Below are 72,089 nucleotides of genomic sequence, written 5' to 3'. Positions count from 1 at the left end.
CAGCAGCGACCTGGGCGACTGGCTACGACATAGGGGGCGGGAGGTAAGCGAGACGCCACGGGGTTACTCGCCACTCAGCTGGAACAGAAGCGCACAGATCACATCAGTATGCCCCCGCCCACTCCCCTGCCGGTCACCGCCAAAATGTATCCAAATGGAGCGCCATGTGATCCGGCCCCCTCCCATCAGCCCCCCGCCTGACAGACTCCCGCTGAACGACGGTGAAGCACACGTGATGCGAAGAGAGATGTGGATGACAGTATTCAGTCACTTGGCTCACAGAGATCTTTGTGTCTGTATGCGTGTCTGCAGGACCTGGAACAGATGGTGAGTACAAGATGTACTGTGCAGTTGAAAACATGTCTTCCACGTTTCATTATACAGTGGCCGTCTGTAAAATATCTGTGTGTCTCACCAGGTGCTGCGACAAGAGGCTTTGGAAGCAGATCAATCTGAACCGCTGTAAGTCCATCACACCTCTCATGCTAAGTGGTATCATCCGGAGACAGCCGGTTGCTCTGGACCTCAGCTGGACCAACATATCCAAGAAACAACTCAGCTGGCTCATCAACAGACTGCCAGGTAAATACAATGAACCAGTAAAAACGCTGCACTGTGTTTGTGTTTTTATGAAAAGGCAATAAATGAGATAAGCTCTTGATCTGCCCGTCAATTTTCGTTCCTACCCTCAGCTATGGTCATGACCAAAAGAACTAGATCCCGGGTACAAGCGGCCGAAATTCTCAGGAGGGTGGCTGACTTTTATTTTAGAGATAGGGTGAGAAGCTCAGTTATCCGTGAGGAACCCGGAGTACAGCCGCTACTCCTTTTGCGTTGAGAGGACCCAGCTGAGGGGGTTCGGGTATCTGGTGAGGATGCCCCCTGGGCACCTCCCAAGGGAGGTGTTCCAGGCACCTCCAGCTGGGAGGAGGCCTCGGGGAAGACCCAGGACTAGGTGGAGGGATTATATCTCCACCCTGGCCTAGGAACGCCTCTGGATCCCCCAGTCAGAGCTGGTTAATGTGACTCGGGAAAGGGAAGTATGGGGTCCCCTGCTGGAGCTGCTGCTGCCCCTTAGACCCAACCCCGGATAAGCGGTTGAAGATGAGGGAGTGAATAAATGAGATGAGGGACATTTTTGGAGGGAGATGAGAGTGCTCATGTTGTGTGTTTGGTGTGTGTTGAATATCACACAAAGCAGATGGGTTACAACAACCAGTGATACATTATAGATGTGTAGGGTCTGATGGCATTTTACCATGTAGTTAATCTCACTACATAATTATATGAGTTTGGTTGAAAAGGATGAACTGTTATGACAAATTAAGTGGAATCAACTCAGGGTTTTGTTAAAGTAAAATTCCATAAAAGAAAAAATGGTGTTTTACTTGACCTGTTAGTTGTTGAGATATGGGAATACAGTCACCCACCTTGACACAAACAAATATTAGTAAACTGAGATCTGTAATTTCAATTTCTGAACTTGAGATGCTTATACATGCATTTATCTCTTTTCGCGTTGACTATTGCAACACATTGTTGTCCTCACTTAGTATGTCTGCTTTTGATCGTCTTCAGTCAATCTAGAATGCTGCCGCTATACGTCTCACATTACCCCTGTTCTAATGTCCCTTCACTGGCTCCGTGTTGCATACAGGATTCAGTTCACAATTCTCACTCTTACATACAGAGTTTTGCACAGTCAGGCAACCGCGTTTCTTTTCAGTATTTTTATGACAGCATATATTACACATATTCGCCTCGATGAAGACTGCAACACCTTTACACCATGGGAAGTAATTAGTATTTCAGGTATTGATTACAAAAATAACGTGTTTATGTAGCATGTGCAGTTTTAATAAGTTAGAATTCCCATATGGAGGAGCCATATGGATAATTGTATCCCCAGAGGCTCCTGAATTTAGATGGTTCACTAAGGATGCTTTTTCTTTGTTACTTCTAAATGTCTTTACTGCATCGCTCAGCTAATTATATAAGAATACTCCTCACTGAGTCTGTGTTGGTATATTTTGTGACCTCAGATTAACTAAAACTCTGGAGACAGAAAAATTGAAAATAGGGCACATTTCCTCAACAGATTAAATGTGAGACTGCAGTATATTTAGCTTGCCAGCTGCTTTTGGCCACATGAAACAAATTTGATAACATTCACAGAAGATCAGTGTGTTGTAGCTTAAAGTATAAAGCGTCTGACATGAGGTTCTGTATGTCCTTGCTGTCCCTGCAGGTCTGCGTGTCCTGCTGTTGTCAGGATGCTCCTGGGTGGCAGTCTCTGCTCTTTGCACCTCCAGCTGTCCTCTTCTGCGAACTCTGGATGTTCAGTGGGTTGAGGGACTGAAAGATGCCCAGATGAGGGACCTCCTGTCGCCTCCTACAGATAACAGGCCAGGTACCAAACTGCCATTTACACACTGTCTAAACAGTCTGAGGCTTTAGTGGCTGAATGAGTGAGCAAATCCATGGAGTAATAGGAAATTAATGAGAGGAGTGAATATTGAACGCATAACTTTACATATTTGAAATGGGTCACAAATATTGTTTCATTTACAAAAAAAAAAGGGACAAATAATTTTATAAAACAGCTGTGCACTGTACTTATTAGCAAAAAACAAATACTCAAACAGGAGTGAATAGTGCATTTATTTGGGACTATTTTCAGCCGTGGATTAATATAGGGCTGCACGATAGGAGGAAAATATGCGATATAAAAGTGTACAGTTGCATTTCTGCTACTTTCAGTATTTTGTTAAAATAAAACAAATTACTTTTTGAATTTAAAACAAATGAAAGGAAATCATTTCCAACATTCTTTTATTGAACAAATGAAACATTGAATTGAATATAAAAGGCACCTCTAAAAAAAGAAGTTACATTTTGAAGTGCAGTTTTCTACTGACATTTTCTTTCAAGTAACACAAGTGTCTTTCACGATTTTTTGCAGCCTTTTGCATTGTGTTTACCGCGCCAGTTGAAATCACGATGACGATTAAAAAACAAACATAAAAAACGATATATTGTGCAGCCCTAGATTTATTGGTCCTCTAGTGATACGGTGTATATGCGATTAACTCAAAATAAACTGCAGTGCCCATGTTTATAATAATTAAGGAACATGTTACCAGTTAATTGTGTTTGGCACAAAGGAAGAAGCTGTATCAGGCTTTGGATACACAGATAATACTTGTTAGGCTAATTCATATGGTCAGAAATATTTACTATTTATTTTCTTCCTTCTTTAAAAAAAATAAACGAAACTTTGTAGGTCAGTTGGACAACAGAAGTAAACTGCGGAATGTGGAGGACCTGCGCCTGGCAGGCTTGGACATCACGGACACGTCTCTGCGCCTCATCATACGTTACATGCCCTCGCTGTCCAAGCTGGACCTCAGCTACTGCAACCACGTCACAGACCAGTCTGTCAACATCCTGACTGCTGCAGGGACGACCACCAGAGACTCGCTCACTGACATCAACCTGTCAGGTAGGAGCCTGTCTTTGTTGGCTGTAAGTCTGCCTGCATTAGACTTGCTCCCCCTTATGGCTAAATTCTGAACCTTATTAGATGTTTTGAATTGTCATGTCTGTCCACAGTGGATTTATACTTCCAATGAATTTATACATCAATTCCATAGATGTAAATAAAGCATTTGTCTTTAGTTAAAGGAAATAACATAATACGCTACCGTAGAGCATTCTCCAAAGTACATGCTTAGTTTTCAAAGTGATTTCCTACCTTCCAGACAGTGACTGGTTTTTCAGCCATCACAGGTCAAAAATCAACCTGAAGAGACCTGAACTTGTGACAGATGTGCAACGCAGCACAGTGAACATTGAGTCACCTTTTTTGTCATGTCATTGTCAAATGGTAAAAAAGTGGCCAACTAATTTTTTTTTTTGAAGCTCCTGCTGAAACTAAAGTTTGTCTGAAAGGTACTGTAAGAAATACATCTAAACACCTACATTTTTATTTGGGTTTAAGTGGTCCAGTTATTTTTTGGCACACCTCAGTATTGCACTCCAATACAACAATCCCAACAAATCTGAACTTTGTGACGGTTTTAATGTTCAATTTTTGTTGAAACTGTTTTTAGAGAGGTTGTAGTTTGTGGTGCTACTTTTTGTTCAGAGGCATGAAATTATATACAAATTGTGAAATCAATGTTTATAGAATTTCATGCCATTTATTGCAAAGTGCACTGATGCTAAAAAGAATCAGTTCTCATACTTGCTGTCTCTCTGGAATACCATTAAATGTGAATCAAAGGGCTATTATAGAAACAGCTGAAAGGCAAATGCATTTTGGATTTCTGTCTCCACATTTATCCTAAAACACTGCTCACAATAATGAGGCCTTTGGCTTTCATGTGCCAGAGTATCCTAAAGGGTTGATTAATCCATGTGTGTCATAGCTCATGTCAGTACAGGTGACCCGTTACGCATAATTTGTTCTTTATTCTCCTGACCCCATTTCTCCCTGCAGTCTGTAACAGGGTCACAGACCAGTCGCTGACCTATTTCAAGCGCTGTGGAAGCATATGTCATATCGACCTGCGATACTGCAAACAGGTGACCAAGGAAGGATGTGACCAGTTCATTGCAGAAATGTCCGTCAGCGTGCAGTTTGGACTGATAGAAGAGAAACTGCTGCAAAAGATCAGTTAGGAACACGGAAGACTGTGTGACATTTACAAGTGGTAAAACTACTTTCCACATGGAGGCAGCAGATGACCGCGTCGCTGTGTTTCGTTAAAATCTGCAGACTACTAAACAGACACCAGGACAGATGTGTCTGTCTCTGTAAAACTGATGTAAAGGGTAGCTGTGCTGCTAAGCCAGAATGTAAAAATGGAAATCCTGTCCTGTGAAGGCAATATTGCAAAAATGTTCTGTTGTTGTTTGCACCCGTTTTAAAGGTTATTTATTTCTTTATATTGATTATGTATTGTATCATGACTATCTTTTAGTGTTTATAGATACATTTTTGTTCCAATGCAAAGTTTATTGCATTAGAGTAATATTTTTGTATCAGAAAGTGTTTCATACATTTATGTGCAGTATTGATTGCACCACAGTACAGTATCATTACCATTGGAATTGATAATCAATCGGTATTACTGTTAAGCTCTTTATTGTTGAGAGGCAAAGGTCTAATGATTTGTTGCCAAACTGTAGGATGGTAGCTTGTGTTTGTGTGGGTGTTTTTATATTTTATCAGATGTGTCAGTGCCCCATTTTTTTCTTTCCCGTACAATGATACCATTTGCACCGATACAGTAAAGTAGAATACATGAATGTATTCGCACATACACTATACAGTGTACAGTGTATAAAGCATATTTTTTCAACACTAAAATGTTCTGCTAATTCTAGAGAACAGCTTCTAGATAACTGGGTTATATTAAGACATAGCTGCATACAGACGTCTCTGCCAGTCAACACCACTCTTTAGTATTATTGGTTCTTTGTGAAAGGAAGCGTTTTAGCTCTGCATGCAGCAAAGACATGTTTACGCCACAGTCAATAGATTTAGTAACTGTGAAACAATATAACCATCCGTTCACTCCTGTCATGATCCATATGATTTAAAAAAAAAAAAAGTCGAGGAATAATATATTATATAATTACATTTGCAGTGAGCAGCATAGTATTCTCTTTCCAAAGGAAGATATAAATATATCTTTATTTAAAAGATATATAAAGCCAGTATCAGTAAATCCATGTCAATCCCCAGACATCAGCTTCTGACCACAGAAACCAGTAGTATAAGACCAAATACACACTGTTTGGATGTAAACAGTATGGATCATACGCCAAGGCCATATGTATATGTTGTTTATTTGAAGATGCTGCAAGCTGCTGCTTTCCTGGATGATGTGTGCAAATGTAAAAGTTTTTCTTAGAGATTCTACTGAAATAGACATTCATTAACACTGGTTGTTTTCTTAAAAATCATGTTAAAGTTAAATTTTTTTGAGTTAATTGTCTGAAGATAAAATACTTTGCAACCTATTGCATCAGTCAGTAGCATTTTAATAACTATTGCTCTATTCACATTTATTCATCATATTTCAAGTTATAAAAAAATTGTAATTTTGCTATTGGAAAAATGTCAGACTCGACAGTTTAACGATTTGATAGGTTTGCAATTTTCTTGAAAACTAAACTTTTTTAAAGATAAAGTCTGTGCAACTTTTGAATAGCACTTAATACGGTTTAGTGGATGGGTTTACATTTTATTTGTATTTTTTTTATTAAACCACCATGTCTCCATTAAATATTTTAGTACATAATTGTAAATGTTCAATCTGTACATAATGTACATGTAAAGCCGCTAGGAAAAGTTAAATCAGCCTTTTGAGATATTAAATTCATTTTAAATACTGAGTTGTGTGTGCATTTGGTTTATTGGATTTGTTTCAGCATTTTGAATAAATATAACACATTATATGTTAATATTAGAATATTGCTGTTATCAGATTTGTATTATTATTTACAAGTGAAAATGAACTGTATCCCAACCACTAAGTTAGCTGCAAACAAAATCAAGCCCATTACGAAATGAAGAGCAGGGTTTTACTTTCTGGTTTGTAGTACTGCATTTTATTGAATCTAATAAATCATTTTCTCTTGTTTACCAAAATAAAAAGGTTCAACATTCCAATATATAAAGATCCAGGATTATGAGTGCTCATGATAACCTCCTACTCTGATAATACTGTAGCTGCCCATGAATGACATCTTTGAGAAACAGCAGCATCAACAAACAGACTTACAGAGTTACAGTGCATGATGTCAGTGTCGGTATTTGATCTGAATGGGACAACAACAAAAAGTGCTAGAAAGCGAGACCATGACTGACGCAACTTTAATAATGGTGAAAGAGTGACACGATCAGAGGACTGAGGAACTCGTCTGACCAAAACCAGCAGAGATACATTCTGAAAAACGGTAAACGGCTTATCATAATTTTAAATCATGTCGTCTCCCAAGTAAATGGAAAAATATACATTTAATGACTTATCAGTAAGCAACAATATAAGCTACTGTATATATGCGATTCACTTAACAGCAATAATTCAGCTTCTTTTTTATTTTTTTATTTTTTTAAACGTACCACAGGCATACTGTACACACAGATATTTTAGTGACATCTGAGTTAACTGGATCTCGTGACAAGAAAACAAAGTTTAATTGCATAACAGGTTAAAGTAAACCAGGCTTCCTCTACCTCTCACTTTGTGATGGATATTTGGAAGGACACCTTGACAATATGACAACAGGTATGCTGATGTTACACTCAGAAAAGAGGAAGTAGCACCTGTCACCTACCTAAGATTCGACACATTAACAGACAACACAATCAAAGCAAAAGACACTTGGTAGACTTGGAAACTAAATGGTATTGCTTGGTGGCAGTTATTTCAAATGAAAGAGGGATGAGTCTTTGATAAAAATAGTACAAAAAAAGCTTCACTTAAGGTCCACTAATTAGCTTTTTCCTATCTCCTTCTCCTCTCTTCCTCAGGAGAAGGATGAGGCCATTCACATGATCTCCCCGTCATATACGACCACCTTAAGTCACGGAAGCTGACCCATCTCCATGACAACTGAGCAAACTCCTGCTGATGAAGCCGTAAAATTTGAAAGCCCAGAAAAAAGCTAGTAATTTGGCCTTGAGTTCAATTTTCTTTTTGTTGTCAGCTGCTGTTTCAAAGGTGACGAATTAACCTTCACGCGCAATAGCAGGAATGTAGTGCAGCACGTGGTGTGATCAAGCAGCAGTTTTCCTTGTTCGTATCTTCGGCAGAAATCACATCTGTGCACTTAATTCTAGATGAGGAAACAATCACATCCTTCACACAGCAAGTGTTAAAAATGTTTACTTGTATACACTTTATTTCCTAAAGTTCATTTGAGAAAAAAAAAAAAAAAAAAGAGTAAACTATCACACCAAGCTTGCTGGTTATGAGATGCATATACCGTGAAATCCTAAACAAAAATCGATCAAAAGGCATGGCGTTTGGCACCTTGCACCCCCCTGTGTGTGAGACGAGATGACCCGGTGCATGTGGTGTTCGGATTAACAAATAGACGCTTAATAAAACACATGTAAATCTCTTTTTTTCTGATATTGCACATCCTAAAAGAACACTGAGGGAGATAACACAGCGTCATGTGGCATGACTGTGTAAACCATATTGACTCTAACCCTGCGATCTTATATTTTTCTGCTTCTCTGGACCACACAGAACAACCCGAGCCACTTTAAGTATCCATGGGACCACCTCCTCTCCTCTCCTCTCCTGCGAGTAAAATCTAAACGGAGAATAGAGAGTAGAAAGTGATGGCATGGGTTTCTGCTGTGTGTTTAACTGACCAAACAGACAAAGAGTGAGTGGCCCGGTGCAGCTGATGAGGGTCCACCAGGGAGGAGAAGTGGGACTGGAACATGAGTTAGTAAGGGAGAGGGGACAACAAACGGTGGTAGGCCAGAGGCAACAGTCTGGTTTCAAAGACCGGGAAGTTGCTCGTGCCTGCTGCAGCATTAGGCCCTGTGAGACGTCATGCACAGCAGTTCATCCTCAGTGATAAATTCAGGGCTCGGGCTGCATGCACGCCTGAGGGCCGCTCTGACGCACACACACACACACACACACACACACACACACACACACACACACACACACACACACACACACACACACACACACACACACACACACACACACACACACACACACACACACACACACACACACACACACACACACACACACACACACACACACACACACACACACACACACAGAGTTTTAAGACTTGAAGACGTGCACGGCCCGCACTACGTACTGCCTGCAGATGGGGCACTCGCTCATCCTCTTTCCACATTTGGTGCAGGTTACCATGTGACCACATTCCAGCAGCACGCAGTCGATGATGGCATCCATGCATATGCGACACAAGTTGTCATCAGCAGCCAGCTGAGCTTTGACACCATCTGTGGATGGAAAACAAATTATTTTTCGGTTACAATGGTTCATTGCAGGGTTGTTAAACATAAGAAGTTTTATGATGTAGTACAGATGCTGTACAGTCCAATGGCACCTAACTTAGGCTGCTGTAGTCTGAGAATAAACAACATAACCACATCATTGACCACTGTTTGGTCATTAGCAGTACATCCTCTCTTCTACACAATGTTCTGGTAGGTTTGTAGCTGTTATTTAGTATCACAGTCACAAATTCTACACAGGTTTTATGCAAAACTGCTTTTGCATGTAAATCTGTAGAGAATTTCAACTAGTGAGCAGTTGGTGGTAACGTAGTAGTTACGTTCTGATCTGATCCCCTCTGACAACTGAAACCAAGCTCAAGCTAATTTCAGTAAGGCCTGTTGTTGAAATGTGGTAGTCTAACAAAAGTAATTCATACTTGAGAATAAATTAAAAAAAACAATTTTAAGTTATTGTACAGTGGAAATATAAATTGGACAAACTACTAGATGGGAGAAATTATGTTTGGATGAAGGGTGGTGATAAACTGATGGGAACTAAAATATGTAACATTCTTGACTTTACTTTGATAGATTGGAGTAGTTAGAGGACAAAAAAAGAATTTCTAAAACAAGGTGGATTGGAAATTTGCAACTATGTTAAATATTCACAATATCTGACCGGTTACTTTTTACAACAGCAAATGATGGCAGTGCACTGGTTTATAGGAGTTAAATGTCTGACTAAATGTCTAAATGTCCTGCTGGCTAATAGCTCACAAGCCTAAATCTGGCTCCTGCTGCTTACATCTTGTGTGACGGGAAAAGGCCAATCAAGCTGCAGCCTGTCTGCTGTCCCTACACGTCTGACTATTGAGTGGGCTAATATGATCCTCAAGCCCTTTATGTCAACAATAGAGCCTCTAGGAAGCTTGACAATGTAATTACACCTGATGGAGACATGCTGCTACTGAAGTAATATGATGGCTCATCAAGATGTAAAAGCTCTTAGAGAGTGCATTAATGACAGGATGAGAGGCTGTCCTTCAGAATAAAATGAGATGATGCACGCTGGAAAAGAAACAACAGTGACATAATGTGGAGACACTGAATCAGGCAGGAGATAAGGACTCAAGAGACCGTAATGTGATAATATGCAGGATGATATAAAGGATCAAGTGGGTAGAAATGCTACAGCATGCCTTCACTGTTATCAGAAGATCAGTGTGATGCACAGTATGTGTTCATGGAGGAGATGGAAAAGGTGCTGTGAAGTGGCTTTTTATAAAAACATCTTACCTCCAACTCCACTGTTGCAGAGAGGTGGAGGATATGCAACCACTTTATATGTAAGAATGGGCAGTAATAAAGAAAATATATTAGTTCAAGAAACATTGATTACCCTTTTCTGTAAAACAATGTTGAAGCAATGTCGTTTTTCAACACTGAAATCACATCACATCACAGGAGGGCGCTAATTGAACTTGCATGTAGATTTAATATGTTAATCTTAGTGTTCACATTAAATGACAATGACATAGTTTAAACCTGGGAAATATGCTAATCAAACAACAATAATTACCTGCAGTTATGCTCACATTTTCCACTAAAAGAAAAGAAGAAAAAAGGGTATTTTTGTTTTTTAATCATACAAAACATTAAAAGGTCAAAATGTGACCTTTAGATGCAAAAAAATATAGTATAATTGTACAATTCTTACTGGATTTCCTGTTCTGCTCATTTTCTCTGTAGAGTCGATGCACTCGCTCCAGCAGCTCCCACTTCTCGCAGCAGCCGTAGTAATTGACAAAGTTCCTGGCAAGAATCTCTTTCAGCTGGCGGACGGAGAGGTTTTCTATCGCCTCTTCATTGTCCAGATCAGACAGCGAGGCTCTGATCCTCCTCTGCGTCGCCGGACTGACCTACAATCAGAGGGTTACACAGAGCTGCAGTCAACAATACGGCCTGCATTCCCTGCCTTGTCAACACTACAATAATCTTTGTTCTTCCACTATTAACACTATTTAGTACTGAAAATGTGCAAAACAAGTGTTGTACCTCCACGAAATGTTCAGTGGGCTCCAGGTTCAAGAGAGAAGCTGTTGGAGTATCCTCCTGCTCCTGTTTGAGTAGAAATCAACACGCTGAAGTTCATTTAAGTTAGTTTAAATTCTGATTACAGCATTAATCTCACTGGTCGGCCTATTAAAACACATTGCTTTTACGGTTTAATCACCAAATATCAAATCAGTGCACTTAAAACATGTGCTGTTTGAGCAAAATGAATGCAGCACGTGTCAAAGTCGAATGGCATGTAAAAATATTACTTTTTTTGTAGTTTAAAAGAATCTCCTCATTGCATATTTGAGGCAGCTGAACCGACAAGAAAAATAATAAATTGACCCATATTTGTTTGTCTCATTAAGATGATCACATTACATTGCTCAACACTATCAAAATATATACTGAGCCTGATGACAATTCATAGTTTCTTCTAGCTCCATACTGTATGCCTACCATGATAAAAAAAAAAAATGACTTCACAGCTCTCTGCAATCCACTTCTTTAAATTGCAATTGTTTCGATATGTCATCAAAGAATAGAGATGTTATAATACTGACTCAGCTGCTCCTAACTCAGCGGTTAATTATTCTCTTTGAAGGTGGAGGTTGGGAATTTGCTGGATGAAAGGGGAGTAAATGGAGCGGCTGTCTGTACTAGCAGACACTGTTCGGTATGAGTGTATAGCTCCGTATTATCTCAGCCACTTATGTCCATTGAGGAGAAGATATCATCCTCTTTATTCTTTTATCTGCTTGACAAAAGAGAGCATGTGAAGGGTTGAAATAAGCTGTAACTGTGTGATACTGGAGTGCAGTCTGTTTCTGTACATCTCTTTCGGCACATTCCAGCAGACCAATCATCTTCCTCGAATGAAGATGCTTTAATAATGTATCCGTCCGCGTCGTGGTGCCAGATGCCTGCCCCTCACCCAGACATCATGCTTTTGCTCAGGCTAAACTCCTCAGAGACAAGAGCAGCAGCACCGACACAAGCAAAGTGCCAAACCTCACCGGAGCACAAAGTTTTTTGACTTGATGTTAGATCTCATTCGACCATTTCAAACATGTAAAAGTACTAGAAAGCACTCAGAGAGTGCAGAGCCTACTTCTGTCAAGGCTGCACCAACTGCTAAATGTGTTATTTTAGAAATAGTAACTGTTTCATCTGCATCAAAATATACATGGGAATAGACAATCATGGGCAGATTTATTTCCTTTCAAGTTTCCTTTGTTTTCCTTTTCAAGTCAATTCAATAAAGCTATAATATCTTATTTCAGAATGTTGATATTGTATTTTTCCTCATCCAGTAATCTTGTCAAGCACCATTTACATTAGAATATTAAACCTGTTTTAAGGTAACTGATACTAGAAGGAATTGGTTAGTTCAATAAACTGTGTTAAAAAAAAAACAACATTGCATAATTTTGTTTTGTTGTATGGATTCAAAGTAGTCTTCATTGCAGAAACTGTGTATCCAAGTCAGGGAAGTAGGATATAGGATCAGATTTCAGATTTAAAATCTAGTTGGACAAAAGGTTGTCTTGCATTTCCCCTATCCCAGAATTCATAAGCGGTGTAGCCAGACCATACTATCTGGCTACACCGCTTATGAATTCTGGGATAGGGGAAAAAACACTCTGGCTTGTTTGTATTTGTTTAAAACAATCACAACTGTCCTGGGCGGCAGAAAGCCCCGGATACAGTGATAGTCCCATTGCTAAATATATAGTGGTGATAGCTAGACTGGGTAAACCCAGCTCGAGCTGCAGCTCAGGCTGGAAACCTGTATGTTTATCTATCCTGCTTCTGTTACAATTTTGCGGGGACCAATCACAAACTGGCTTATCCACCTGGCGCGCTATTGTTGGGTTTAACACAATGATGATAGAGAAGCGACCAAGCAGCTTTTTGTTTACATTCATCAAGCCGAAAGAGAAAATACAGAGCAGACTCCCCAGACTAATGTTCAATCTTAAAAGATTGAGCTTGGTCTGGTGATAGCTGCAGGAGAGAGACATCACGCGGCAGATGTAGGGCTTTATCCCAGCAATCTCCATTCGGTGAACCAGACTACATGTAAAGCAGATTGCTGCCCTAATTCTGACTTGTATGTTTCAATAAATACTATTAAGTCGTTTGATACAAATATTTAGCTTGTTAGTGAACTGCCTTTTTTGCAGAGTATATCCACACATTCACCTTTGGTTGTAAAAACCAAAATAACCCATAAGAATCTGAAAGCCTATACAGGATGTGCCACAAACTAAGAGAAGGACGCAGATATGATCTATGGGGGGATGAGAGGAGGGATGTACTGTAGTGTTTCTGTTGTTTGGTTGCAGCTGTGACGCTGTGGGGAGTTCTCAACCTGTGTGCCTGTTACATAACAGACTCAGCCTATGTAACAGACCTAAAAAAGGCAAAGGGCTTAAGCTGCATCGCTGGCTGGTCTGAGGGCTCTGCACACATGCACACATCCACATGCACAAGCTGTTTCCAGCTGTCATGTGCACATTCTGCTGAACACTGGACCAGCGCTGCAAATCTGAGCTTTCATAATATCAATGGAGGGCTAAAAAAAAAAAATCCACTGAAATGTAGCCTAGTAGATTTTAAGGGAGAAACACTTCATTCAGAGCAAAGCACCACCGGCCTTTAAAACGCAGAAACGGCACAAAGGCAAGAATACAATGACATCTAAAGAAATACACAAGAGGGCTTTATTTTGTTTGTCAGGGAGTTGAAAGGAAGAAATCTTCTCCTGACTGAAAAGAGTCACACTGACACTTGTAAATAAGCTGATTTCACCTTAGAAATGAATGATCTTGGACAGAATGAGGACAGATGTGAAAGAAATATGGCGTATGTACTGTAAATTAGAGAATGATTGAGCGGATGTTTGTGTGTGGCTGCACAGTATGCAGTGTTAGCTCTGCATGCAGACACACACTGAACAGCAGCGTGTGTGTCTTACCTGGCTGGTGGTCCCTGAGCTGTCACTTGGGCTGAGCACGTCTCCCTGAGAGGCGGAGAGGACCGACTGTTCGGAGGCAGAGCGCGTGGCAGGGGGGGGCGAGGCGGCAAGCGAGTGGGGGAGGGAGTGCAGACTGTCTGTGTCATCTCCCCCTTCATCTTCCTCCTCATCCTCTTCCTCCTCATGTGTGTCTTCTCCATCTTCCTCCACCTCCTCCTCTTCTTCTTCTTCTTCTTCCTCGTCCCCTTCCTCCTCGTCCTCTTCCGCTACTGGTCTCGGGGTTTCCCTCGTCCCCTGATGACAGAGCACCAAGTCAACCAGGTCCTCTTTCTCCCTGCATGTGTCGGTGGGGATGTTGCGCAGCAGCAGGTACTGCCGCAGGTCTTTCACTCGGAGCTGCATGAGCCGGGGCCTCTGGAAGGCCGTGCCACGCAGCAGGTGGCAGGTCGTGCAGCAGCGCAGGTCCTCCTGCAGCACCGAGCACAGGGCGCAGAAACTCTTCTTACAATCACAGCAGATGTGCTGTTGGAGGGAGAAGAGAGTCAAAGACAGACGCGATGTGATCAGCTATACTTTTTCTTTAAGAAACTCAATTTTCCATCATTTCTAAATAGGCCCTGATGTCTGACTTCTGTTAGCATATTAAACCATTTATCCTCCATGCTACTTTTCATGAGCACATTACCCATTTACTGACAATTATCTGATTTGAGCTCTGAAAAATGGGTTTGTACTAATGATTAACATTGTCTTCATTTGCACCAGAATAATCCATCAGCACATGGTTTTACTACAGGATCTTATTTTGTTATAATTTCACAATATATTTTTGTTCAGAATAATTAATCTAATGTAATTAAAAACCAGCTGTATGAATTACTGAGGTTTTTATTTTACATGTGTGACGAGTTATGTCTGAGGCCAAAGACTGGATTTATCAGTTTGATGAGTTTACATGTAACGGTGCTTTTTTTTGCCATACAGTGAATATATGTTGAGTTGAGTCAATCAATTAGCCCAGTCGATCAGCAGAATTTTTAAGTAGTAATTTAGGATGCAAAAATGCCAAGTAATGTTACTTTGGGAAATGATGATGGCCATTTTTAATTATTTCCCAAACTTGTATGTAGATAGACAGATTGATTGTGAAAATAATAATCAGCTATCATATCAATAAATATCAAAAAAATAATCAGATTCATATATATGATTTTAACCATATCCCCATATCATTTTTGTATTTCTTAGAGTTAGCTGTCTTTGAGTATATTCCTTTGAAAACCTTACAAACCAGCAACATCTGAAACCGTGGCTCATATCCTGTGAGTTATTTTCTAGAAAAAGAGTAAAGAAAAGAGAAATAATCTGTAGCTGGTGATGTTTGACATTTTACTGTCTACTGATACAGAGCAGCGGAGTAGATTGACACTTCAAATGGGCAGGAAAGCAGGTCAGCCATGGCTGTACACATTTTCTTATCACTTGTGCACAAATGTGCTCTGCTCCACCAGAAGCACATTTGCACTACAACAGATATTTTTCTTCAATCGTGTGTTGTTAGCCACCGGTGTGTCATTTTCATACTATGAAAATATCACGTTGACACATAACTGTGTGTGTTTCCAGTGAGCTGACCTGCCGTCAGAAAGGCAACTGGTGTGTGGATGACGATAGAGCTATCTGAAGCAGCGAGCAGAGAGGAAGCTGGGCAATGCAGCGGTTTCATCAGTGTCTCTGTGCGTCTCAATGCCAGACAGACACTCTGCCATTAAACTCTGACATGTTCAGCAGTGCAGAGACCCTGCAAATGCCAAAATGAATATGAATGGTGCTCATGTTCTTAAAGGAACATGCCAGTGATTTAGCATTTTTGTTGCCCCTGTTTGCAGTGAGACAGTCAGGACGGACTTGTAAAGGTTAAATATATCATTAAACTGGACATAAAAATGGTTTGTTGGATTGATCATAGCCATTACCCACAGCCCAAGGGGACATCTTTAAATAGCTTGGTTTGTCTGACTAACAGTCCAAAACCTAAAAAAATATAAAATTTTTGAGTTTGGTGTTTTAAAGGATTAGGTTGGATTCACCAAAGTCACAAGAACACAAACTAACAGATCGAGGCAGCGGTGGACCGGCAACTCCTGCGTTCTGAGAGGTAAAGATGCAGTTTTTCTAAAAGGACTCTGGTGGCTTTGAAGAAAGAATAGATAATGGCTTTTGTTCCCCATTGGAAAGAGCTGTCTGACAGAAAGGTAAAGTGGTATATAGCATACACACAGATATTGTTTTTTCAAATTGGGGGCCTGCTGACTGCCATTTACTGTAGGTAATACACTGACTATGGATAAGTACCTCATATAACCCCTCTTCAAAAAATCCTAACTATCCCTTTAATCTGAAAGGTAGTGACTATAGTTGACAAATAAATGTATTGGAGTGGACGTTTAAAGTGGCTATTTGTAACTTTCAGTTTGTGTTGATTCTAGCGGCCGCTTTAGACAGGTGTGGTAGTCGTCCTGCTGTCGTAAAGGTCTTTTCTTTACGGTGCTGTACTGCCCACTGTATTACTGAGTTAGCGTTACAGGGAGGTCATATATTTGCGATAAATGTTTTGCTCAGACAGAAAATCATTCATTTAGGCTACAGTAAGAGAATAAGTTACAGATGCATTGTTGTATTTCAAGTGTTGCATACGGTAACTTAGCCTACTTTGGATGTATCGTCAGATAAACCGGGTATCACTGTGTCACGAACCCAGCATTAAGAGTTTGTTGTAGCAACCAAAGTAATAATAACTTAGATAACTTAGACAGGGGGACAAGGGAAAAGATAAATAGTAGGTCAACACAAACACGGACTGAAAATAAATAAAAAACGGGCGCTAAAGGGAAGGGTGACGTCATTTAATATAGGCTACTAACGTACAACCACATTGCGCATTGTAAAGTTATTTTAGGAATGAAAGACATATTACATACCTGAGGGCCAATTTGGGGTCGGTTTTGAATCATTTACAATCCCGTAATTGGTTCATCACCAATCGGTTGAAAGCCTGACTGAAGTTGACTCGCCCGTCGTCTGTCACTCTCCCTTTTAGCTTTTAGTTGTTCTTCGTTTAATTTTTTTCTGTGATGGCCCTGCCCCAGTATCAGCCATAAATACAACGGATAACTTCTAAAATAAAATAAAAATACAATTAGGCCTATAAAGAACTCTCCTGCTACCTTTTACCTGGCTGCATAGGCTTTTCCAGTGTTACGCCAAAATTTGTGACCCGTCAGAATGTGTGACTGTAGCACCGTCTACCTGCCGTAAATCATTTTGTGACTTTGCAGGAAAAATCGGACCTGGGCAAAGGCATTAATAAAAACTATAAAAAAAATAGTATTCTTTTCACTGTTGGTCTCGTTTGCTGTTACAGGTCATTTATGATCATTAGATGAAAAATTACACAGTTTCGGAGTAACCTTAACTTTAAAGTAGCATAAACTGGAAATACTCAACTAAAGTAAAAGTGCCTCAAAATTGTACATAAGTAGAACAATACTTATGTAAATGTATTGCTACTTTCCACCACTGCCTTTAATACAGATGTTAGTTTCCATTCATTTCACCACAGCAAAAATGAAAATCAGCTTGCAGAGTCTTTAAACCTCCTAAAATAAGGTTTTCATCACAGTGAACAACCTGTTGTCTTTTCACATTATACAAACATAATCATCCTCTACCTGTCTGTCATGGTCATAATTGAACCTGCGTCTTGTTTACTGGCTGTTATTCTGCTAGGTCTGTTCCTGTTATTTCGTTTCTGTTGACAGGGCATTGCTGTAAAATAGCATGTACTGTATGTTTAGCCAACCTACCCTGTATGAATATTTTGTCAGTGATTTAATCCTGAAAGAGAAACAAAATGATGTAAATGATGATTGAAAGGATACTTTTAGTGTGAACCACATTAATGTTATTTCTAAGTTGTTTTTTTACATTAAAAAGATCTCTGTTCAGCAAGTGACTCCGTAATTATGAAATTCAGTGTTTCCTTGAATGCACCATGAGGAACAGTCCCTGGTCACAACTGCACGCAATGATTACATAATTCTGAAAAAAAAAAAAAAAGCTGACTAAACGTTGACTGTGAAGGATTACTCAAGCAGGTTTCCAGTCTGCAAATTGATTTTTATACAGCGCTGACGTGAAGTGAAACCAAGCAGTCAAAAGATATAGTTTTCTTTGGAAAATGTACAGTACAGTACATCTACTACCAAACTCATCAAAACCACTACTGGCATCTCTTCACTTTCACTCCCACAGCTCTTGCTTACCTTGCGTCTGAAGACAGAGAAGGCCAGTCCGCAGGCCTTGCACAGCTGTCCGGCGCTCCCTGAGCTGGTGGGCGGGTAGGTGGAGTACCCAGCGCTGGGGGCGAAGCGGAAGGGCCCCGCCCCTGCTCCGAACCCCGGCTGCTGCGCCCGCACCGTGCCCGTGCCCATCACCTCGTTTAGCAGCCCACAGCATGACGCCCACATGGACGATGCTCCTGCCTTCAGAGTACACACACACAAACACACATAAGTACACACATTTAAAACTTTCAGAGACATCTAACAGAGACGTTTAGTCTCTCTGTGTCATCATCATCATCATCATCATCATCATCAATGTGAATATCTTCTTTATGAATAATTTTGTCTTGTGCATCATTTTCTATACATTTCCCCAAAGTTCAGTCTGCCATGTTGGGAAACTTTGGAGGGATAAACGCCAGTCTTCCAAAAGAAAATCCCTCTTTTTTTACCTGTTTTGATGATGGAGCGATGGAGGGTCTAACACGTTGGTCCAAAATCTCCTAGAGGTGTTCAATTTGTTTGAGATCCGGTGACTATAAAGGCCACAGCATCACATCTTTGATCAAACCATTCGGTGAGGCCTTGCAAGCACTCTATTCCAAGGATTTCCTACAATTGGTTACTCGTCTGTACATGAACAATGTGCGTGGGTTTCCTCCGGGTACTCCGGTTTCTTCCCAATGTAAAGACATGCGTGCTAGGTAACTAGGACTGGCGCATTTACAGAAATGTTGATTAATGTGCATTGTCCTAATCAAATAAAAATAAATCTTGTAAAAATATTTTTATCATGATACTGATTTGAAGCATATATACGTACTTTGCTCAATACCAAAAACAGCTTAAGGAGAGAGCCTCCCTTGGTATGGGTTAAGAGAGAAAATGAATGAGAATGAGAGAGAGGAGGGGGGGAAGTACTGGGCAGCACATTATTGAGAGTGCTCTGTGAGAGTATTTGAGGTTAGAGATAATTAGACAGAAGTAGACTCTAAAAGCTCCTATTAATGACAATCTCCAAAGAGAGCTGCGAGTTAAATTTCTAAGTCACTGCGTCATTTCATAAACAAATTGTCCAATAGTCTAAGCCACACAACAAATATCTTGTGAGGGTCAAATAGGAAGAGATGGATGTTATGTCTCCTCTGCGTAGCCTGAGGAAACGTGCAAACTAGCTTTAGTTAGTGTACTCAGCCTGCAAAGTTAAAGTGTGTCGGGTGTGTTCGCTGACCACAAGACAGGCCAGGCACAGGGAGCAAATATGGCGTGATGGGAGCCACGGCTCCTTGGAGCATACTAATGAGAGGAGGAGGGAGGGGAGGACAGCGAGGAGAGAATATGTCTTCTGTTGTTCCCCAGCCAGCAGAATCAATAGCTGACATGAGCATAATGTAAGCTCTCTGTGGTTCCCGGCTCTTTGCGGAAAACAATGGAATTCACAGGGTCCTGCCACATCTCTTCTTAAAGTAACACTCCGCTCGGACTTGTCACAAACACCCTGTGATCTGACCTCACCCATTTGCTTAGGGATTCGTTATGCAATCTTAGGAATGAGGCACTATACGTGGAGTCAGGGTAAGAAGGAGATAGCCCCTGCTGCAGTGGGACAGTCAGGATGGACATGTAAAGGTTAAATGTATCATTAAACTGGACACTTAGAATGATTTGTTGGATTGTTCATCACCATTACCCAAAGCCCAAGGTGACATCTTTAAATAGCTTGTTTTGTCTGACCAACAGTCCAAAGCCTGAAAAAAATATTTCATTTACAGTGATATAATAACAGAAGATCATGAAATCCACAGAAGCAGGAAGTAGTGAATGCTTGGAATGATTGCTTTAAATATGACTTAAAAGGGGTTTAATCAAATACTAAAACCATTGCCAATTCTTTTCCTGTAAATTTTCAGCAATTTTGTACATTTTGTAAATGTTATTATGCATCAGTTCAATTAAGTTAACACAAGCAGCTCACTTCATCATGATACAGTATACTCTTCCAGCTTTATGTGCTCAATAAAACCATGATGCAGAACAACTTGGAATTATTTGCCTGTGGCGTAAACTTGACCTAATACAGATACAGATACAGATACAGCCTCCCCTCATACGGGAGTGAAGCCAATAAAAGGAATGTTTACGGCATTCTCCAGGATGAGGAGCCACTGCAGTCTGGCCACGAAATCAGTCCTATTTGGCTTTGAGCCAGCAGCACGAGTTCCCTCTGTCACTTCAATTAGCACACTGTAAGCTCTGCAGGCAGGGAGTCCCGAACAAACAAGTGACAAGAGCAAACATCACGTGTGGTACATTGTTTTGTTTTTACTTGTATCATTTAGATTTTCTCTGCAGCTCAATCACTTAGGATATACCTCTGGGAACACTTTTTATATTTTTGTTGTTCCAATCACTTTCGGACACTTTTGAGTGTCACGTCTGGACCAAATAATTGAGATATTTCTTACACTGCTGCTGGATCCTCAACATCAAATAGGGTCAGCAAATAACCCAGCCCAGCACATAAACAAACATAAAGACTGAGAGGGGAAAACAGCAAAAAAGTAACAGAGGCACATATTTAAATAGAAAAAAACAAGGAGCCTGTACACAGCCTATAAAAACAGTTTTGTGTGGCTCTGGAGGAGATTATTAAAGTCTATCAAAAAAAACTCTGATGATGTCATTGGGGTCATTTTGGCTGATGATGTCATTTCAGCTTGGCCTTGAGACTTAACATTTTTAACAGAAAGCCTGCAATATAAACTGGAGGTGTGGGGTTTGATAGACGATAGGCATTTAGGAGGCAGAGGGGTTCTAATGAAAATGCTATTTAGTTGCATTGTGGGAAATAGAGGATCCAGCGTTTCCTCATACTAGGTACAAAAGTCAGGATATCTCTTCCTCTGCTGTTTTGGTTAAATCTGTCTCTCTCTTGTCCCCCCGCTTAATGAAAGTTCAGCCCTCTTCCATTACGCATAAGTCTAACCAACGGGTGGGTGATAGGGACACAATCTCAATCAGGGAGTATATGTCAAGCTCATGATAGCGATACACAGTATATCGTGATAAAATTTTCTAGAAATTAAATTGAGACACAATGTTTGTTTGTTAATACAACAAATTTAACACCTAAAAACTCACACACATACACACACACACACACACACACACACACACACACACACACACACACACACACACATACATACATACATACACACATATATATATATATATATATATATATATATATATATATATATATATATATATATATATATATATATATATATATATATATATATCAAACAGATGGTTTTCAGTGTAAACCATCACTGTCTGTCTCTCGCATTTCATTTCCTCTATCTCTCTGCTGAAACCCCCCCACCACCACCACCGCACACCTTCTTTTTCCTCTGGCATCAACTGGAATGTCACTCTTTTACTGTTAAAAAGTGAATTCAGCTCCCTCACTGTTGAGACTGGAGAGTAAGGTTGCCACTGAACTACTATGACGAATTCTAAAATTCCAATTTTTAAAAATGATGAGAATAAATATGATATTTTATCTAAACAAGGCATTACTCAAATATATGCTCAGTGATGTCTGCCGGAATCTGTTGAAACTCAAATTTGGATTTGTGTCTGAAAAATAACAGTCTCATTTGGAATAAGCATGATCCACTATGCTACATCAGTGTTACATCTTATAATTTCATCCTAGATTTTTGAGTAATTGCATCCACACTGGATTGAAAATTAAACTGTAAGAGCATTTTCAATAGAAAGTATATTTCATAGACCAAGTCATAGGACTACCCCTGATTAAAATGGCATTGAAACACATATTGTACAGCAGTCTTTCCAGTTTTGAGATGTTTGCTGACACAATTTAGCTAACATTGTCCGTTCCACAGGGGCAGAAAATCTGCTTTTCAATTTAAACCAGATTAGTCAATAAAACATCACGTCCATTTTGTTTTCCTGAGGACACAAAGAGTGATGCCACGCTGTCTACCAGGAGTTAAACACCTCTATACTTTTGTCTTCCACATTAATGTGACAAACAGTATTGAAGTGCATGATCTACTGCATAAAAAATTAGTAAATATTAAGGTATTTGCAGAACATCTTCTTCAGTATTCAAAAGTGAATAATTCACTATGAAGAATGTATTAAATGTTACATTATTGTTGCATTGTGTGTGATCAAAGCTACTTTTTGTTGTTTGAGCTGCAGAAAATCGTGTCCCATGTCAGCGCGGCCTAAACCTACAAAACACTGTAACCATTACAAAGGCTTCATATACCGCCGGCATGTTTATTCTCTTCACTGCATCATATTTTATGAGCTCCCTGTAGGTTTTATATGTAAAACCATATTAGTTAAAAGTAACTGCAACTGCAGAAATATTTAAATGTGTATGCGGTGTTGTGGAGGGAGTTCCGCAAATGTTTTTGATTAGCCAGCCAGATGAGATTTTTTACTATTAATTTTGTGATATGCAAACCTTTAATGTGTTTATGAAAGCCAAATTACTAAATAATGGATTTTTTCCACCCTGAAATTCCCAATGCTGAATTAAAACCAACATGGAGGAGTAGCATTACTCCAACACATATGGTGTATTTGAAAAGAGGATTTGGTGGAAGTAACTTATCTGGACAAAATAAAAGACCAATATCACTTTCACTGGCCTGCATTTAAACTTTGTCCTCCTTTAAGTCCAGAAATGTTGGGACATTTATATAAATAAAATACCTGATCAAGCAGAGCTCAGTAGCTGGCTATTTAGCTTGCAGCAGCTGCTTGGGGAAGCCCTCTGACCAGGCACACAAATCATTAAACCAAATTTCACTATGAAATGTAGCAGAGTGATATGTCTCTTCAAAACAGCGTGGAAGTATATGTAGGCTACTTTGTTACTTTGCAACTCTATCAATAACAGAGGTTTTTCTCTGCAAAATGGTGTCATCCACCTCACTAATACAGCTTTAAATAAGCTTTAAATAAGTAGCATCCGAACAGCAGTGTAACTGCAAAAAAAATCTATCAGTCCTGCCTCAACCTCACCTCTCACCGTGACTGTCACCAGAGCACCAATGACATCATCGCCATCATCTTCTTCATGATTATCCGTCCTGAGCTCGAGCTGCCAGGCAGCATCATCACCTTTCCTACCCTGTGCTGCAGCCTGTCTCTGCTACAGTATATATATATATATATATATATATATATATATATATATACACACACACACACACACACACACACACACACACACACACACACACACACACACACACACACACACACACACAAACACACACACACAGGAAGGAGACTCCTGACACAGCTGAGAGGCAAATCTCTCTTTCTGCACACAAGGAGACGTCTCCCGTACATCCCCGCACTCACTCACTCACTCACTCACTCTCGCTGACCGCAGTCTCTATCTCATTAGACCGGATTAAAAGCCTGGCGATGAATGGACGTCGCTCCAGCGGCTTTGGTCACTGAACTATCACACTGAGGTCAAAGTAGGCTCATCAAGGCCATAGGCTGTACCTATAGCCTACTGTTTATCAGGACGACTGGAGAGGCAGGAAAAGCATTTCCAGGCTTGCAAGCTCGCCGGGAAAATAAAAATCAGACAGACAGACCTGGAAGGGCAGCCGCGAGAAGATATCAGGGTGTCAAGTTCAAATCGAACCGTGAATGCTGCATTTTAACACAAGCCTGTTGATGTAATTATGTTTAAATGCACGCAAACACATCTACTTGACATTTGGATGGAGGTATTCCCTGCCTCTCGGTGCAGCATCGTGCGTAAATCACAAGGCATCTACATCATAATGGAATCCGGATCGCAGACGAACTACAGATGGATCACGTACCTTCATTGCACCTCCCGTTTGAGGAATTTGCCGAGTAATGTCAGAACGACGACCATTGCAAATGCACAGGGAATCAAACCATTACGTCTTCCCTCTCTCCAGCTGCCTGTGTGTGTGGAGTAAGCATAACGTAATGGCCAGAGAGCCGCAGCCAATCACAGAGCGCACACAGGCGCCGGTATCTTTAGCGGCCAATCCGCTTTAACACATCACCGGAGAGGGCATTCAGTGCCGTGCGTACAGGCGCATGAGTCTGACAGACGCATCATGCTATGTTCACAGCTTCGGTTTATTCTGGTGAATTAGCAATTTTTATCCCCCACCAAAACTTGTGTCTTATAATAAAATAAGGTGCTCGGCTGCATCAGACTTAAATCAAATGCTATCAATTGTTTTTGTTTTATATCACAAAACATTTCTGCGCTAATGATTTAGTTGCAAAAAAACAAACAAATATTTTTTAATCAACTGGAGGGTTATATTTTTTATTATTATCATGCTGTTGATTCAACACAGTAGGCAAAACATTATCCCTTATCCTCTGCACCAACACATGAAGTGTTATTTCTATTCTGTACCAAATGAAACAATCTTATTTACTGTCACATTTAGCCTGTGTGTGCCATGGTGTGTGCATGTCTGCATGTCTGTGACTGTCCGTGTGTGCGTGCGCACACAAGGCTGCTGTCTGCAGTAAAGAGATTAGAGGGGGGTTTTCATCCATTACATGGTCGGTACCGCTGTGAGCCCGCAGGGGGCAGCAGATAGCCTGCCACATCATTATTATCATTCAGACATAACTGAGCCGCAGGGAAAAGGCTGCTCGTGTTGTTTATTATGTTATTACTGTATAATGTTGCTGAAGTCAGACACAACTTATAAGTTATGCAGCTGTTGCAGCAGTAGAGAATGAGACAGAAAGGGCATATAAGGTGTCTGTCTGAGGAATCATAATAATGCAAATACAGTATTATGCAGCAGCCTGTGTCTATTTAAATGCTCCGCCATTACATCAAACGGTGACCCTACTATGTGGATTTTATTTCACACAACCCCATTAAAAGATCTGTGGAGGCCCTCGGGCCACCAGTGACACACTTTAGAGCTTTAGACTTGGCGTTCAAACATCAAAGTTGTATTGGAGGATGGAAGTGTGTAAACTCTTTCTCACATTTGCAAATGCAGACAAATTATCAGTGAGGTTAATGTCGATGTGACATCCACCCAAATGACAACATGTCTTTCCACCTACCTTTACTGGTGTTGAGCAATACAGATACTTTGCTTTATGTGAGCAAATTTTGACAAATCTATTTCTGACATTTCTGCCTCTACCCAAATACAATGACAGTGAATGGAATTCTGTTTGTGGTGCTAACAGCTATGAAACATCACATTTAAAAACATCAACAGCAACATGTTTTTTCTCCAGAAATAGTGTCCCCATTTCTCTGGATAATCCACAGAGCTCACTGCCAACAGTTCTTACTTCTTCAGTAGAAAGTTAAATTAAATAAGAACTGTCAGCGGATAATCTTTAGTAAATGGGTCACTGTTTCTCAAACTGATACCTTGCTGCTAATTTTGATATATTTAATATTTGATGCTATGAGCACCACATGAAATCCCTTTAACTTGACCATTTTGCATTTACCGTAACCAAGTGTTAGGATTGACTCCTTATATAACACAGAATGATAAAAATTCTCCAGTTGTTTGGCAGTGAGGATGCCTGTAAAGTTTGAGCCAATTGCCCTACCTCTGAATATAGAATGTGGCAAACCAGGGGAAACGGGTCAGCCAATCTGGCACAGGGGCGGGTACATAATGAAAATGTCCTTTTGTCAACTGGATATAATACCACCCTCATTATTTTCAAAAGCACTTCCTGCCATTGGCCCTAGTATAGTGGCTATTGTCAACTCCTCATTGGCCACTGGCTGTGTCCCGCCCTATTTAAAACATGCTATTATCCAACCTATACTAAAGAAGCCTAATTTGGACCCAACAGTGTTAAAAAACTATCGCCCTATTTCAAAGCTGCCATTGTTGTCCAAAATTCTCGAAAAGGCTGTGGCTAATCAACTTACAGCTGTTTTAGAGAATTTGGAGATATATGACAGATTTCAGTCAGGCTATAGGAAGAGACATTCTACTGAGATGGCCCTGGTGAGAGTCCATAATGACCTTCAGATGGCCTCAGACGTAGGTCTATGCTCTTTGTTAGTACTTTTAGACCTTAGTTCTGCCTTCGACACAGTCGACCACCATATCATGATTAAGAGACTGCATGAATGGGTGGGCATATCAGGAGTTGCCTTGGACTGGTTTGCATCCTATCTTTCAGATAGAACTTTTGAGGTCTCTATTGGGGACTGCCATTCTGCATCTTCGCCCTTGTCTTGTGGCGTTCCACAGGGTTCAGTGTTGGGCCCAATATTATTCATTTTATATATGTTGCCTCTAGGTCAGATTATTCGCAATTTTAACATTTCTTATCATTTTTATGCAGATGACATACATCACATTGACACCATAAACAACTGGATGGCTGAAAGCTTTTTGCAGCTGAACCCAGACAAGACTGAGGTTTTAATCATAGCACCAGACAGTGCTATTCCTCTGATCAGGCAGAACATTGGGTCTCTGTCATCGGCGGTCCGGCCCAGTCTAAGGAACCTTGGGGTGATATTTGACAAATCCCTATCTTTTGACACTCACATCAAATCATTGACCAAATCCTGTTTTTTCCATATACGCAATATTAGCAAATTAAGGGCTGTGGTCTCTCAATTAGAACTGGAGATGCTCATCCATGCTTTCATTTCCTCCCGTATTGACTATTGCAATTCACTTTTCTCCTCAGTCAATAAATCTGTCCTTCACCGCCTGCAGTCCATTCAAAATTCTGCTGCTAGGCTTCTTACAAGAGCAAACAAGCATACCCATATCACCCCTTTACTCTGCTCCCTTCACTGGCTTCCTGTAACTTACAGGATCCAATTCAAAATTCTGACCATAACCTACAGGGCTCTGCATGGTCAGGCCCCTGACTATCTTGCCAACATAACTCATTTACACACTCCATCCCGGTCTCTCAGGTCTGTTAATCAAAATCTGCTTGTCATGCCACGCACTCGTCTGAAAACATGTGGGGACAGAGCCTTTGAGGCCATGGCGCCCAGACTCTGGAATGCCTTACCAACTAGCATTAGGTTTGCTGAGAATGTGGATTGTTTTAAGGGACAAGTGAAGACTCACTTGTTCAGGCTAGCTTTTGGGTAGCCTATGTCTTTTATTTATTTGAAAATGGATTCTGTTGTACTTGTATCTTATTCTATTGACTATTTTTACCATGTTTTATTGTCTATGCACATTGTAAAGCACTTTGTGACCTTGTCTGTGAAAAGCGCTGTATAAATAAAATGTACTTACTTACTTACTTACATAGGCTCAGACTGGGGGAGGTGATAAAGTGAGTCTATCTGCCTGTGCAGGTACTGCAGACACTTGGCACATGGCACTGGTCACAACTGCAGCCCATCAGGTAATCAGAGGGAAGGTGTTAAGAGAGCCAGCCCAAGGCTGCAGGGAGAGAGGAGACAGTTAGTAACAAAGGCCCAGGAGAGCAACATTTCAGGAGCTGATAGTCAATGAGGATATTGGTCAGGAAAAAGACTAACCTCTTGCTCTGCTTAAATCCTCCCAGGACAACACCTACTAAAGGCTGACAGACCCCTGGGAAGAAACCTAAGTTGCAGTTTGTACCATTACCCTTTTCCCGAGCTACTTCATTAAAGAACACTTTCTGTTTAAGCTGTCTCTGTGTTTCCTATGTTCATTGTGAATCTGGCGTTCAAGTCCCCTGGGTTGCCACAAGAAAGTGAACCACACAGATGTGTTTATGACTCTTTTTACGCCTATCCTGAACCTAACCATAACTGCTGAAGTAGAAGAAGAAGAAGAAGAAGAAGACAGGACAGCAGATCTAAAGTGAGCAACAAAGGGAAAAAGGCTGGTGACTGAAGGCAAATCATAAATAAATAAATATTAAATAAATAGACATTATCTATCTGGTCCACCCAAATATACAGTTGAAACCAGATATTTACATACACTTAAAAAAAACCCACAAAAACATTTATTTCTTTACTGTCATACATTAAATCAGAGTAAACTTTTTCTGTTTTAGATCAATACATATTAACATATTTTTTGCATTTGTTAAATGTCAGAATTGAGCGAGGGAGAATTTTTATGTATTTTTTTTTTATCACTTTCATCAAAGTCAGAAGTATACATACACTTCCTAAAGCTTTCTACAATAGTTTGCTGGAATTTTGGCCCACTCCTCTTGACTGAACTGGTGTAAACGGGTCAGGTTTGTAGGCCTTCTTGCTCGCACTCGCCTTTTCAGTGCCGCCCACAAATGTTCTATGGGATTGAGATCAGGGATTTGTGATGGCCACTCCAATACCTTGACTTTGTTGTCCTTAAGCCACTTTGTAACTAATTTGGAGGTATGCTTGGGGTCATTGTCCATTTGGAAGTCCTATTTGTGCCCAAGCTTTAACTTCCTGGCTGATGTCTTCAGATGTTGGTTCAATATATCCACTAAATTTTCTTTTCTCATGATGCAATCTATTTTATGAAGTGCACCAGTCCCTTATGCAGCAAAGCAGCCCCAGGTGTGCCTTTATATGCATCCACAGTTCTGTCAAGAGGAGTGGGCCAAAATTCCAACAAACTATTGTAGAAAGCTTGTGGAAGGATACCCAAAACGTTTGGCCCAAGTGAAACAGTTTTGGGGCAATTCTACCAATATTAAGGAAGTGTATGTATACTTCTGACTTTGATGAAAGTGATAAAAAAAATACATAAAAATTCTCCCTCGCTCGATTCTGACATTTAACAAATGCAAAAAATATGTTAATATGTATTGATCTAAAACAGAAAAAGTTTACTCTGATTTAATGTATGACAGTAAAGAAATAAATGTTTTTGTGTTTTTTTTTAAGTGTATGTAAATATCTGGTTTCAACTGTAAACAGTGAGAACAAACAAAATAGAAATAACACCAGTGGTCCTGTTGGCTCCTCTCAGTCTCTCATATTCTGTTTCCTGTCTAATCTTGACCCACCACTAGAGTGGGAGTTTTGTTTGGGTCAACCCTTGCTCCTTCATTTTCCTGCACATTTGTTTGTTTGAGTTTCAGTTTCCTTACATGGCTTCACAGAAAATGCAATACTCTTCTACATTACTGGCTTTTTAACAACACATTCAATGTTTTGGTTTTAATTGAGAAAATTGACCTTTGTATCTGAAGGAAATGTTTAAGAGTATTAGTACTTTTTTAAGGCTTCATTATATTTATTAGTCTGTTTAAAAAAGAATGAATTGATTAAAGGCAGTTTGTAATAATAATTTGTGTCTCATAGTTTTTCCACAAAAAAGTCCAATTACTTTAAAATTACAGCTACTCCCTTTTCTTTATTGGGAAATCCAGAATCTATGAATATGCACATATTAGTCATTTGAAAGGTTTGACAACTGGATGCAATATGTCCCCTTCGTCCCTGAAAAGTCCTTTTCTTAGTGTACAGTATATGCAGTGAAAAACAGCAAATCTTCACTTTAGTGAAGCTGGAACCAGAGAGATTTTTGGCGAGAGTTTTACTTTCTTTTTAACTATTTAGACACTTCATTATCAAAGTTGTTATTGATGAATTTACTGGACCACTGAAGTGTGTCAGCTGAGAGTTTTTGCCACATTGAGTGAACACAGTCTTGAATAAGAACTTTTTTTCCCCACACTGTCTCCTATTAGCATCTGTGCTTTGTTCATACAGCTGCTCCCCATATTCCCCCTATTGCACAACTCAGCAAGAATAGATGTAATTTATCCACTCCTTCACTCTGACTTTGAAATTTCCCAAAATTACTGGAAATGTGTTTCCCATCTGGGAAAAGAAATGGCAAAAGAAATGGGAAAGCAAAAGCAAAAGCAAAACCTATAACACCATCTTGGGTTTGAATTTGGATCCCCCGCACTTCTGGGGGGTGGCTTACGGTCAGTTGACTGTATAGACTAACTTTTGGATGAAAACCAGATGACAAGTTTAAACTCTGTACGAGGATTATTGGCTGCTCTGGGAGAAAGTTCAACTCCCATCTGTCTTCACGATTGTGAAACATGAGCAATAAAAAACAAAAGAGTTATATGATCACCTCACAGCCACCCCCGTCTCTCTTCCAAACATTCATATATACATATACAAACACACACATCAACATTGCTCCTACGTAAATATTTTATTAATTTGACTCCAATTGAAACAGCTCATTAGTGCAACAATGCTCTTGCAATGCAACACAACCAACTGCAGCTCAGTGTTTCTCATGATTCCAGTTCAGTTCAGTTTAGTTCAGTCACTTTATTATCCCAAATGGGAAACTTGATATGCAGTCAGGAGTGCAAAATAAAAAAACACATTCAAACAACATACAAATAAACAAGACAAACAATACAAAGACATGAGTACAACATCTTTTTCTCACCACAGGAGCAATCTCTAGAAAATTCTACATTACATGTGCAAATTAAGCCAAGTTATTGCACATAGAACAAAGGAGTTTTTACTCTTATTGCTCTTGAACCGGGGTACTCTAAATCTGCGAACTGAGGGGAGTGTTACGAACTCAGAATGAAAGAGGTGGTTTGTGGAGTACTAAACATACACAGTTATCGAATTTCCTCCAAACACTTACATCATTATTCGTCTGTGCTCCTGCTAAGGCCAGAGACATTCAGTCAGTGCAGAAAGAATAAAGGATTTAATTACACTTTGGACAACCATTCAGCTGCTTCTTGTACAGACAAGCCCCAGTTGGAGCCGACATCTGCAGCTGTTTTGTGCTGCCAACAAGGGCCACTAGATGGAGCGTGTATGCTTTCAGAAAGATAGAAATCTGCTGCTCATTGATTGAAGATGTTAGACAATTTGTCATTACTGGCACATCTGCAAACCACTAACTACATTGTAAAATATAAGCATTAATAATAGAAAATGAAAACTGAAATAGGCTATATAATATTAGTGATGGAAGAAGTACTCAGATATTTTAAGTAAAAGTAATATAGAAATACTGTTATAAGTTAAAGTCATCTATTTATAGATTTACTTACTTTCCAGCTCCTTTGACACCACCTACAGCCTGTAGTGCGATTTGCAAAAATCCACAGCTCCCTGTTCAGATCCTTCAATCAGGGCCAGGGGGGTTGTCTAACTGCGTGTCAATCACTGCTTATGCACACGCATTCATTCTCCCTTGTAGGGGGAGGGGCTTAGGAGACCGTTTGGGCTTCAGCAGAAAGGGGGGGAGGGACTGAGAAGTTGTTGATGTCAAATTCTTTGGCTAAGTCCTGGATCTTCACAGTCCTACCTACAGCACCTTTAATATATATATTAATACATCTTCATTTATTTGTTGATCTTTTTGTATTATTAATCTGAATCTTTGATGTAACTAATGTTAATATGTTTTTACATCCCTGAACTTTACTTGAGTAATTACATTTTTTGCTACCTTATACTTCTACTTCACTACAATTGAGAGGAAAATATTGTTGTTTTTACTACTCTACATTTTTTTGGCAGCTATAGTTAGTTACTTTTCTGATTAAGGTTTTACATAAAAACACATGATGAACTTCTATTTACATGAAAAGAAAAAGATAAACACAGATTTCAGATGTGAGTTGTTTGCAAACTTCTCACATGGTTTCATTTATATAACTGGTCGAGGCCCAAAGAGGTTAAATAATCAAATTTTTCACAAAAAGCAAAGATTAGAGAAAAGTCAAAAAAATGTAAACAAATTTGTGTAGGAGAACATTGTTTTTTCTCATTCCCTCTCCCATTAATCCTCTCACGACCCCTCAGATTCATCTTGAGACCCTTTAGAGGGGCCTGACCTCTAAGTTGGGAACCACTGGACTAAATGTGCCTGATTGTATATAAACATAAAGTAATTAAAACTTGCTCCAATGTATATTTTACATTGTTGTATTTGTACTTTTACTAAAGTAAATTATCTGAATGCTTCTTCCACCACTGCTACAAAGAATGGCAAGCCAGCACAGACTGCATTATAGTCTTGCGTGACACTCGCTGCTCCTGTCATTCAAGAAGGGAAGATGTTGTTAGAGAGTTTTTACCGGGGTCAAACCACAAGAAGAAAGAAACAGAAGGCCAAATTAATGAAAACATTCCTTCTGCCTTCTACATCACTGTAGCACTGTGTGTACTAACCTTTGGTCTGTTAATACACACATCCCAAGTCTCAAAATAACCAGGTCAATGAATAATGACTTCGCTGGAATGTTGGTTTAGTAAACAAGGGGTGTAATCTTTTTGAAAAATCTGTGCAGACACTTTTTTTGGTTCATGTCCTTAAGAAGTGGTCAACTAAACACATTAGCAATGTCACAATAATACTACAGTACAGGCAATTCGAGGGGTGATGAAGGGGTAGATCATTCCTCTTGTTAGCAAAATAACCAAAATGCATGACCCTTGTTACAAAACTACACACACAAAATGCAAAATTCACACACTGCATTCAAAATGCCATAAACACATCTCAAAATGAAGCATTTGCATGAAAACACTTTTTTCATAATAGTACATTTTTGGATATACCATGTAAGTTTTAAATCTGAAGCTCATTTGTCTTTCATAGGTTTATATCTACATTTCCATACAAGGTTCTAGAGTGAAAGTAATCTGCTGAGAAGGTTTGAAAAGTACACTGTAAACACCAATTCAATGTTAAAACAGAAAATATTTATTTGGTAAAACATTACTGTTGTAACAGTAGCACAGTGTTGAAAACTAAATATCTTTGCTTTTCCACTCTGTAGAGAATTGAAAAACAGTGTGAGTGTGTGCAGTATAGTTACTGTAAAAAATGTAATAGTAGTACAGCACCATAACCAACCTCATTTCTCATACAATACAGTGCAGTACTGTAACCTGCCACCCCCGTCTCATCCCCCAGTAGCAGAGAGAGTGCAGTGGCAGAAGGGTTGTTTAATTGAATCTAGTCCGCCTGAATCAATATGACTCAATGACTCAAAGGTTTGTTTAAGTTAGAATCTATGGCCCCGACCATGGCTCTGAAATATCAGTAGCCTAACTGGGCTGTGTATTGATGAATCCATGGCACTGTCCATGGTGCTCAAGTAGCAGACGGCTTTGTAATTGTGACGTTTTCTCTGAGTGCTGCCCTTCTGTCAGTTTCGTCTTGGATCTTGGTATTAGTTAAAAAAAAGTTGTTTATTGTATGAAGTGGTTTGCTAGTAACGGGTCAATAAAACAAAGTGGGTCCATTCCACCCTGATAAAAATGAACAAATTGCCTACTGAATACAAGTAAAAAAAAAAAAAATATATATATATATATATATATATATATATATATATATATATATATAGCTTTTTGAATTTTGTGTAAGCCGATTGCTTACACACTGAAATCAAAATTATTACACAATTATCAAAACCTTGCACACCAGATGTGCACCACATCTGGGACAGCACAATGTCAGCATGATTTGCAAAACACTGAACACACTTCTATACAGTAGACACAGAAGTATATCATGATGTCACTTCCTTGCAATTCCAAACCACGGACTGTCAAATGACCACACCTATGAGGCAATCTGTGAAACACAGCCATCAGGTACACAAACACATGATTGCTTAATTGTAGACACATCAATCAGATTTAAGCACTATAAAAATGCAGCAGGTAAGTATAGTTATTTTTTACTGTTATTGTAACCTGTACTGGATACAATATATTATGTTTGTCTGTTGTTTGCTAAGCTAACAGTGTGACTGACTGCTTGATAGTGTATATCATTTGGATCACTTTGTTTATGATTTGAGAGCAGTGTTTGATTTTGAACACAGGTAAAACTGTTGCGAGAGGACTCAGAGGTTTTGTAAATAGTGCTTAAAGATGAGGTTTTGTGTTTAATGTTTTCAGAAAAGGGAGCAAGGTTTCAGAAAAATTGTGTTTTAGCAATTGAGAAAAACTGTAAGTCATATGAAACGTGTGTTTCATAATTTGGAAATAATGGACATTTGTTACACCCCACTGCTGCACATGAGATACATTGTTAATGGCTGGGAAACAGCACAGACATGCAGTAGCCCACTTAAACTGCTAAATGTCTGCAGGGTGTTTCAGTGTCAGCTACAAACCAGAACAGGATCCTCTGTTATCCGACACTTCTTTTAGAGGGACGAACTGGGATTGAAGATGGATGGCCTCAGGCTCTCCCTCTGTGAACATGAAATGCCTCGCTAGCAGAGCAGCTACAAGTCAGCAGGATGTTGATATTATTCTGCCCCCGACAGGTCTGTACAGGGCACCGTCCTCATCCACACACAACATTAAAATGCTGAGATGGAAACTAGCTGAAAACCCCCTGAGTCATCAGAGTATATCTAATGCTTTCCTGATGTATGAGAGCAAATACTAACGTTGAGGGCTTTATAATATTGTGCGAATTATGTGTGATAAGGGTATACCGAAGCATCTTTGTCAAAAGGATTTTACTTCAGACTTGCCAATTACAAAAACTCCACAAAAGGCAAAATGTTATTCAAATCATGTTTATTGTTGAAGCAACAGCAGGCAAACATCACTTTTACTTTACTAAAAGAGAGACATGATTTAATGAGCCAAAATCTAAATTAAGCACATTTTACAACCAATTTTTTTATCACGACAGTGATTTGTTTGAAGGTTGATGATTTATCCATCAAATGAAAAAGTTAAAATAAAACATTTATTTTTAGGATGTGGGTGACTCAGTGAGTTGTTTTGTACCAACAACAACCCATGAAAACAACGCTTGTGCATTCAGGGACAGATTTGTCCTTGAAGTGCAAATGAGTAAACATTTTATTTCTATGATCAAAGGTAGTAATTTACTCTGCATGTCCACAACACACTCATGCAAACTGGACGCACACTCTAATTAGACACACACACACACACACACACACACACACACACACACACACACACACACACACACACACACACACACACACACACACACACACACACACACCAAGCATCCAGTTCATTAATGTCCCTGTAAACACAAATAAATTGTAATAGTATACTGAATAATAGCGAGGAAAGAGAACAAACCACATTAACATCTGTAAGCAGGATAAATTGTGGGCAGTAAGTGCTCCCATGCATGCATTTTATGGAATCCCCTTAAAAGATAATCTCAAATTTATTGGAACATTACTGTAATGTACATGTTAAAATGCTCTCTGTCTGTGGGATGTGATATTGCGCTACAGTAAACAGTCATGCCCAAAAAATACAAAAGTATAAGAACTACACAATTTAAAACAGACTAGTCAAAAAGAAACTGTTGCAGTTTACTCATGCCACAACAAAGATGTATGTGCACGCTGTAGCACCACAGAAGAAAAGATAAAAAGCAGAGCTGTTTGTAATCGTTTCATTGTCTGTGGGTAAGCAGAGTGGGCAACTTTCTTGTTGCTTATGGTCTGATTCATAAATATAATCGTTCATACATACGTTCATACCAGTAGACAAAATTATCTGGGGCTAGTCCTATTTGCTGAGAAAAAAATAGATCCTCTGCTCACCATCTGTGACTAAAGGGGCCGAACAAGACCTGATAGAGGCAGTATTCAGTTCATCTGCAACTCATGTCCAAACACTGTGTGTTTTCTGCATGTCTGCATGTGTGTATCAGGCTAACCCCGCTGCAGCATCAACATTTACTGAAGAGCCAGGTTACTGTAAGTAAAGTAAAAAAAGTAAGTAAGAGAAAATAAAATGGGTGCTTCATTACCTACTCTAACAATTATTTCTAAATATATCCTGAATTATTGTAATACTGTGTCCCAACAGAAAAAAAAACTGGGAGCATATTTTGTGTGAACAAAATCTCACTGTGCAGTTGAGTTTCTGAATTTCTTGTTACATATTCAGACTTTTCACAGAAATGGGGCAGCAGGCTTGAAGTTGTCTAAGAGACCAGTTGGGTAATGTGCTTGGGGAAAATGAATTAGTAACACTCCCCCCTTCTTCAACTGCTACTGTTGAGGTACCCTTGTGCAAGGCACTTAACCCCCAGCTGCTTCAGCGGAGTGGCAAATAATGGGAAGCTTCAAGATGGGAGAGAACAAAATGTTAGAAACATAAAGCACTTGAAAACAGCAAACATCTTCAGTTAAATCCATAAATAAACTCTTAGCATCTGTACAACCGCAGAGCTGCCTGCATCACATTGCTGAGTTTCAGTAGACGGAGCATCCAGAGGGGCACACAACATGGTTACTTATTTTAAGAAACACATGGGTCACTGTAAGCATCTGCCACAATGACAGCTGCTAACAGAGGAGGCTAGACTTAGGGCGAGGTGATACTGAAGGATGTAAGGGCAGCCAGTCTAAAAGAAAGCAGCTCAGGGCGATCACCTCCCACAGAAGTGCAGTGGCACATTTTTTGACAGGTTTTCTTCTCCAAAGCCCCAGGTTTGAAGCTCCAGTCTGTCCTCCTCCTCCTCTTTATCATCTTCCTCTCCATCTCCCTCCTCGTACAGACTGGGCTCCTCCACAGACGTCTCCATGTTTGGGTTGTAGCCACTAAATTCCTGCGCTTCCCGGTACTCATAAATGGTGGGGAGGCTACTGCGCAAACCGAAGCGGCGCCGCAGGGCCACAAGCAGCGGCTGCGGCACGGTGAAGACATCCACATTGTTACCCAGGTCGACCCATGCCAGGCTGGGGAACTTTTTAGGATCCTTCACTGCATCTGTCAGGTCTTTCAGGATGGCCATTGTCAGACGGTTGCCGTTGACAGCTAGTATGGTCAGTTTGGGCAGGCAGCTGAGGGAGGGCAGCAGCAGCCGTAAGCTCTCATCCTGCAGCTCGGTGAAGCTCAGGTCCACAGCCGACACTGCATCACTGCTGCTCTGGAGGTAGAAGGCCACGCGGTGGATGTCTCGGCCAGACAGCGGGATGCCTGACAGGTTGACGACGTCACCAGACAATTTCTTCTTCAGGGTGGTCTTCAGGCTGTTAGAAAGAGGAGGAAAAAAAGTTATATCTCTTTGTTTAGGTTGGATCTCTAAGACACAAAATGGTCAATTGTTGCAGACAGTACAGGTATGCTAATTCTTTTGCATGGTCAGTTAGTTTTTAAAAAGTGTGTAAAGACAAACGTTCTATAATTAATGATACTGGGGTTATTGATTTAAAGGGCTCTGTAATGGGGTGCCACACTGTCAGTAGTACAGGGGAACTGCAAAGTACGCAAAAAAGAAAACAGAATTCACCAGTAGAGTGTGAAGAGTATAGCAATCAATAATATAAAGAAGAGAATTTGCATTTAAATGTGTCTCGGTCTGAGTCCCTCAAGCAGCAAATTCTGTCTCCTGGGCTGAATGTCATCCACTGAATAGCACCAGCTGTTTTCAGTTTCATGTGTTATTTCTGTCCCGTAAAGCCATCTCTAAGCGAGCTCTCTAAGTCTTTAAGTACGAAACAACCATCAAAGACATTAAATAAATGGATTCATGATTGGAAAACAGAGTCAACCCTTCCGTCAGGGCCAGTTAGTAACAGATATGTCACCTTGTTTTGAGCTGGGGTTGTAGTTTCAACCCTGGGATGAGTGTCATTTTGTGCACAGGGATTCAGGAGAGAGATGCATCTTTTGCTTTGGATTTTGAAAATTCAGGTCACATGTGTCTAAGCATGTGTCTGAAGTCTTGTGGGTGACACATGAATAAGCCACTTGAGCTGATGAGCACATTTGAAAACAACAAGAGAACTCACTGGTGTGATGCCCTTCTCTAATGTTGCAGCCAGTCCATATCAACTCCTATAACATTGTCGGACTCACAATGGACAGTTTAAAAAAAAAGGGTCAAAATCGACACAGCAGAAACAGAGATATTGTCTTTTTTTCCCACACACTTTTTAAAACCTTTTGTCTACCCACAATGCAACTTGACCACTGATAGTTCTGTTGGATATGTAGGTGTATTATGCTAGTAGCTCCATACATCCAGATTCTTTTCATATTCTCAAGCGTCAGTCCTGACATCACTTGAAACCAAAAGTTTATGTAGATTTTGACATGTAAAATTGGTGGTGTTTTCCTTTGAATATGAATGAGGTACTGGCCTCAAAAAGATTAGTATAATATCCCTGTACATTTTTGTACGGATTAAATAGGATATAACATGTTAAGCAGAGGTGATTTAGAGGCAGCTGGTTGCTGACCTTTGTTACATTTGGACAGAGCCAGGCTAGCTTGGAATTTTTGTATACCCAAGAGTTGTATCTACTTTCTCATCTAACTCTCAGCAATTGAATTTTTGTCAGAATGTGATAAATGTCTTCTGAGATTTTGTGCAGAACAGACAGGAGGATAAAACGATAGATGCAGATGGACGAAGACACTATAAAGGGACAAAAATGGTCGAGAAACAAGAGTGATAAAGGCAAGTGATCATTTATTTCAGTCCAAATGACTTCAGACAACAGGTGTGAGGTGAATCCATCTTAAGGAAAAATGCTACTATAACTATCACACTTGTCAGGTTGAATCAACTTATTCTTCACTGCCTCTGATAGCACAGTGCAATCTGAAACAAAATGTTCTCCCTATACCAGAGTGTAGTTAAATATGCATAGGAGAGCTATAAGGAAGCTGCATACATGGAGAGTAAAAAACAGAGTTGGAGTGCATTAGGCTCCTTTTGTTTTTACTGGCATAGACTCCGAGGGAAAACATCTGCCAAACAAATGACAATGAGATAGAAGCGTGGGAGACTTTGTTTAAAAAATCAGCCAAACAGGAGAAACACGTTCTGTTTAACTGGCCTGAGGTTTATCCTCTCTTTGTCTTAGTTCTATTTGCCTTCGCTCATGAGGCACAGCGAGGATTATCCTTGCATCTCTCTCCACTCTCTGGTCTGTCTGGGAGCCTTAAAAAGCGCCATGCTGTGCTCTTGACATCTATTCCCCCTTCTGCTCGGTTAAAGGAAAGAAAAAGATCTGTAGCACACCGGGGCTGTGATTCGCAAGATTATTGATTCCAGGAGTAGGCTATAATTCATCTCCCCCTCCTTCATATTCTCACTATTGCTCACTGCCTCTCACTTTTTGCTCTTTCTATTTCTTGGCCTATTTTCTTTTTTTCCCCTTTCTCTTATAATTTCTCTTTCTTGTTCCAAATTTTATCTGCTGAAGGACTTATACCCACTCTTACATTGTTCTCTTTTACTGTACTTGTATTATAGTATTTGTAAGATTCTTAAAATGTGTCCTTAAAATATCAGAAAATAGTGAAATGTCATCACCATTTCCATCAGCCAAGGTTGATGTCTTCAAAATGCATGTTTTGTCTGACCAACAGTCAAAAACCCAAATATATTGAATTTACAATGATGATAAGCAGCAAATCCTGATACATAGAAGCTGAAATCACCAAGTGTTTGACGTTTATTGATCGACAAATTCCATTATTAATTGATTTTTTAATTGATGTTGATTCATTTTAAGTCAATGTGTTTTATGTGTGTTTTATTCATTGACTAATTGTTTTAGCACTGAAACATTATTGACTTTGACTGTAACATCGAAAAATGCCAGGAAGGACTGACTGCATATGGAGCTTCTTGGCACACGCCTCCACTCTCACGCCTGCACTTTACTGTAATGAAACTGATTGTGGGCATTGACTTTTGTTCTCTTGGATTTATTTGTAGAAGGGTTTTCCTACCTGTGCTGGAGAACCCCTCTCACCTGTGTGCCTATGTTTGTGTAGGAAGAGCTGAAGTCAGGCAGGGTAGGCACTGTTGCTGAGTGGGTGGTGCAGAGAAGAGAAGGTGTGTGTGTGTGTGTGTGTGTGTGTGTGTGTGTGTGTGTGTGTGTGTATGTGTTAATGAGACCGAGTAAAGACGACTTCATACTTCATCTAAATCCTCTGCCTCCCGGCCCCGTGGGCACAGTTCCACCCACAGGCTGCTCGTCTGGCCACAGGCCCAGGGGCACAGCTAGCATTTCTAAAGCCACAGTGTAGACTGTAGTCCATCACCATGAAATTATAACAACATAAACAACACAATGTCTCATCTTGCTCCACCTGATGTGGCTGCCATGCTCGTAGGCAGTGGTACATATGCTCTTGGACCAGCTCAGACACAAACAACTTCAAAGGATAGTTTACCCACATAAACATGATGTGAAACAAGAGTGTCCCCTGCATCGGGACTCATTTAAAAGCAAACAACTGAGGGAAGTCCATTTATTGACATCCTCAGGAGCAACTGATACAACAGTGCGGGAATCTAATAGGAGCAGACACTTGTATGGCAAAAAATATTGTCTGGTTCAGGCAGACTGTCTAATTACTTTTTATAGCCTGTCTTTCCTCTGGGATGTTGTTAACTTTAACGCACTAAACAAGGGTCCTTGCTGTTCTATAGTTATAGTTATGTAAACCCCAGAGGTAGGAAATAAAACATCTGTGGTTTGTGATGTTGAAATGGAGTGAGCTTACAGCAAAGGTCAGAACAAAACTTGAGAATATGTCTTTTAATGAATTGTTTTAATGAAACAGTGTCATTCAATCTGTATTTTAAGTGAATTGATCCATTCTGAGAAACAAACCTACAGTGGCTTGATCTATCATTCATCATCAGAAATTTACTTACTACAGTCTCAGCTGCCCAGTGACTATATTGCAACAACTGCACACAAAACACTTCTGCTTAGCGGTCTCTTTCCACAGCAAGAGTGAAAATCTGTTTTGGATAATGTGTGTGAACTCAACTGTGTCTGCACAGTAATTCCCCCCAAACATCATCTTCTGTTAAAGATTTAAAAAAAAGATGTTTGAGACAGGCTTACTTAGTGATTATGATTACGAATGATCTCCTCCTTACTGCTTTTGCTGGCGGTCTGCACTGACTTTCCTTGACTTAAGCTTGGCATTTACAGTAGATCATAATATCTTAATTTGTCATCTAAAAGAACATGGTAGAACTTTAGAGTGGTTAATTTCCAACCTCTCAAACAGCCCCTTTATAGTTACTTCTGGTAAATTCAACTCATCTGCCCCTCTGAATTGTGTAGTAGCCCAAGGCTCTGTCCTAGGTCTGTTCTGTGTTGTAGCCCTTCCAGAAGTTTAGTAATCTGGCTTGGACCTTCATTGTGACAATAAATTGCAGAACAATAAATCCACTGGTTGTGGAAATTATTGTGATTTGGCCTACTGATTTCTAATAGCACACAAAAATGCATTGGAGATGACACTAACTAACACAAGTAACTTTTTGGATGAAAGCATATGGACTTTTCTGGGAAAGAAATCTAAATAGTTTTATGTTTGTGTTAGTTACAGTGTTTATTTTTGTTTCCCCTGATTGCCAAGACTTGGGATAACAATTTCCAAATGCCAAAAGTCTAATTCATTATTGTTCTCTGTGTGATTTCAATAGATTTCTTTGAGATTAAATTTCCATTTAGTCTTTTCTTTTGTCTTTATAGTTATATAACTATGTAATATGTGACATTCCTACAGCATACACATCCTGATAGCCCAGGTTGTCCTGAAAAGAATGATGTCTATAACTTGTGTATGACAAGGATTACAGGTGACCTAAAGATTGGAAAAATGGCTTAGACCTACTATTATTATTATTATTATTACTGTATTTTTCCATCTTTATCCTGTTGTGCTATAGATGCCCAGTCAACACGAAAACTTCTCCATTCAAAGTCACAACAGGTCCATTGATTTCTGTATTCACTTATTTTCTAACCCACATCCGGTGCCACTCAGTGTCAGGTTAGTTGTCTCTCCTGATGTTACAAAATTTAAGTGCTCATCATCATCGTTAGTCTGCAGCTTCCCTATTTCTCCATTCTGCTAATCAATTTCCGCTTGAATGCAACCAAACACTCCTTCTACTTGAAAGAGTCAAAGGGATGGAGAGGTGAACCTTTTAAACTAGAAAATTACACTATCTTGAGACCACTTTTATCTTTGTCTATTTGAAGTCTTCATTCCTGTAAAGCAGGTCTCAAAATTCATTACTCTGCATAAGATTTTAACACACAAAATTCTTTCAATCATTCGCTTATCTCCCTCATTCACAGGTTTATGTTTTCGTCATATTTGTCTATTTCACTTGGTACATTGGACCTCAAAACTCATTCCACCCTATAACATTAGAACAGACAACATTCTGTCTTTGAATCTTTCTCTTGTCACCCTGAGCTATCTGAGCTGACTTGGTACGATGTATGTAGATCACTTGAGACCAGGTTAAAAAACATCACCGTGGCCTGCATCAGCAGGTTCAAACTCCTCTGAGACGTTTCAGCTGAGTTATGAGTCACTTCCTGTTTGGAGAGTTGATAAAATGTTTTTACTCTTTTTCCTAAAAGTCAACAGAAACATGTTGGGACTTATTTCTTCCTCTGAGGTGTTTTACGAGTTGAAGCACAGGCTTTTATCCATAAGAGACTCCTTTATGAAAGAGAAATGGCAAAGGTGGGCTTTGAACTCACAACCTTCAGAGCAGTTTCTTTTTCAGTTGAGCTCTCAGGACTCTGAAAAGTCATCTCAATATTTCAACCAAGGTTCAACTTCAACTTCATTATTTCATGATAGATAAATGCATTAAAGGGTTTGATTGGTTATCACTTGGAATCGTGGAAAGTGTTAAGGTTTTCTTTAAGGTTTATCTGTACATTTAAGATGTTTTAATTGATTATCTACTCATGTAAGTGTTTATAAGGGGCAACAAAAGGAAAAGACAAGGTTGATGAAGGTGAAGTTTCTTCTTTCTCTTTGGATCTTGTGTTTGTCGCACCCCGGAGATGGTCCAGTGGGGAACAAAGGCAACTGACAACCAGGAGACGCAGGTTCAAACCCCGCCTTAGGTATGCCACACAGGAGTGTTTGTGAAGAATGGATGTGGTTTCCTTTGTGTAATTTAAACTTGTGAATTTCCAACAATGATTTCAACTTGCGAATTTCCAATGATTTCAACTTGCGAATTTACAAAAACAATTTGAACTTGCAAATTTACAATTTCAACATGCAAATTTATAACAAAGATTTCAACTTCCAAATTTCCAACGATTTCAACTTGCGGAATTTCCGAATTTACAACAATGATATTTACTTGCCAATCTCCAACACTGAATTCAACTTGCAATTTCCGAATTTCCATGGGGAAAAATGTAATTGTTAACACATTACTTTTTTTTGTCTGCAAGCTGTTCAGCTGAAATGATTAAAGTATTACAGTTTTTTAAGTGTAAACCCCCTTAACATATACAAAAGAACATCGCAGGTAACTACACTTTGTGTCATGTGACCTTCAAAACAGTAAGAGAGATGATTAATATTGAGACTGTTCTTCCCAGGGAAACGCTCCCAGAGGTTGTTTAAGCAGCAATTACAAGCTATATTAACGTTTATAGTGGTGGCTCCCTCTAGTGGCAGAGTAGTTATGACAGGGGCAAAGCAGGAAGCAAGGTGACGAACTGGCTGTACTAGTGTTCAGTAATGTTTGTGCGTTTTTTAGCAGTGAAAAATACAGTATACTGTTTAAGTTACTTAATTCTGATTCTAATAATTCTATTTAGGTGAGGCCCTACCACAATGATTTAAACCCGAGAGTATGGGACAGCATGCGGAGCATCATGCAACAAATCAGGTACATAATGAGGGTGGTGAGTGTTGTAACTTTAAAAGGTCCATGTCAGTAAAAGTGTAATAAAGAGAAAGATAGAACTTGTTTCGGTGGAACATATGTACGTTTAAAAGTGGATTTAGTCATGCAACAGAAAACTCAGATTGGACAGATAGTCTAGCCAGCTGTTTGGCTGTACCTTGCAGAGATCTGAGAAAAGGTTAACCATAGTCAACACAAAGGAAGCCCAAGGCAACAGATATCCGGTCTAAATGAGTGAATTCCAGCAGATTTTCCGGCAAGTGGAACGTCAAGGATAGGAAAAAGGGGTAAAAAAAGCATGATTCAGAATGCTGAATCAGCATTTACACAAAAAAGGCTGAGAGGGTCGAGCTAGTGATGGAGTACTCAAATCCTGGACTCGGGCTCGAGTCCAACTCCAGTCTCTATTGATTCGCGGGCTCCCTACTACATGTTCACATTTGAAAAATGCAGAGAGATGCACCCCGGATTGTGAAGTTTGCCTACAGGGATTTTACATCCAATGCTGGAAAGAGCACCGCTAAATGTTGTTTAGAAAAAAGTCAGTAAATAAACTCCATTTGCAATTATGACAGTGGTGTCATTTTTGTTTAATGTAGACCCTCTTTACTTAGCTCTTTAAAGGTGCCAGAGTGGAGAAATGTAGGCAGTCTTGGAATTCAACACAGACTCAACCTTGATGACTCAACTTGGACTCAAACACTGGGGACTTGAGACTCGACTTGGACTCAAACTCAGGTAATGGTGACTTGACTCGACTCGGACTCTTCTTTGGTGACTCTGACTTGGACTAGGACTCGAATACTGGGGACTCGAGACTCGACTCGGACTCGACAGTTGGTGACTCAACAACAACATTGGGTCGAGCCAACATGTACTATTCTTCTAGGTTAAGATGCTGTGACATTTTTACAGGGAGAATCACACAAACCTTTAATATTCTGCCACCAGGGTAAGAGTTCAAATGAAATTGCACAAGAAACTTGTAATCTGTTCACCCACTGTAGAATACATGTTCCCCTTCATTTATTCTCATGAATCAGTAATACATTAAGGGCGTTTTCACACATACCTCGTTTGGTCCGGACTTTTGGACTTTTTAGTTTGATCCGAACCAAAATTACAGGTGTGAAACCTCCCCCGGACCGCGGTCCGGATCAAAAGACCAAATTTTGGTCCGATAAAAAGAGGTGGTCTCGGTCCGGACCAAACTGAACCATGGTCCGGTTCGTTTATAGTGTGAAAGCATTTTTTGGATGGTTCGGACTTTTGGACCAAATACAAGAAGTTCTGGCAGGCTCTCCTTGTGTTACAAGACCGGGGAAGCTCCTTTAAGGTGCTTAGTGAGAGAGAGTGACGGTGAATGCGTTCAGAGAAGACAGCTGTCGGCTATCAGAGCAGAGAATACATCAGCAGTTTATTTGTTAAGTGGTAAATGTACAGCGTAGGTTTCAGTTTGTCTCTGAATAAATGCTCCAGAAAGAAAGTTCCCGTGTCTTGCTTCTCAACATCACAACAAAACAAAAAGGGCCGCGGCAGTAGGGGGAGAGCAGCAGTCAGTTGGGGGAGAGCAGCAGGTTTCACACCTATAATTTTGGTTCGGATCAAACTAAAAAGTCCGAAAGTCCGGACCAAACGAGGTATGTGTGAAAACGCCCTTAATGTATTACTGATTCATGAGAATAAATGAAGGGGAACATGTATTCTACGGTGGGTGAACAGCATTAGCATGACTTTCTTTCTGGAGCATTTATTCAGAGACAAACTGAAACCTACGCTGTACATTTACCACTTAAAATCCATCCAAAAAATGCTTTCACACTATAAACGAACCGGACCAGTTTGGTCCGGACCGAGACCACCTCTTTTTATCGGACCAAAATTTGGTCTTTTGATCCGGACCGCGGTCCGGGGGAGGTTTCACACCTGTAATTTTGGTTCGGATCAAACTAAAAAGTCCGAAAGTCCGGACCAAACGAGGTATGTGTGAAAACGCCCTAAGAGGCTATGTTTTTTCCCTCATGCTTATTTACTGTGGGATTCAAATAACAATAGGTGTTGTGTGTTTTAAGACTTTCTGGTATGGTCAAATAAATATATTAAATTCTTTGACCTCTTTTTTTGCATGAACATTCACACTCCTTTTTCATCACTGCTGTATGATCACAGAGACTGGAGCTGCTGGCGTTGCAGTCAGATGATTTGGTTACCATTTAATAAGATACACTTTATAAAAGGTTTATAACTTGTAACTAATAGCAGTAACAGACTTTATAAACCACAAAATAATGCTTTATACAGTTATAGCAGCAAGTTGAAGAATTTCGGGAAATACTCTTATTTGCTTTCTTGAAGAAAGTTAGATGAGATGATCAATAAGATCAATACCACTGTATGTATGTAAATTATGAAGTTAGCACCAGCAAGTGGTTAACTTAGCTTATCATGAAGATGGATGTTAAAAATAAAGGTAGCAACAGCAGCCTGTTAGCTTAGCTTAGCATAAAAGTAAAGTACGCTCTTATTCATGGCTTCGCTATTACTGATCTTTAAAGCATTGATAAATTATTTATTAACCATTTATTAACCATTAGTCTGTTTGCAAAATATATGGTCCATATGTTAAAAGGTGCAGAGATTAGCTCAACGTCAGTGTGTCCCTGATGGGAGGACAAACTCTGTAATACAAATTCAAATGTACTTTGCGCTGAGCATGCAGAGAAACACTTTACTTATTTCAGGGGAATAATATAAAAGCACTTGAGAAACATTGGATGTGGATGCTGTTCCATGGTCCCGTGGGATTGGTCAGATCAATGTCTGCTTCATCAACGCTTTGGTCTTGACCTGTTTATTCCTCGGATCGATCTAAGCTGTTTTGCTTCCGGGCATCTGTTTAATAAATGCGCGGCTCAGCTGTGGGAGAACCTACGAGGATCTGATGTAAAAACTCATCCTTGAAAAGTGAGCTGGTAAAGAACTGCTCATTTATTGCTGTGCTTGTGTTATCTGAATGTGCTTTCAGGCCAGTGACTGTAGGCTATAGTGCTGAACATTTCCTGAACCAGTTTGTTTAACTAAACTCAGTTTAAGCATCAAATACATGTGAGGGCATTGGCACAGTTTGGCCTGTGTTAATGATAATCCTTTACAGTCAGTCTGAGCAAAAACTTTAGTTAAATTTGCCTCAATATGCAACTGTCACACTGATAACATTTACAGGGAAACATGAAAGTGGTGATTGCATACACCATCCAGTGTCCTCCAGTTTCATGGAGATAATGACACATTTTCTGTGAAGGAAAAAATAGCCCCAAAGCTCATTTGGATTTGGATTAAATTTCAGTGAAACATTTTGTGGATGGGCTGATAAAGGCTTCCTCTATAGTACGTTGTCAATGCAGCAGCTCGGGGCTGTGCTGTGTTATAACATATCAGTCACTTGGTTCTTTGAAACTTTGAATTTCAAGGAAAGTAGCAATGTTGATGTCAACACGGAGTGAACTGACAGCAGTGATGGGAACAACACACGCCCTTAAAACGAGAAAGGAAAAAAAGAACCTAATGGGAATCTATCACTCGTCATTAAAAACATGGGCAAATCCCCAATTTACAAGCAGCTGAGTCAAAAAGTCTTTGAAGACGTAGCACCATTGTTGGATAGATGTCCTTATTTCTTTTGTAAATATCACTTACATTTCCACTCTGCTACTCTCAGTTTACACCAACAATAATGGATGTGACATGGATTACTACTACTAAAAATATCTGACTTCCAACCGAAGATAAAAGCATATTTGAGCCAATGATTATAAAACCTCTTGTTACAGAATGTACCATAATGCAACTGCAGCGTGTGCAATGCAAAATGTATTCCACGGCTGAGCTATAAATTCACCCATGATTTGATTCGATGTGACAAACTGGATGCTTAGGAGAAAAGAATACTGCGACAGAACACAGAAAACAGTTTGCATTACATAAGTGTATAGCATGGAGGAGTGCGCCTGTGTCTGCTATACGGTGTCAAGGCACAGTTATGAAATCAGCATTAAAATGCAGGGCTCTGAGCACAGACCGAAGGGCTTGAACGTTGGGGAGTGATTTGTATCAGCTTTAAAGAAATGAGACCCACAGATTATCAATCCTTGTTTCTGTTATTCTCGAGCAGCAGCAGCCTTATCTCAGATTTACAGTTAAAATCAAATCAATGCTAGATGATGATGATAAAAAACAAAGAAGTCTCAAAATGCTGTTATTTAAAGCAGCGCTTCTCAACTTTAAAAATGTCTGTTAAATTAAAAACACCTCCGACCTCGTATTTACTGATCAACACATCTAATCATTTCATTATGGCCCTGCTCCCTGAAGATTGGAGCGATGGATACTGAGCCTCTCTTCCTCCTCCACCTAATCCTCCAGGATCTCCGTCTGTACCGCGGGAAACCCTCAATTATTCATAGACAAGGACGTGGCTGGATCTTTATGTCTCTATTAAAAGTGGAGGTCAACTAGCAAGGAGATTGAGCAGACTGAGAGCAGTGTGCAGTCAAGTGGAATACTTCATCTCTGAATGGAAATATGAGCAGAGGCAACAAAACCTTTCAAAGACCAGACATCAGTGATAGTCAAAAACACAAACTCATACTTTTCAAATATTCTTTCCCTGTGTGAGATTTTTGCCCTCGCCTTAGGAGTCAACATTGTAGGCTCTTCAGAGGTCAGGTCTGCTGAGTCACAGCCTGTTCAGCCTTCCAGTGCGCACCTCAGGGGGGTGACCTGGCTGCAGGAATAGGTCATACATGTGTCAAAGGCAGATATCACATGGCTCAGTGTACGGATGCCACATGTACAGTAAATGCATTAAGGAAGAATTATCTCGTTCATTTTTTCAGCCACGGAACAGCAGTTGTGTTGCAGAGACCATGCTTAATCAGATTGTAAGCTTATTATTATTATTATTATTATTATTATTATTGGGGCATCACCCAAGGTAAGAACATACTGTGTGGTAGACTGGCTCAACACTGCATGAAAAGTGGGATTTCCGTCAGCAAGTGGCACTGTAGATTGCCGTGGAACTTCAGGTTTACGACTGTACCCGGCAATTTACAGGCAACACCGAAAACTGTATGTAAGGTATTTCCTACAGTTTTAAATAGCCAAATGCTTTGATTACTTTCTGGTCATATTTTATGGTGCTATACAGTATGTGAATGTGATATGGAATGTGTGTTTTTCATGATATGTCATATTTTCAGATTTGAGCCTGCTTTCTCTTTTAAAGGAGATAATGCATCTCAAGAGGCTTTCTGGTTGAATAAAAATTAAACAGGCTCTGTGAGGCTGTCAGCAGTGCTTTAACCCAAATGCTAGTATTTGGTTATTAATCAAAATTTTGCATATATTAAAGGTTATGGAATCACCAAATGTTATTAAAATTAATCCAAAGGAGAATATAAATGTCCAAATTGCATGGCAATCCATTCAACAGTTGTCGAGACATTTCACTCTGAGCCACAAATGTCACTAGAGAAAAAGGATGGAGGATCACCAAAGTTGGTAAGATAAAGTGTCTGGAAACCATGAATGTCTGTACAAAAATTCATGGCAATGCATCCAATTGTTGATAAGATATTTCAGTCTAGATCAACCGATAGGCCGAGCCTGCCAGACACACAGCTAGTCTCTAGTCTAATCTCTACCTCATGAAAAAGAAGCACATTGAGACACCATCTTTGCTAGCAAACTAGTGTTGCTGGTTTGTTGTGCAAGTCAAGAATCTTAAAGGTCCCATGACATGAAAATTTCACTTTATGAGGTTTTTTAACATTAATAAGCATTGCCCCAGTTTGCCTATGGTCCCCCAGTGGCTAGAAATTGCGATACGTGTAAACCGAGCACTGGGTATCCTGCTCTGCCTTTGAGAAAATGAAAGCTCAGATGGACCAATCTTGAATCTTTACCTCCCCTTTCTCTGCTTTGCTCTCCTAGACAATTTGAGAGAGAGACATCATGGCTTTCAAACAAGCAAAGTGGCAGTTGGTCAAAGCCACACCCCCACCCTCCATTTTGCCCCCCCTCCACCTCAATAGCTACAGACACCGAAATGGCACATACTAAGGAAAGCTCATTGTGGGACTGGCTCTAGTGGCTGTAATTCTGCACCAAGGCTGAATTTTGGGAAAGAGACTTCAGATACAGTATTAGGGCACCACTAAGGTCTATATAAAAGTATCCAAAGAGCATGTCATAGGACCTTTAAGAGGTTTTACCTCTATTTAATATCATGTATCATTATCATTATAACTGTAAATTATCTCACTGGTCTTGAAGGATTGGACGGCAGAGTAAGCTTAAATTTAGTTACCAACACGTACACTATTGCAGATTGCAAAGGTGGAAGGTGTAGTGCCTTGACAATGTTGCTGTAGCTCTGGAAGGATCATGTAAGGGAGAAGGGCTCAGAATAAAAGCGAGGAAGAGAGGTAGAGGGGATTTCTTGGAAGATTAGAGCAAATTAGCCTGAGCAGAGCAGGGAGAAACTGCAGAGAATACCAGTGAGCACTTCTCTGGTGATTAGCTGGTGAAAAGCTGTCTCGGGATCTGGACTTGAAATATACAGTTGTTGAAAAGCAGTTGAAAAAGTGATCATAAGCATCCCGACTATTATACAGATGAAAAAACTTTCACTGCTCAACCAAATACAGTCATAGCCAAGATGCCTCAACGGCTTTTTACTGGCTTATTTTTGCAGGAAGATGTGAGGGACCACTTAAAGAAATAAGATGTTTTTAGCCTATGATGAAAGACAGGAAAAAGTTGGTTATCGTGTTAAAATTGGAAAGGATTTTCCGATGATAAATGAGAAAGAGATGAATTGGTTAGCATCATGATGCAGGTCACACGTTGGTGTGCATGATAGGCAATGGTTTGTAGGTGTTGAGTTGTGGCTACTGTAGCAGCCTCATACTGCTGGTTATCATCATGGAATTTGAAAAGGTAAGCAGGCACAGGAAACCACTGGAGGTAGGGTGATTTGATGTAGGGGAATTTTGGGAGGTGTAGGAAAAGTCAGACTGAAAAGTTCTGGATGAGCCAAAAGCATGTTGTCAGCGCTCGTTTCCAGGGCAAGTCAGATCATCCTAGACTGGGTGGAATAACTCTAGACTTATGAGAAGAGCAGAATCTCTAGTGAAAAAAGTTGTGATCTTATACATTTATTGTTATCGAGTCCAAACCTGCAAGTTTGGGCTGTAGCTGCAACACAGAGGATGGGCAACATTGTCTGGTGTCACATCAGAATTATTGACACGTCAGTATGCTTCAATCAAACTTTTGTTTGTACAAAGTGATTAAGGCAAAAGAGTTTATAGCACTTAAGAATGGGCACAACTAAGCCTGCTGTCCTAAAGATTTTATGAAATGTAGTTGTTGCATAAAGAATTTGAAGAGTAAAGGTCAATTTCGCCAAACAGTTTATTTCATTGACAATTGCAGTGCAGTCATCAGTTGTTGGAGGGCTTGTCTGCAGCCATTTCCTTGTGATGGCTTTCTTGCCAGTAGCCAGGCAGTGGGGGTTTTAGATGCTTTTTGACAATCCGACAGTCACGTTTGAAGTGTACTAAAGCCGTGAGAAGTCTATGGAGGGGTCAATGTGGTGCTGCCACTGCTGATGGAAAGGAGAGGTAGAACGCAGGAGCGTCTTCGTCATGTTGAGACTGGGTTTGAGTAGGTCAGATGAGAAATCAAGCAGGAGATCAGCAGACTCAGACAGATCCCATATTGACTCAATCTTTTTCATAATCCTGGTTTTGTTTATCATTGTTTGCATAATGAAGATGATAAAGACAAGACATGATAAAATTGTTTTGTTAAAAATCTAAAGAGTGAACAATTAGGTCATGTTTTTCATCTTCTTGGTGAGAAGTGCTGTTGTATTTCACCATGTATGAATTGTGCAACATTAAATATGTCTTTTAAAACATGTTATTGACAGCGAGATCAACAGAGCAGTGATTGTTTTAGCCTCTGACTGTTATCTGGGGGAAGTGTTTGTTTTATACTAAACTCTTAAAATTTGCAGACTATGTGGAAGTCATGCCAAACCGTGGGAGGAAAGGCACTTTAGTCCGAACAGTGTGAGGTCTGGGTCAAATATCAGGACAAACTATCAAAGCTCACCCACAGCAGATTAGACCGCCCCAAACAGCTGTCTCTTTCACTCTTATCAACAGACTTGCACGACTACATTTTGGCACCTTACTAAATCCTGTCAGCTATTCTGCTGAGCAGTATATTCTATGCAAAAAAGAAGCCAGATGCACTTAGACTTTCCTCAATACTTAAAGTGTCTTCACTCTACAAAGCTTAACTCTGAATGAAATAATTCAGTCGTCTTCTTGAACCACAGTAATTTATTTAAATGTATTGAAGATGTCTGTAATAGCTGCTGTAAGAGCCTCGGATCAATTACTGCCTCGCAGTAAAGACAAGCAATGAAAGAAATAGCATCTGCAATCGGAGTCCAAGCTCTTCAAAATGTGCTGGAAGGGCAATTTTAGCGTCATAAAAAGTGTGAGCTTGATTAATCTGAAATTCAATACCAATTACAATAACATTAAAAGCTCCTCTGGGGACTCAGCAATACTGTTCTTCTCAGAAACCTGGCACATGCAGCTGCAGAGAAAAAATGAAATTGCCTTGATAATATATAAAGTCTGACACACTTGCTTTTCAGTTACGGTGTTATAAAAGCAAAGCAGGCTGAAGTAATACAGTTTGAATCATGATTTATGTGTTATCTCTTCAAGATTTTCAACCAATTGCATATATTCCATGAACATAATTCAATTTGAGCCTTGGTTGGAGAGCAGGCTGCAGCACATTTCTCAATTGATCAAATAGACTTTTCAATATTGATTGAAGAAAATAAGAATGCAATATTGGAGATACTATAATGCTTTTGCATTCCTAAATATGAAGAGATCAAATTCACGATCGATTCGAAGCGAGGCGGGAAGAGAGGGAAATACGCGACTTCTTATCGGCAACCTTACAGTGATTCCGCCTCCCCCTTTTTCTCTCCGTCTGACAGAGTGTTTCCCCAGAGCCTCAGCTCAAACTGCAGACCCGCTCTGTGTGGCAACTGTTGAACAAAATGGACTCTCGCAAGAAGGAGAGAAAAATCCCACAGGAAAAGAGGAGAGAAGGAAAATCAATGCAAGGAAGGGATTTTAAAATAGGAGAAATGGAGGGCTTGGGGGTGGGGGAGGAAAAAAGGGAGAGCAGAAAGGTGAGAGAGGACAAGACAGACTGAGAAGGAGAGATACCCAGTAATGAAGAATGCAATAACTGAAAAGCACGTGAAACCATGTAAACTGTGTCCTAATGCTTAATTTGATCCAAAGACATTACTTTCTGCTCATTTTAGTGGGTGTCATATTCACAGAGAAAGGAAGCCCTAGTTTGAGTCCCACAATAAAGGCTGCTGCCTGGATGCTTGCAGTATAGGCTGGGAGAGAGACAGAGCTTACTAATGAGCACACTGGGAGAGTTTGCCTTGTTGTTCAGTTGAGTGTTATTTCAAAATACTGCAACCAAGAGACTGGGGCGGGAAGTTAACTCACGCTGTCAAAAAAATCTTTCAATCTGGGTTAATTGCTCAGGGAAAGGAAGCCTCATGATCATCATTAGAGATGTTTTTTCTTCTTCTTTCATAACGTCTCCGCAAATGTACCTGTTACTTAATTTGAGTCAGAGAGTACTTTTATTTGTTTAGCGTTTCTGTTGGTTTTTCTCTATGTCACTCAAGCATTGACAATCAGTATCTGACCTTTAATGGCCTGCAGTACAGTCATGCATCTTATTTTAGTGTCAATTTTAGTTTCTTGTTTGCTCCTGATCATTCTCGGAGACAAGTTTGTCGATCTAGAAAAACATAAAATCTCCATAGACAAATCACTTTAACGGGTGGTGTTTGAGATGGCGTGAGGCTGTTTTTCTCACAACAGTCTCGGGTCAGACGGGAAACTGTATCTACTGCTGAGAGGTTAATGCGTAAATGGACGGATCATCCTAGCAAGACACAGTAACACAGGTTGATGATTTGATGACCTTCAATTAAAACCTGACTACAGTTTGGTATGGAGGATAAACCTTGATGTATTAAGAAACAAATAGAAGTTTACATTAGAGACTGTCCTGCCCCTAAAAACGACCCTATACAATTGTTTATACAAGCAGCGATTGCAACCCATATTTATGTTTTATTGTTAGGCTGTAATTATGATGAGGGCAAAGCAGGAAGTCCCCATGAGGAATTCTAAGTAATGACAACAGCACTGTTGTTGCATCCACAGGACACAAGCCTTGGTGATCGCACACCACCCCCACCCCTCAGCCACACAGTTGTTACTTAGCCAAGGGGGACACGGAAGATTAAAATCACTCTTCACAAGATGTCAGGGATCTGAGACAAAGGAATCCAAAAGCACAACTCATGAAGAAAAAAAAAAAAAAAAAGGTAGATGCAAAATGTCTTTAACTTGATGCAAAACTGCAGGCAGGCAAAAGTTCAAAAAGGGTAACGCTGAGGCAAAGTGCAAAAAGCATAAACAGGTTCAAAAACTAGTTACAGATCAACAAACAAGACGCTGGAAAGCTAGGACAAAAGCACTGAGACAACCTGGCAGAGGGCTAGTGGAAATGACTTGTTGATATACTGCTAAGGAGCTAATGAGTGAATGGGGAACAGCTGAGTGGGAAGGATGAGGTGAAGTGAATCAAGTGATGGAAGGGCAGGCAGGTGGAAGTGGCAGGGTCTGAAATGACAGCAGAGTTAGACACAGGCATAATAAAGCAAACGAGAGGACTGCAAAATCAAAACCATGACAACAAAAAGTAATTATCTTCACTTGAGCTTCTGCGTGCGAAAGTCGCCGGACTACACCATTTTCTAAACATAGCCATGTTGAGAAATACAGAGAGGGTTTTGTGGAATTTGAGCAATGGCTGGACTGTAACAGGCGTTTAATGATATAAAATAGTTGCGCAATAGATCTTGAAGGGTGTGTGGGAGGGGTGATGGACCGATCAAATAAAGACAGGAATGTTACACAGGAGACTAATGTTCGTGTTCCTTTTGAAAATAAAAGTAAACAGCAAGTAATTTTAACTTTATGGAGTAAACGGAACTACGTCACGTTCTCCGTCACGTGAATAATTATGTCATGTAATGTTATTTAACCAAAACGATCTTTTTCTAAACCTAAACAAGTAGTTTTTTAAACTTTTCACAAAATAAACGATTTGTTTAAAACCGTGAACGGAAAAAGCTCATTCGAGTCATATTTCATGCCATCGCTAGGACTTTAATTAATGAAACGCTCCTGTGTTGAATTAGAGGGTAGGAACAACCAACCTATGTGGTCATGTGATTTGGAGGACTAAATTAATATGATAGATTAATAAAAAAGAAAAGAAAAAATGCACAAATAAAAATAAATCTATTAAGGCAAAAAACTGAAAATCATATCTATAATACATCAAATACAATACAATACAAATACAAATCAATTCCACGTTTACATTTTTTTTTTTTTATTGTCAGGATTTTATTTCAGGCGTGGCTGGATTTCTTTCCCCTTTAAGTAACAAATGAAAATAATAATGTGACAACCTGGTATTTCCTGGGAATTCGCACTAAAATCTGCTTCTGTTTCCCAGCACAAATACCCAATCCTGGAAGGTTTAGCATACGTGTGCCCTGTGTGTGCAGATACTGAAGAGTAACATATGTATTATAGCAATTATGCCCTCTTCAGACCTCATTAATGCACCCAAGCAACTGTCATAGATATAGTCTGACCTTAAATCAACGTTATTACAGAAATATAACTGGATCAACTTTTCATCTGCAGTATTTTCTTCCAATTCAAGCTGGTAGTTCACATTTCAGCTGTGTGGCAAAATATGTTTTTAGATTAAATCAAAGTTGAGTGCAAAAACTGTAAATGTAAAATATGCAGACTGTTCAACAAGTGACTTAATTAGATATGCAGACCTCCAACTTTAACTGCTGCCACTGCAACAGTAATAGACCCAGTTCAGCAAGATGGTCAGAACTTCCATTATAACCACTCAGACATAAAAGTGATGACATGCTGAAAAACAGAGGATCAAATATTCTGCATGGTTGGCATTGTGTTGTTTTCCACCTCAAATATATAGTAATTAAAGATGAATTGTTGTTCTACCAAAACAAATTACCACATAACCAAACAATATTGATAATGAGAATAAACTGCATTTTATGAGGAGTTATCCACAGTTCTGTTTTTTACAGTAGTTTTTCACTTGTGCCGAGCAATCCCAGGAATCCTGCAAAAAGAGTGATATATTCCCAGGAAGCAATCATTTTAACATCACAAGAAACCCTTCAACCCCAATTAACACACTACCACAGATTAGAACCTTGAAATACTGAAGGGAAATCTTCCCAGAAACTCAAAGAAGACTCAAACTTCCTCTATGTCAACTAATATTTCAGAGAGGCTCTACAGAGATTCATGAGTTGCACTGATGCTTATCGTGAATATATGTTTACTGTGGCAGGGACAGCGTTAGGCAGCAGCAAAGAGGATACACTCACCAGGCCTGAGACTTCCTCCTGGGCACGCTCTGTCTCGTCCACTTGGAGTGAGGGGTCAGGTGGTAAATCAGCCGGCGGCAGATCTTGTTGGTGGACTTGAACGAGTCGGTCTCCTGTAACACACATAGGACGAATGATGGATAACAAATGTCAATCTAGTTCATACAACAAATCAAAAACAGTGACTGCTCATGAATAAATGCAACTGAACCATTACACATTTAAGGAATCACTCAAACAAACCAATAAACGGTGTATTTTGCATATGACAAGGTAGAAAAGGAGCTGTCTACAGGGTAACAGTCATATATAAATGCTGGATGTCTGATCTCCCTTTCTTTCTTCCTGCAAACTTTAGATGTACTGACCGATGAACAGTCACAGGCTTTCTTTCTTGTCCTTTGAATACAGCTGCTTCAAACATTTTCTGCCTTGAAACATTAATTTATTTTCCCTTTTGCCTTCCTCTTGCTCCATATCTCCCCCTCCCCTCCTCTCTGCCTTCTCTTTTCTCTCTCGCACCTCCGTCAAAGACTTTAAATGGAATGGGTTGTGTTGAGCAGGGTAAATCTAATTAATGGTACAACACGACAACAAGGAAGAGGCAATGTAGCAAGAGAGAAAAAAAAAAGACAGGGGCAATATACCTTAAGGCGATTAACCATTCCCATTGTCACTTCTTTTCTAGGACAACCAACAAACATGCCTCATACTTCAAAACATTCAATGCTGCTGTTTCAGCCACTTGGATGACTGTACACGACGGTATAGCTGCGCATACTGATTCGCAATGTGAAGATATTCTTAGAAAATGTGAATCCGTGGACTGGAAGGATCAACATGAGTCAAGTCACTATAAGCATTCTTAGATGTTAATCATGGGTCTGTAAAGCTGAGTGAAACACAACATATATTAAATAAACTGTATAAAACTGAGGACCATACGCTTCAAAGCATTCACAAATGATGCATCTTTTAACCCCTTAATGTCCTTGAATATATAATCTAAATAAATCTCAGTGTGGGCATAGAAGCAGCTGCCAGGCCTGAAATCAAGCACACTGCCTCTCTACATCCTCATCACGTCTGACACAGTATCCTGCCATGGGTCGCCAGCCAGTCAGGAGAACGCTGCCAGCTCTTCACTTTCCCTCCCATCCTCCTGGGCTTTCCCCGCCAAAACAAACACCGATAAGATAAGAGTTTCTCACAGGTGATTATCATCTGGACTTGGTAAGTAAAAGCTAGACCACGGTGACTTTATCTTAAGGCAACCCATCTTTTCCTAAAAGAGTTAACCGCAGACTCTAGATAACTGTAATTGCTGCTGGCTCTGTGTTTTACAGCCACTCTGAGCTGTGTCTGTGGTGTCTTCACCCTTATACCTTAGTTTGAAATGTAATTTGAATTTTAATATCTTGGATTTGTATGCCGTGCTACAAGTAGATGAGCTGACTCCCAGTCTGGATAAATCATGATTTATATCTTAAAGGGCCAGCCTTTATTTCATTGACCACATCAATCTGAACTCATCTAATATGCATAATTGATAAGTTCAAATTGCACAACAGATAAAGAGTAACTGAATGTAAATTATTAATGTTTTTGCTGCTGCAAAAGGTTTGTTCATATCAGTAATATCTGTAAACCAATTTGAGAGTGATAGCTGAGACGTTGGTACAACTTGTTTATTCATGCACCCCAATTTAGACTTTTATATCTCAATTAAATTTCTAATATGCCCAACCAATGTGCACATTAATAAAATCCTAATACAGAGACAGAACTGTTGTCTTCTGCATATAGCAAGATGCACTGTTATGACTCATGGCACAAATGGAAGCTGTCTTTTTGATGCAACTATGTAACTATTCACTACAAAGGAAGGCTTAGGACCACCTTTTCCCCCTTTAATATTTTCCTACAGTCACTTACAAACAGTGAGAGGTGTCTGTTACCTGGGACACAATAGACTTCAGAGAGACTCGGTGGACTCCAGTTTGATCCCACTGGCCACCTGCCAGCTGTCAGAGCCCTAAAAGTGCTCTCATTGTTGGTGCCAAGGCCAAGCTGCCCCACAAGAATCGGTGCCATTGACCGTGGCTGCCAGCTGTGTTGACCTCAGCATGATGACCACTGGGCACCTACCCACGCTTTCTAGTATGAAGAAACCTATAGGCAGGTACTCTCATACAGCTGCATGTCCTGGAGCACAGCTGTTACTATTTGCCAATGTGCTTAAAGAGCACATGAGCAGCAGGGAAGACAGACTGCATGGTGCCACAGCAGAGCCAAACTCTGACCCAATGCCTCCCATTGGCCCTACCATTCATCCCTTCCCTCTCTACCCAGCCTACAGCACGCAGGTGTCCCCTTTGTAGCTTGGGCTGAGTGGTAGCGCTCATTTCGACCCCCACATTGTCCTCCATGTGCAGCGTTTCCACTTGCAGACTCAAAAATGAAACATGGTAGGAGAAACCTACCAGAATGCACTGTGAACTGTGGCTGAAAGATTCTGTAAATGTAACCATAAAGACATGTTGAAATGTAAGTAATTATAAAAAAAAAATCAGTCAGAATTGGCTGAAAAATGCTGTAAATGTAACCATAAAGACATGTTGAAATGTAAGTAATTATACAAAAAAAATCAGTCAGAATATTTTATGAACTCATTCTTGATATTTACAGTACTATTTTACTAGACTCTCTGCGAGCAATGTCAAAGAAGATAGCAGTTGTAATTATGGATGTAAAATCACATTGTACACATTGTAAAGCAAATGTGTGTGCTATATAAATAAAACTTGACTTCAAATCTCCTGAGCCTCACATTGCCCTTGTTAAACATAAGCCAGAATCTGTGAAAAGTATGCAGGATCCCTACATAATAAAAGTGAATATGTCACCAATGTAGCCAGGTGAACAAGGGTTACACAAGGCTTTTCTCCCTAAGAAGTGTTATGTAGTTTGCTTGCTTATGCTATGAGTAGCGGGAAAGAGAAATCTTGTGTTAGCGCCTACTTTTCCCGAGACACCAGAAACAAGGAAGTTGTAGTACCAGTAGGTGACTGACTGCCGTGGTGTGGATTTATGTTTATGTGTAAGGTAAATATCCAAAATGGTTAGTGTTAGCAGATGAGATAATGGTTAATTTAGAAGACTTAAAGGTGCTCTAAGTGATGTGATGTGTTTTTTAGGCTACAACTCCTTCTTGTCGGTTATTTGCTGGAACACTGTTTGTTATGGTTCATTGTGCAGGTTGGCGCAGTTTGTTTTTGTTGCCATTTGTGGAGCCTGGGCTGTCTACAGAGACCGCGTTTTTTTACAGTGTGTTTCGAGGACAGGCAGCTAGCGGATAGTGAGGAGATGTTTGCTGTATGTGACAAAAAATTTTATAGCCTAAAAAACGCGTCACATCATTTCGAGCAACTTTAAGGTTGATGAATGATGATTTTCTGTTCCTGACGATTTCTGTAGATCTGTAAATGAGTTTTGTGTACATATCTCCGCCACGCTGAGGGCAACACTGAACAGCGGGGTTGGCGTGAGTAATGCTGAAGTACATGTATAAGCAGAATTATCTCATAACAATGTATGCTGACTGTTTAAATAAGCTACGTCCATTTGTATGTTTTCTGCTTAATCTAGAGGGGAGAAATATGCATGTTGAAATCCAGGTGTGTGTGTATCTTGGAGCACAGGCTGCACACTGGAGTGAAAGTGAGTTAATTATATTTTTCTGAAAATTGTTTCTGAATTGTAAGAATGTTTGTGGGAGAATGTGTGGTTAAGAAGGTATTTTTTATATTTCTCATGGAATCAAAGTATTTTATTTGGAAGTGACTATGAGTTGTGCGTTTAACAAATGAACTTAACAAATGTTTTTTATTTTCTTTATTTACAGAGGTGCCACTGCTGTTGTCTAGAGTTAGCTAATGTCTGAGGTTTAGTTTAATGAAGTTGAGCAATATGAGTTTGAGCCTGGGTACTGTTGCTGTGGGTAGCCCCCACCAGTGTTCATCAAGTGCTAAGGAGAACTGTTAAAGCTGATGGTTTTGTCAGACAAGGAAATAGGGAAACGTTATCATTCTGTTTGGTTGTAACTATTGTCCTAAATCCCCAAATATAAAAACATCTGTATTAACGCTGTTCTTTTTTAAGCTCAGTTGGGGAATAACAACAAAAATAATTTGATTTGTGTTCGGTCTCATCATTCTTGAGTAGGCCACACCTACTGTATATTGAACACCAAGACCTGATTAGTTATCCATGCCAATGGCTAAACACCTGAAGTTTAATTGCTTGTTAAATCTTCTGTAGTTGTGTTTGGACAAAGAAAACTGACAGTCAATTGTTGTCACAACAGCATGACAACAAATATGCACATGCACTTAGGCGTGGCTAATAAATGCGGACATGTTGCAGCTTGCCTCTCCTTTGTTTACAATTGTAGACCTTGCCCCGTTTAATTAATGTGACGTCTGTAGAAGTTCTTTTTCATAATTCATGAATGTAACAGTTTAAAACAAACTGTATCATACTGGATTCTCACCCTTTTTGGACACTGCAGGTCCCGGGCGAGACTGAGCAGCAGCTCATGAGAAATGGGGTCCACCAGGTTGAGAAAAGCTGCGTTCTTATACAAAATGTCATTGAGTGACGTTCCCTGGAGTCCCAAATCCTGAGAGAAAAGAAGAGAGAGCAAAGCGTTTTGGTTAACTCTTACTAAAACTAACAGTGTAGACCCTCAGAAATTAATGTGATTAAAAGAGACATGTTTGAGCCACACTTAATTTAATATTCAAGTGACATTTCATGGATAAGTTAATGAAAATAGAGTCAATGTTTATGAGCTTTGTTCATCATCCCCTTTCATCTTGCCCTCTTATCACGCTGTAAGCTGATAGGTTTTTGCTATCGGAGTTGTGCGTTCCACCTAGGGGCGGGAAGAGTGTTTATGTGCATGTATTTGGATGTGGGAGACGTTCGGGGTAAAGATTAAGATAAAGGTTGTGTGGTCTCTCTTCAAATATTATTGCTCTTATCTCATTTGTAGGTTTCAATTGTAGTTTTAGCCCATGCGACACTCTATCATTCTCACAAAACACAACTCTAAACTGTCTGAGGAAACAGTTGCACTTCCGCTCTCTACCTTCAATCTTCAGCATTCAGAAGTTAAAGATTGTGTGATGTAAAGAACAGTTCAATAAAACCAGGAACCAGGACACATCATCTTTAGGATGTTTCCATTTGAAGTGAGAATGTAAATATGTTGCATCTTCAGGTAACACTTTGACGTGTGCCGACATGTCGTTAACACTCAGTGTTTGAGCCTCACCAGAATCCACCGCCTTTTCGGAGAAGATACCAACAACAACAATCAGCAGGGAAGACGTGAAACTGAGCAGATGAAACAAAATGAATAGAAGATGAAAGGTTGGGAATAAGAGGAAAGAAAGTCAAAGGAAATCTCTTCTTTTAAAGCTGCATTTCTCTCCTAATCCATAACAACTGTTAAAAGACGATTTGCTCTACTCATACAAGCTGTTATACCAGTGACATAACTGCTGCTACTGACTAACAAACATGTTTCACTGGACCACCATCCTGTTGTAAGCTATACAACTAGAAGCTGTGGAGCTTAAGAGGAAAGACTATCAGCTCTATATGAACTGAAAAGCTTTTCAAAAAGCAGGCCTGAGGTGGAAGCAGTGTAAAACATGCTGTATATGCTCTGACAGCCATAACACTTAGAGGCACAGTGGAAGCAAAGCGGAAAACCCCCATCAGCATTTTCTCCTCCTCCAGCTTTTGAGTTGATTTATTACAGCAAAGCTCTGTGGGATTCCCTGACGCTGGACTATCCTCCAGACCAGCCCTCCCTTCAATAAACCTCATTTAGCACACAGACTGAGGGTACAACATGGGTCCATAAATGGAGGCACAGAGGAATTTGAAGATTATTTTATGATGATACAAGTAGTGCAGCTGCAGCATCAGATATGAAGGGAATTCACAAAGCACATCTTTAAATACACATACTGATCCAGTGGATTAATTTGACTGATTCCTAATCATAAAAGCATGAAATGTTTTCCTATTTGTCACTGACAGGATGCCGGTGTACATGCCTGCGCGCCCTCAGATCCTACAAATGTCCTCGTCAAAGCTGCATATCTAATCTGACTTCTGCCTCGTCACAAAAAGTCTGGATAAAACGACGAGCTTCGAACCGCAGAACATCATCCTACACATGCAGTTCAATAGAATCCTATTAAATATATTGCAGTTTGACAAATCCAGTCCCACAGTGTTCTGCTTCAATGTAAGAAACATGTCAAAGCTGTCAGGTGTCCAGTTTTCCTTTTTTTTTGTTGCTTTTTCTTTGACTGAAGGAATACATGTTCTTTCCTGGATTGACAAAATGTTGTGACCTTTTATGCAATCATATTAAAGTAAAAGGTATAAATTCAAAACTGCATCTTGTGACGCGAGAAAGTACTCAAAAATGCCTGGCCAGCAGAAACTATGCTTTGCCAAGGATATCTGACAAGTATAGGATGAATTTAATATATCAACTCAGTCAAATGTAACAGAAATAGTTTCTTCTTGTACACTCTAACAGGAACACTGTGAGATACTGTACTTAACAGGGCATTTTGCTCATATTGCTACATTCACATTAACAATATGTCCCTTAAATGAAAAGGAACTTTCAATACACATTGTACTTCTATCCAATTTTCCAATCTAAAGGAATCAGTATTTTTATTGAAATAATTCACTATCTACAAAGTGAGTCGTTAATGTTCACTCCAGTGCATTCATTTTCACCAGAGTCCTATGATATTTATGATGTAGCTACCGGCCACATGAGTTAAGTGCCAGACACTTTTTCAAATGATCTCAGGTTGTGAGAAGTATACCAGAAGCTCATCTTATTTAAAGGAATAGTTTGACATAAGGGTAAATAAACGTATTCCCATTCTTGCAGAGAGTTAGATAGAATGATTGATACCACTCTCATGTCTGTACTGTAAATATGCAACCCGATCTCACAGAATTCCGTGAAATGAACACGGCCCCTTAACTGAAAATCTGTGTCAGCTCCACGGAATCGCAAAAAATTCCGTGATGGGCCCACGGAAGAATTCCGTGAAATGAACACGGCCCCTTAAGTTAAGGAAAAGGTGGTGGGTGGGCTTACGTTTCCATGACACGTGGGACAACAACGATAGGTTGGGTTTAGGAAAACAATAAATGGTTGGGTTTAGGAAAAGAACAATGGGATGCAGGACAACAACGAGACGGTTACGGGTTGGGTTAATGAAACGTGATATGCGGGACACGATCCCCGGTCTCCTAGGTGAAAGTCCTGTGTTGTTTGACCCATCCCCCATCCCAACCAACCTCCCTACGCGGATTTTCGGGCTTTCATACTACTCGCTACCGTAGTCGCTCCTAAAGCTACGTCATCTTCTCATTGACTTTATATTAGCATTGTTTTCCGTGGTGGCCACACGGAATTTTCACACATTCCGTGCCACCACGGCATAATGCGGTGTTAATTTCTTGGAATTCTGTGAGACCAGGCCGAAATATGAAGTAGGTTAGCTTAGCTTAGCAGAAAGGCTGGAAACAGCTAATCTGGCTCTTTCCAAAGCTCACTAATTAACACGTTATATCTGTGCAAAACAAGTGTTAACAAGTATAAACAAACATGCATATTCCTACCTTAATTGTGTATTACTGGATGAATAATAATATGATCAGAGAGGTACCAAAATCTGTAGAGCAGTTTTGTATTGATGCATTTAAGTTGAACAAAATAAACAAATTAAATATGTGTGTTGTGCCATCTAACCTCAGACTTCATAATGGTCTTCATACAGTACAGAGAACATCTTAATTGGTGTCCTCTCCATCGCTGCACATTGGTTACTTAGTGTGCATATTGTAGAGCGTAATTGACATGTGCTGATTCTTGTTATTTACTACTGAATATGTAGAAGATCCCAAACTAATTAACTTAATGGCCCAGAAGGCAGATCTGCGATGCAGCTAGAGCGTGGGGGCCGGTGTTATTGGTTCTTCTTTGTAATGACTTCCTCTTTGCGAAAGAAATGTATTCCAGCATCCATCATCTCAAGGTGATTATCTCTAAATCTATCCGTCGCAGGAGGAAAAGCTGCTTTGCAGCTGGAAGAACAACAACAGGAGATCTACCGCCAGTTGTTTTTTCCCCACCATCTTGAAGTAATGTTAGTCAGACACTTGGCTTCCGCCCCAACAACATGCAGCGGTAGCAGCTCTCTGGCTACACATCAGTGAGTGATGGAGAGCGTATTCGTGCTTCGTGAGCAGTTTAAATGCCGAGCTATGGAGAAAGCTGCCACTGCTCACGACCGACAAATGTACATGTTGATATTTACAATCTTTTTAGGTATAAAATGTACACTTTCCTGTTTTTACCTCTTAGTTTTTCTTAATGTCAGCAATTGATTTTTAATTTGACCAACTTTAGGACTGCTTTCACAAACAGAGACAGGACAGATTCTTGGGCAGAGCAGAAGATACCTCCAAATTTGTCTTCAATTCAGACTTCTCAGACACCCGTAGTTTCTCCTCAGCATTGTTTCCTGCTTTAATCTGCACACATCTGTGTAATTTATTCTACAGCACTGTACAGATGGGCAGGGAGTTTGCATGACATGGGGCCCTCTTGATCAGAACTGATTTTGTCTGAACTTCAAAACTCTTCTCCTTTGATCAATGCACAGCTACCAGAAGGCAGTGAAAAGCTTGAGCTGAGCTCTAAAACTATTTTTCTTTTTTTCTCTCTCTAGTTTGGATAAGTCTTTAGAAAGTAAGGATTAGACCAGGGAAGGTGTTACATGGGAAAGTGTAACAGATGAGACTCAAATGTAAGAAATAAACATACTGTACCTATACTATACTGACAACAAAGAAGTGTTTGCACAATTCCGTGCAATAGTGGAGAGATTAGAATACAATACCACACGAGCAAGTATCAACTGAGTTTGTATAAAGCGCTTCTTTTTATGTGAATTTAGATATTTTAAATGTTCTCTTGTGTATATTTCAAGCCTCCTTCACACAGGAAACAGTAAACAATGGCAAAAAAAGATAAATGATATGATTTACCATTCATTTATGTTATTTACTTTTCTTTTGTAGCCTTAACCATGAAAAAGACCTTGTTACCTTCATTTGTGTCTTTATTGGTTTTGGTGTATTTAAAGGTCCAATTCGTAGGAATTTCTCCCATCTAGCATTGAGATCATATATCACAATCAACTCTCTCTCGCGCCACGCAGTTCAAAGTACGTATTACAGCTACGGTAGCCTTCACGCTTCAAAAAGCTGTTCTCTTGCCCTTTTCAATATCCTTTTTCTTTTTCTGGGTGAAGAAGAAGACTCCTGTTCCTGAAATTTGGATTTTGAATACGTGTGGTCCTCCATGTTTCCTTCTTCAAACTTGCCAGGCTGGGAAGCTACGATACCCATTAGCAGCATTAGCAGCACCTGTGAGTTTATCATGTGACAGCGGAAACGCGAAAGGCGGAGCAGTATGTCCTGCATGTCCCTTACCGGCTAATGTATTTCAAGATGGCGCATGAATATGAAGCAATGAATGCAAATGTAAAATTTCCAGCCAAAAGGAATACTTGGAATTGATGGTGGTGGTAAATATTCATGAAAAAGGACAAGTTTGTGAACGGGCAACACAGATTTTGATAATGAACAACTAAACACGTTACACACTGGACCTTTAAAGGGCGAACATATAATACACTCAGTGTTCTGTGTTGTTTGGAGCTGATTGGATATTCAGAACATGAACAAGCTGAACTTCCTAGCCATTCAGAAGAAACAGGTGGTTGATTTAAACCAGCGTCTCATTATAAGTGTTTCTTTTTTCCTCAGGAATATTAAAAGAAGGCGACAGAGTACAGCGTCTATGTCAGTAAGGCTTCTTATATTTGGGAAGCATTTATGAGAACTTGCAAAAAGTAAATAATTAAATGACTTTAACTTTAAAATAAAGATTAACACACTGACACCTGCAGATTCCCCAATGAGTTCCATCAGTTTAAATCTAGCAGGGCTTTTGCTGGATATAGCAGGCACGTCCAATACCTCTGGGCAAAACATGTCAGATTTATTGAAATAAGGACACAATAAATTAATAAACTGCTGTTGTAATATAGTCTACATAGTTGCATGCATCTGCACTTAGATTAGGCTACCCTATAAACTTGCTTTAAATATAAAAACCAATGTATGACTTGCAGGTACAAAATTAAATGTATTTTAACTCGTGAAACTTTTTTGCCCACGTGCAAACCAACCCCACTTACTGCTACAATTTAAACACGTTTTTCCCTTTAATAACAACGTCAGAATAAAGTAATGACAAACTCGCATTCATTATCAAAATAATGTCAGCCCCCTTACCTTTCTCAGCAGTTTGAGCACTTCGGCTGCTTGCTCCATCTTCTGCTCCCGGAGAAGCCTCTGGATTTCTCGGATCCAAGCCACCCGTCTGACATATGGGCTGGGGTTGGTTTTCCGCAGCATCCCCGGGAGCTTGTCGGACTTGAGCATCAAGGAGGTAAACAAGAAGTCTCTGCCGCCACTTCTCTCGCTCTCTCCCGGGCAGTCATTCCTCTGGCGTCTTCTCTTGGACACTTTAGTTTCAAAATCGAGACTTCTCTGTCTGGTCAACTTAGAACCCATCACTCCTGAGAGGATGTGTCGGTGGTGGTAAGATGGATTTTACAACATGCAGCCAAAACATCACACTTAGCCTAACTTGCTTCCCCTTTGTAATAGCCTATAGCCTATGTTTCAAAGTTTCAAGGCTAGGCTACTCTGAACTGTGAAGCATTATAATCAACATAATAATAATAATAATAATAATAATAATAACAACAACGTGTGCCTAGTCTCGCCGTCGTCCCTCTGCTTGCATCCGTCCATGCACTGCCTGTGAGCACTCTGGCATCCTTTGCTTTACTCAGAGCTGGTGCGCTCCTCAGCCAATCAGATCTTGATGCTCGGCACATCCAGTTAGAGTCACGTCGGAAACTGATCTCAGTTTTCTTACCGGACCCCACATTATCACGCACAGGTTGTTTATTTTGACTCTGAGTCAATCAGAGAAAGTAAATTTATTTAACCCTTGTTTGGTGATCGGGTCTGTGGGACCCATTTTCAATATTTGCTAAAAGAAAAATTATGCTATTTATTATTTATTCTAACTCAAACTCATTGGCCTTGGCTCATTTTCTGTGAAGAACATAAAAAATAACTTATTTTCATTAACTGCACATGGTACACCCCCCCCCTCCCCCTACACATTACGAGGTGTTGTTCGGTCTACTAGGACTATGAAACTATGTTGTCTTTCTGCATTTGCTATTCCCACACAAAGTTATAAAATTGTTACATTTCAAGCACTTTCACATGTTATGATTAAGTTCTAAGAAATAAGCACCAATAATGATCAATCTTGTTTCTATTTTATTTATTTTTTTATTTTTTACCTTTTTTATAATTGAATTTCCTCATTTTCTCACAAAAAACAAAGACGATCATATGATCATAAATGTGATCTCTTAGGGGTAAATGGCAAATATGAACCATATATGATGTATATATCATTGGTAATTGAGCTAAAGTAAACATCTATTAAGTATTTTTACATAAATTGTTATGGCTGTATTGATTTAAAAACTTAATAATGTGGTGGGTCCACCAGACCAAGGAACATTGGCTGTGTAACAAAAATATGAACACCACACAAGGGTTAATCCTGTGTTATTATAATGTAGGGTCTTATAACAATATTAATCTAGTATACTGGAAAATGTGATGAATAGATATAGATGTAGCTGTAGTCTACTGATGCTGAGTATTAATACTAAAAATCCCCTGTTTAAATTGCATAACAGTCTGTTACTATGCATTAGCTATGCAGACTGCATGAGCTAAACTTTTGGGTGTCCATTAAATATGGAACAGTATTGATCAAGCCCAGACAGATGGGCTGGTAGACATTTAATCGAATACTGAGAAACATGACCTATAAATTTGAGTATCAGAACGAGAAATGGATTAACATCTTTAACATCAAAAAGCAACAAAAGCTGACATCCGCTGTTTTAACTTCTACCTATAATAATCACTAATAAGTTTTAATTGTTAAAAGGAAGAAAAAGTGGGCTTTGGTGAAATATCAGAAATTCTTCTTTTCCTCTAAGTGGATGGAGGGGTGTGTTGGTGTTTGACTAGTCTGGATAAACAGAAATACATTTCCAGGATAAAGACTGACATCCGGCGAGTGCCCCTCACCTTCCGCCATCTGTGTTTTTCCGTTCTCAAACTCTGTCGCTAAACATGACTTTGTCATTGTTGACAATTGAAAATTTGGATTGTGCAATAAGGCAGGCCTGCTTGGTTCTTTCAGGGAATAATTGTAAAGATCTACAAATAATATGTTTACGGTATTGACTTTCTAATGGGACATTTTGGGACCGATGGGCAGGGATTGCTATGGATGAAGTAGGCCTACACACTGCAATACACTGGTAAGAGCAAATTACTTTTACGGAGTGTCTATTTGCACCCCCGGTACGAATAGTCTCGGCCACACAGTTGAGCTATTCACACCCTGTGACGTAACAACAAAAACACGTTGCTCGCGTGCACCGAAATCATGGCCGACGTTCATCTTCCATGACCGCAGAAACTGACATATTAGGAAAGTTTTGCTCTAAAGTTTATAACAATTGAATTTCTAGCGGAAAATTAATACTACAGTTGCACTTTCTGTCTTCAGTGAAAGCATACAACCGTTCGTTTGTTAGTTAGTATCGATTTTTTGTATACAGTACGGTTACCTATCAAACGAGGCTTGAAGAAAGCAAGGGGTAAACAGTTGTCCAACATCCTGTAAGAGCTGCTAGGTGAGTATGGGAGTTAGGATTTCAATTCCCCTGTGAGGTGATTTTGATTTTGTAATTTTGGATTAGATAATTTGCATGCAATTGCGCAAGTCAGGGTTTTTTGCAGGGTGGTAGGTGAAGACTCATGAATATGCCTGCTCTGGTTGGGTTGGTTAGGTTTAGGCAAGAGGAGTGGGATTGGTTATGGTTAGGGTAAAAATGTGAGAGTGATAATATTCCAAAAAGGTGTAATACATGAGTAGTATGGATAACTGTTTGTAAATATATGCCAAGGTACTGTAAATGCACAGGGGTGCAAATAGCATACATTGATATTTGTACCAGTTGGGGTATTAATAGAACACATTGCTGTGCGGGGTACAAATAGCATTCATTTCTAATTGCACCAGGGTACAAATAGCATACACTGCTAATTGTACCAGGGGGGCAAATAGCCTCACCCTTACTTTTAACCATGTATCCAACTAATTTAAATAGCTCATGTTACTGTATTGTGTGAACAGTTAACTTCATTTAATATTGTATGTGGCATTTTCTTTTGCAGGGTGCATATGTTCCACCTAAACAAGTTCCTTCCCGAGACTATTTTTCAGAGGCGCCTTCGCTGTGTCCGGAGTTTAGCACCGCCCAAGAAGATTGTGATTGGTTTAAAGAAATGCAAACAACCCAGTGCGTTTTTATCTCCTACTGTAGAATGTATCCGTGGTGTAGCCAAACCTTACTTCACAGCACTGTGGAGAGGTCTGGCAAGCCAAGACTAGTGTTTGACCATAATGAAACTATTTTTTTTCAATTTTAATTTCAGAAAACATGACACCTAACTTAAAGAGCAGATATGCACACTACAGCAGATAAAAACAAAAAACAAAAAGCAATTTAATTTCAGTTGGATTTTAAGAGCAACTACCTGTACCTAGCAGCTGAAAATCAAATGTTTCCTGACCTCCTGTAATCAATTGCTCACCCTGCTGCAGTGATGTATAATGCTGTTTTCCACCGCATGGTACGGCTCTACTCGCCTCTACTCCCCTTTCTGTTTTTTTTTGGTTTTCCTTTAGCAAAAGCTGTGTACCTGGTAACTGGTACTTTTAAACACTGCAGTTCACTGATTGGTCAGAGAGAACCGTCATTTGCGCGACACAGGACTTCCTGCACAAACCCGCAAGTTTAAGTAGCCAAGCTACCATCAATAATTCACTCGCCTCAGAATTTTTTTTAAAAGGGCAGTGCGCAAAACTATGTGTGAGTTATAATTTGCATCGTTGTGGGTATATAGTGTTTACTAGGCTGCTGTCATATCAGTTGATGACAATGGCAATTTTCAGATATCCCACCACAACCTGGATAACTTAACATTTATCGGCTTGATTTGCACATTCATGAAACCAACAGAAAATGGGAAAGAAATGCTCTGTGAGAATTTGCTTCAGGGAACGGAACGTTGACATCAGGAGGGCTGTGAGATCATTTACACAGTGAGACTTGGGCTTGTATCGCTACATACTTCAACCTCTAAACTGCATTTACTGTCACTGACACAGGTGCATCTTGCCAACTAAAAGCATCGGTCATCAGTGTCTTTCTGGTCAGTGAGTATGAGAGATAAGTTAGGGCCCAAGTTTTCAAAATCTAATCCACTGTCAGCCTTGTATAACAGTGGGTATAAACTCTTACATCACCAAACAACCCCCTGAGGGATGAGTGTAATAAGTTGTATCACCTCCCAGCCTAAATACAAATCCATGGAAACAGGGAACTCTATGCTGGAGAAGAGAGGGATATAGTCGTCTAGCAGTGCTTAATGCATCCCCATCATGCTGGTACTAAAGTCTAATTGCTCACATTGGCTCTGTCTGGATTTCAGGATTTCACAGCCCACCTTATTCTCAGGGTCGATAATCTCCTGGATTGTCCAGGTTCTTGTTTTGTTTCTTGACACTGGTTTCGAGCTGGTAGCAAATTCCTCTTTTACCAGAGTCTCATGAAAAAACAACAGTCTCTACACAACAAGTTTAGGGTTAGGTCTTTTTGGGTTGTATGGAGCCCCGGGCCCCTGTCATTCACCTCATATGCAGAGGTGTGATCATTTCCTTTGAGGGACAGAGCAGACAGGCATGAGGAGTCACAAATGGATTTTCAAAAAAGTTTTTAATTTACCCCAAAATATAAAAAACAAACAATTTACAAAATATGTAACAAAGTTCCAGGCATTGTTCTAAATCTATGGTTCCGGGCCCATAAAAGAGGTCAACTAAACAGAACTTAACTAAAACTGACCACCCAAATTGTACACAAAGGGGAACATGTATAATGGCTGA

At 39.8% G+C, this 72,089-nt stretch overlaps 3 protein-coding genes across 14 annotated transcripts in view; 1 reads left to right on the top strand and 2 right to left on the bottom strand.

Moving 5' to 3' along the window:
- kdm2bb (lysine (K)-specific demethylase 2Bb) overlaps positions 1-6,405 on the top strand; it is a 24,590-nt gene extending 18,185 nt beyond the window's left edge. For 3 of the 5 annotated variants that reach the window (XM_028601180.1, XM_028601179.1, XM_028601178.1), the window contains exons 17-21: positions 1-327; positions 419-582; positions 2,249-2,410; positions 3,284-3,502; positions 4,502-6,405. The exon at positions 1-327 is cut by the window's left edge. In XM_028601180.1, the coding sequence (XP_028456981.1) occupies positions 1-327; positions 419-582; positions 2,249-2,410; positions 3,284-3,502; positions 4,502-4,683 (1,054 nt within the window). In that variant the 3' untranslated portion in view covers positions 4,684-6,405. Of the gene's footprint in view, positions 328-418; positions 583-2,248; positions 2,411-3,283; positions 3,526-4,501 lie in introns of those variants that run through there. The other 2 variants (XM_028601181.1, XM_028601182.1) reach the window with 2 other exon arrangements.
- Positions 6,406-8,799: 2,394 nt separating this feature from the next.
- On the bottom strand, positions 8,800-27,888 carry rnf34b (ring finger protein 34b). 8 transcript variants are annotated; one of them, XM_028601667.1, is made up of 8 exons: positions 27,730-27,888; positions 18,377-18,595; positions 14,052-14,573; positions 11,072-11,134; positions 10,734-10,935; positions 10,596-10,619; positions 10,313-10,354; positions 8,800-9,019 (listed from the first exon to the last, which is right to left on the bottom strand). In XM_028601667.1, the coding sequence occupies exons 2-8, from the start codon at positions 18,578-18,580 to the stop codon at positions 8,835-8,837; spliced, it is 1,242 nt and encodes a 413-aa protein (XP_028457468.1). In that variant the 5' UTR covers positions 18,581-18,595; positions 27,730-27,888; the 3' UTR covers positions 8,800-8,834. The 8 variants fall into 8 exon arrangements, with proteins under 8 accessions (XP_028457468.1, XP_028457467.1, XP_028457469.1 ...); XM_028601666.1 differs by having other exon boundaries at positions 27,734-27,888; XM_028601668.1 differs by having other exon boundaries at positions 27,738-27,888.
- Positions 27,889-36,450: 8,562 nt separating this feature from the next.
- On the bottom strand, positions 36,451-67,774 carry lrrc75bb (leucine rich repeat containing 75Bb). The gene is made up of 5 exons (XM_028602238.1): positions 67,259-67,774; positions 61,332-61,460; positions 56,780-56,892; positions 36,965-37,441; positions 36,451-36,529 (listed from the first exon to the last, which is right to left on the bottom strand). The coding sequence occupies exons 1-5, from the start codon at positions 67,538-67,540 to the stop codon at positions 36,451-36,453; spliced, it is 1,080 nt and encodes a 359-aa protein (XP_028458039.1). The 5' UTR covers positions 67,541-67,774.
- Positions 67,775-72,089: the final 4,315 nt, after the last annotated feature.

Source organism: Perca flavescens, chromosome 16 (genome assembly GCF_004354835.1).
Source record: "Perca flavescens isolate YP-PL-M2 chromosome 16, PFLA_1.0, whole genome shotgun sequence".
Lineage (NCBI taxonomy): Eukaryota > Metazoa > Chordata > Actinopteri > Perciformes > Percidae > Perca > Perca flavescens.
Note: the sequence above shows the minus strand (reverse complement) of the source record. Positions and strands in the feature narration are given on the sequence as shown.

Bases quoted from the DNA above. Each gene is read 5' to 3' on its own strand.
- rnf34b (XM_028601664.1), bottom strand. The intron at 11,135-14,051 runs GTAAGACACACA...CTACTCAAACAG, and splicing joins GCTCAGGGACCACCAGCCAG to GAGCAGGAGGATACTCCAAC. The intron at 10,620-10,733 runs GTAAGAATTGTA...CTTTTCTTTTAG, and splicing joins TGAGCAGAACAGGAAATCCA to TGGAAAATGTGAGCATAACT.
- lrrc75bb (XM_028602238.1), bottom strand. From the start codon at position 67,540: ATGGGTTCTAAGTTGACCAGACAGAGAAGTCTCGATTTTGAAACTAAA. The intron at 37,442-56,779 runs GTGAGTGTATCC...TCTTTCTAACAG, and splicing joins AGGAGGAAGTCTCAGGCCTG to CCTGAAGACCACCCTGAAGA. The intron at 36,530-36,964 runs GTACGAGGAGGG...CCCATCTTGAAG, and splicing joins TCTGTGGAGGAGCCCAGTCT to CTTCCCATTATTTGCCACTC.